The sequence below is a fragment of the Ursus arctos genome, unplaced genomic scaffold (genome assembly GCF_023065955.2).
Source record: "Ursus arctos isolate Adak ecotype North America unplaced genomic scaffold, UrsArc2.0 scaffold_5, whole genome shotgun sequence".
Taxonomy (NCBI): domain Eukaryota; kingdom Metazoa; phylum Chordata; class Mammalia; order Carnivora; family Ursidae; genus Ursus; species Ursus arctos.
In genome coordinates this window covers 84006753-84078841 of record NW_026623067.1, presented here as the reverse complement: position 1 = coordinate 84078841, position 72089 = coordinate 84006753, and the positions used below count along the sequence as shown (strand labels likewise).

The 72089-nt window shown below is 34.2% G+C and overlaps 2 pseudogenes; both read left to right on the top strand.

The window, feature by feature from the left end:
- The first annotated feature begins 23142 nt into the window (after positions 1–23142).
- On the top strand, positions 23143–43432 carry LOC130542722 (40S ribosomal protein S6-like; annotated as a pseudogene).
- An 863-nt stretch (positions 43433–44295) lies between these two features.
- On the top strand, positions 44296–45254 carry LOC130542721 (protein BTG4-like; annotated as a pseudogene).
- Positions 45255–72089: the final 26835 nt, after the last annotated feature.

Sequence of the window (72089 nt, the reverse complement as noted above, 5' to 3'; positions counted from 1 at the left end):
GGGCTTGATCTCATGACCGTGAGATCATGACCTGAGCCAAAATCAAGAATTGGATGCTTAACCAACTGAGCCACCCAGGTGCACTTAAAAATCTTTGATTTTTAAATCTAGTTTATTAAATTATTCTTTTAAAAGGATTTTTCTACTCCCCTAAAAGTTTGTGTTGACATTTCCCTTATGTTCCCCAGCCATACTGACAGCAAATTCGTGGCTTTTATACATGAACAGCAGCAGTTGGGTTGTACAGGATCATTTTCCCCATATCACCTTAGCTAAAAAGTCTCTGTATAATAAAGCCAATATTGACCTTTCTACTTTTTTCATAATGTGTGAAAACCTCTTTTTGAATATTGAAGATTTTGTTTGTTTTTGGAGAGCTTTCATTATTATTTGATCAATGAATGCTCATTGATAATCAGGAAAAAAAGGAGAAGCCTTATGACACAGTCAAAAAATAACAAATCAATATTAAAATCCATGATCTGACAATTTACAAACAAAAGTTTTCCAAAATTAGAAATACAAAAAGTGAAAAAAGGATTTTAAGACAATCAGAAGGATAAATTACCAATAATTTCCAATATCCAAATTGCCGTTTTGACAAAATCACGTCTTCCTGCTCTCACTATTGGCATCGCCTTATTGTGCCTCTGAGTTTGCTATCAAAACAGGCCATCATGAACTTTTCCAGAGTCCTCTGTGTCTAAATGTGCTACATTCTTACTCTAGCTTTATTTTTGCTTCTTGTGTCAAATAATAAGATGTTTTTCTCTTCTGCTCTTGGGTTTTTGTTTGTGTGTGTGTGAGTGCTGTTGCAGTTATTGTTTAAAACCTAGCGTAACGTATCTCTTCTTCTGTTAAGACACCTGCCTTTAGGGGCGCCTGGGTGGCACAGCGGTTAAGCGTCTGCCTTCGGCTCAGGGCGTGATCCCGGCGTTCTGGGATCGAGTCCCACATCAGGCTCCTCCGCTGGGAGCCTGCTTCTTCCTCTCCCACTCCCCCTGCTTGTGTTCCCTTTCTCGCTGGCTGTCTCTATCTCTGTCGAATAAATAAATAAAATCTTTAAAAAAAATAAAAAAATAAAAAAAAAAGACACCTGCCTTTATTCTATGTATTTGCTAATGCCTTCCTCTCTTCCTGAAGTCATCATACTGCAATATGATTTATTTTATTTGTGTGTGATTGATTCTTAAGAGGGTGGTATATTACATTTTTACATTCACAGATCTGAGTACACTGTCCGGAATATAGAAGTCAATGCATAAATATTTGGAAAATTGATCATGTGATGAAAACTCTACCGATATTACTATGCTACCTAAAACCATAGGTTGTCACTTATGATAAGCTATCTATTGAGAATTCTTTAAGATGCCTCTAAAATAATCAATTTGCGTAATTTTTCTGCCTTTTAATAGACACTCATGTAAACCAAACATACATAGTTTATTTTGATCTCATCATTATTTCTCAATAACTGAATTTGAGTATGATATATATTCTTCCCTCCCCATGTTCTTGGCTGAAATAATGAAAATAGAATCACCTTATGGTACTTAATACACAATATCATATTATATAAATATATTAAAAGTAAATTATAAATCAGAAGGAACTAGTTGAGTACTTGAAGCACTGCCATAGATGCTTTCATATATTTTATTTCATTTAATTCCATCTGATCCTCATTTAATTTGACATCATAAAACATTTTTATCATAAAATCAACACATGATAATTATGAAAGTATGGGACAGCTATGAACTAGGAAGTAAAAACCACAATTAATATCACTGTCCATGGGCAACAACTCTTTATGATTGGTGGATTACCTACCAGCTTTTTTCCTTAATATAAAAAAAAATAATACTTATAAAATTAAGATAATATGGTATTTAAAATGTTATAATGATTTGTCCTATAATGTTACATGGGAAGTGTTTTTCATGCATTATGAACCGAATGTTTGTGTTTCCCCCAAATAAGTATACTGAAGCCTTCACCCCCGTGTAGCGCTATTTAGAGATGGGATCTCTAAGTAATTTAGGTTAAATGAGGTCATAAGGGTGGGACTCTGATCTGATAGGAATAGTATCCTTACCAGAAGAGATACCAGGAAGTGCGCGCATGCGCTCTCTCTCTCTCTATATATATATATGAACAAAAAAGAGATCATGTGAACACATAGCAGATTATAACCACCTCTACAAGCCAAGTGAGGAGGCTTCTGAATCAAACCTATCTTGCCAGCACTGTGATTTTATACTTCCCAGACTTCAGAACTGTGAGAAATAAGGATTTATTGTGGCAGCCACCCAGCCTGTGGTATTTTGTTGTGGCCTCTTGAAGCAAACTAAGAAATCAGGTTATACAATATACTGTTAAACAGATATAAGTTAGTTTTATGGTATTTAATCTTATAGATGTATTGTGAATTATTATTTATCTAGTACTAGATTTGTACAATATTTCTGAATTTTCTGTATTTGAAAATTTCTTACTGTCACCACCTACATATAATTTTTTTCACCTCATCTTAAGATAGACTCCTAGAGAAGGAAATACTTGGTCAAAGAATATAAACATTTTTAGGAATTTGATACACATTGCATTGGATGAAGATTCAAATCAAATATGTTTTCAAATACAACTTAATATTTTACTAGTTTAATACATTGAGAAAACCACAAACTAAACTTTGAATGCCAGTGTCCTTGTTGAATGAAGCATTGGCTGCTACTGTATGCATTGTACCAGTCTTCTCCAAAGCAGCTTTGCGTATCTTTGAGTTGGCCCAGACATGCATACAACCACACTGGTTTTTTGTGTCTTGTTTTGTGTTGTGTTGCATTTAAACACTGGTTGAGAATTCCTTCACTGTTCATTTTGGCTTTTAGCAATTTGAAAATTATTGTTTTCATCAAATATTTTCAGTGTAAAAATATCAAAAAATAACCAAATGGTCAAGGAAATAATGTGCATGATTTTATCCAACTCTAAGTTAAACAATTATCTGTGCCTCAGTCTTTCTCTTGGTTTTCCAAGTATCCTTTGAACACATTAAAATTGTTTACATGTCTGAAAGAGGTATTTTTTGGTCCAAAGTGTATTTGAATTACATAAGTATATATATGATTATAGTTATATGTAATTTGTATATGTAAGGTATATATATATAATATGTTTTATGTAACTTACATATGTGACACATATATGTAGTCTATATAAATTATCTTACAGATAGCTATAACTATATAGTTTCTAATTATATTTTTTATTATAGTGTTTTCAGCCTGGACTTGTCTTTCTAAGACACACAAAATGTAAAATTTTGGTTAGTTACTTCCAGAGGCATATTTATTGCTCAAGTTAATTTAAAAACAACTATGTTTAGGCTTACATCTACAACTCTAAAATTCATATTTAAAATACATATAAGTGTGCTTTACAAGTTTTAGATTAATTGCTGTTGTTTACTAGTCATTTTCTAGATCTAACTGGTGCTAAAAAAAAAGCTATGCACGTCAGTGATATTAGAATAATTAACTTTCTCCATAGCAGGTAGTCCATTCTCTGTGATGTGAATGTCATACCATTATAGGTTTTCCTGCTTACACAGAGGGAAAACATTTTAAATAATATATATCACAAAGAAAAAGATTTCCCATATTAGATTGTCCGACATAGAAAATCAAGACTTAAGGTATTTTCTTAAGTCTTTAAGTAAAATCATGGCCCAGAAAAAGCGCTGTATTTTTCCTATGCCTTCTTTATGCCTACGTTCTTAGGTTCTTATCAGGCCACTGGGGAGGAGGTGCTGTTACATGTATCTAAGTTTGAGCAGTAGAGCTATATATAACACTGTCTCCTAGTTCATGCTTGATTGAATATTTCCATTGTTATAATTCCTTACTAAAATGCAGTAGTAAGCATTGACATGGTTAACTGGATAATCTGCAGTGTTCGTAAATTACAGCATTATTATAAATTAAATTTTTATGGAAGTTTTTACTTTACATCACAAAAATTTTTAGTTTAAATGAGACTTTTAACACAGAAGGTATTTAAGTTTTATTTTGTATTTTGTTTAAAGAAAGAGTCAAGTACTTTTGAAAGTTAGGTGTTTTTGAATTTATAGAGTCTGGGGGATTTACATGCCTTGAGTCTAGGAAGGTTGGTGCTACAGACCCAGAACATTTTTCCAGCACATATGCATTGAAGGATGAGGGCATACGTGGGACTCAGTGTATTCATTACCCCAGATCAGGGCTTTTACTTGCTTTCTAACAGGAACTGCCCTAGCAACAACTTGCATGTGTTCCCATTGTGGTCATGAAGCCAGGTCACTACTACTGGCTCTGCTACCAACACAGGAGTTAACTGTGATGACAGTTCCTAGCCATTACCTCACCTGTGAGCCTAAATTGACAGTACCTTGCTTCATTTCTGTGTGCGGGGCACTCTTCTCTTAACGAGGCTTCCTGGTTGCCATTTTTATTTCTAAAATACTAGATCTGCTCCGACCCTGAGCACGTACAATCAAGAAAGTGGAAGGACTTGAAGTTCTGAAGGCAAAACTGTGGCCAATGGGAACGAAATTCTGTGGATAAATAATTTTTCCTCATGTTACCTCCTCTATTATTTTTTTATACTGTGTAATAACTTCACAAAATCTCCATTGAGACCTTAATGGTCAGCCTGCCAGGATGCCGTAGCCAGCTTGATAATATACTTCCTTATGCTTATTCTCCCTCCATCCCTCCTTGCTCCCCCCCCCATATCCTGCTTCCCTGGAAATGTACTCCCTAATAAACCGTTATGACATAAACATTTCCTCAGGCTCTGTTTTCTGCTTTAGAAGAAACTGAAGCTAAGATAGGGGGATGGGAGGCAGAATGAAAAAAATATGGAGGTACGATTTCTGATCAAACATAATAAAGGACAAGTTGCAGACCCTAGCAGCTTTTATGTATAAAAAAATATATGAGATATTGGTGAGCTTTAAGCAGATAAAATAATTCTGCCAATTTTAAGAATATCTTTCTTATTTGTAGGTGTTGGAAAAGGGGTGGTAAGTAATAAACAGACTTTGCTACCAAAGCTTTCAAATATACCCTTCCCTATGAGATGTTATATAGGTATTGCAAATTTACATGTTAATATGTTTCTAAAAATATCCGGTCATTGATCTCCAAGTATGAATTAATTCATTCACTTAACACATATTTAATGAGTAACTATTGTGGGCCTCCTATGTACCATTTGTCCCAGGCACCAATGAACAAGAGAGAGAAATCCTTGTTTTCATACAGTAAATATCCTAACAAGAGTAGATTAAAAAAACCCAAACAAACATGGAATAGGGTAGATGGTGATAAGTGACAAAATAAAACTAAAGCAGGAAAAGGGATGGAGAGGAGAAGAGAAGAGACAGGTAAGGACTTCATGGTGAGGTTATATTTGAGTACAGAGACCTCAGGATTTCTCTAAGATAACCTGTTAGTAGCCTAATATGTCTGTCATCAGTAGAGACAATGATATAGATGGGTAAAGAAGTTGTATAATCATAATAAATTATAATAAAAAGACGTTAGAAGAAACTAGATGGAGGAGTAGTGACTCTTGGCTACCTCTGAGTATAATAAAAGTAATGCAGTTATTTATAGTTTAATATTATTCTGGATTACCTTGAATAAAGACAGAAAATGAAAATTTACTGAGTGCTTATAAAACATATCAGGCCCTCTAAGCACTTTATATCATTTTGGTCATTTAATTTTCACTGGAACCTTGTGTGGTAGGGACTCTTTTTATCACCATTGTGCAGGTGAGAAAACTGAGGGTGGTTTTTGTTTTTTTTTTTGGAAACTTAAGATACTGCTCTAAAACCATAGAGATAGCTGTTACAAAAAAAGAACCAGAATTCCTGTTATAAAATAATTAAGTCACAAGTGTTTAAAATATAGCATAGGGAGTAGAATCAATGATATTGTAATAGCATGTGGTGACGGATGGTAACTACACTTACTGTGGTAAGCCTTGCATAATGTATAGAATTGTCAATTCACTATGTTGTACACCTGAAACTAATATAACACTGTAAGTCAACTATACTTAAAATTCTGAGTGGAGGCTACTTGAGTACAAAGCCCAAAACCTAACCACTATCTTTATGCTGTATAAATTTTTTTTCATTTGGAAAACCTCTGGTTGAAGTTCTGTTGTAATTTCAAAGGCAAAGGAAAAAGGCAGTGAGTGAGAAATGATTGTTTCATTTTTTTCCTCAGACTTTTTTCAAGGCATAGGTAAAAAGGAAAACAAAATAAGTTCACATAAACATTGACTGATCACTTCAATCAAAACCGGTGAGTTTTAAAAACATGTTGGCTATTTAAATTCTAATTAGCATCTATAGTCCCTTTGCATTTCTTTTTTTTTTTAATTTTTTAAAAGATTTTATTTATTTATGAGAGAGAGAGAGAGCACAAGAAGGGAGAGGGGCTAAGGGAGAGGAAGATCTGAGAGAATCTCAAGCAGACTCCTTGCTGAGTGAGGAGCCCGATGCAGGGTTCAATCTCATGATCCCGAGATCATGACCTGAGCCACAATCAAGAGTCAGACATTTGACTGAGCCACCTGTGCACCTGAGTCCCTTTGCATTTCTGTTTTTGTTCTAGCAATCATCTTAAGGTGAGTGATACCTGGAAATATTTTTAATGCATCATTAATTAAAGCAAAATTTCATTAAGCATACACTATCAAAAAAGTTTAATAGTCATATTTATTTTAATTATAGAATGCTAGTTTCATAGTTGAGAATAATAAAAGTTTGACAGCAAATTGTCCTAAATAAAAGTTTTTAGATTGTTTTTAAAACTTAATTTTCAAAGCAAAAAATTTTTGTATTTAAAAAGCTACCAGAATAGTATCTTGGGTAGATAATGAAAACTATGATGGGTATTAAGGACAGCCTGTTTTTTATGTTTACATGAAATTTTGTGCAATAAGCACATTCTTAAATTTTCTGAAAAAATAATTGAATACTTAAGAAAGAGTACTTATTTTTGCCGATTGTTAAACTGAATTGAGGCAGATATGCCTTGATTAACCTCTGTGTAGCAGTTTCTTTTAGTTAGCAGGTCAGTTATTTTTCTCACTAATGACAGTTTAATTCAAATGAAATTTGAATTGAATACACTATTGAAAATATATTGTGCATTAGGGAGAGAAAAAAAGAGTGCTTCTCTCTTAATAACATTTTCTCCAGGCAAAGGGAAAATTTTTTTAAATTACTCTTCCTTCTCTTTCTCATTCTCTTCCTCCCTCACCTCCCACAGTCCTGCTTCAGAGAGTTTCCAAAGACATTTCTTTAAATGCAATTGCAAAAACTGAATTTTATGATCGGATAAGAAAATGCTGATCTTTTGTTATGTCCATAGGATACAGAACTAACTAGCGGTATTTTAATGTTTCTATATTTTTCCTGAAGATTTAAATATTTTATTCCTCAGGAATTATATAGAAGTTAATTTATTTGCTCTAAAAGTGAAAACTTTTCCTAATTAAAAGTCATAATTCAAGTGAACCTACAAATTACTGCAACCGAAAATTTTTAAAAAATCTGTCTATCCGTCCAGCAAAGTAATATCCCCATTACTCAAGGGGAAGATTTTCAGCAACTAAAATATTTTCAAATATAGTTTTTGTGTTTAAATATCATATTCGATGTTCTGTTTTAAAACCATAGCCAGAAATACACATGAACTCTCAGTGAAGCCAATTTACCTTTAGGTTTCATTAGGAAGCCTATGTGAAATGGGACAGCCATTTTATAGACATTTGACATTCTTCATCCGTTGGTAAATCCACATCACTAAACTGGACTTGAAGAAATTGAAAACTGCTCTTTATAAACCTAAACTCTAGTCAACCATAGAAATTTAAATTATGTGTAAAATACTAAATATCAAAAAGAAATGTTTACCAAAAAATCATGTAAAATACAAATGTCCGTTGTCCAGAAAATCAGTATTTTTTTTTCAGATGGTGCCAGATAACTAAAATACCTCTATGTATTTGGGGCTATATTCTAGATAGGATACTTACTAATGTTTGCAAGTTCAGATCATTTATATGGAATTTGGTGACATGAGTTGACTTTTTAATGCCCCGTCGAGCTACGTGAAGAAGAACTCTAGCTGTTAGTTTTTAACCAAAGCCTTCTTAAACTTGGTGAACATGCATTAATTTTTGGAATGTCCCCTTTGATATGAGGATATCTTACTTGGCTGACTAAAATTTTGTACCTCAATTCAATCTGATAATAGACATAGACTTAGCCAACTTATAATTTTTGTTTAATAAAAAAAATTACCCTGGGATTCTCATAGTTTTACAGTAAGTGAAATGATGAAAATGTAGTAACATGTGAGACAGTGTGATTTAAAGTTTAGTCTTTTGCGATGTAGAGACAAACAAGTTGTTAGTAAGTTTCAGTGTATTTCCCTTCCCCAGAATTATGTGTGATTTACAATTCATAAAAATTGTTTTAAGGGAGAATAAGGATGCCTACGATGTGATCTCCATGTCTCTCTGGGATAGTTATAGGAGTACTGTACGTTTTATTTACTAGGGCTGTATAGCAAGAAGGTACTTAGAAATCTCATCTCTCCTTGAAGCTGAAGGAATAATGTATGTGCATAAAACAGTATTTACTACAGTGCTAGGAGGTATATAAATATTACTGCTGGGATGGCTGATTAGGTTGTCTCGGTGCACTTGCTGTGCTTCTATGTATTTGTGTTTGTTGTTTCCTTGCTTTATTTTGGCTTTTGATTCCATCTATTTTGGAGGCTTTCCATAATATGACCACTGTGCACTCAAGGTTACCTGAGTCATATGAAAGAGTTAATGTGATTGCTTCCATGTTTAAATTACTTCCAGAAAATAACTTCAGCTTTGGAGAGACTAAACCCAGCTTTGGAGACACCAGAACCCAAGGTAAAGTTTTGAAGTCTTAAAAAGTAATGGGCAATTGGATATGACCTTGATAAAAATGAACAAGGAAGATTTTCCAGTTCCAGTTCCCCTCACAGTGTCCTATTACTCTAGTTTGAAATGATAACTATTATAGAACTCATTCACCATGAATGAAAGAATTATCCCCTATTAAAATGTAAATGCCCCGGAAAAGACAGTACAAGAATCGATCAATCATTTATACCTTAATAAGAAGTAGTCACTCAAACTCTCCAACATTATAGTTACCTGAAATTGAACATTGATAGGATGGAGGTGAGACATAGGCACTTTGGGAATCAGAAGTAGGGAGGAAGGAAGAATAAAAGGAAAACAAGAGTGCTGAGAATAAGGGCACTATTTACAATGTTAGAAAGAGTTTGACTCACCGGTGACAAACAATTATTGGAGGTAGTTTCTGAGCTCAAGAATAGAGGCCTTTGTAAAGCCTTCCAGTGGCACACGTGTATAAGGGCAAAATATTTATTCTCTTTGTTCTCTTCCGTGTCTAGAGGACTGCCATTCATGATGAAGGGTGCCGACATACCATCCAATATGGATAGGGATTTGTATTTATTCAGTCAGTTTAGGTATAGTTGATTTAAGAACACAAATATAAACACATGTGTTCTGCAGTTATCAGAATAACACAGGAAACAATAAATAAAAATGGTCTTCACTTTTAAAAATTGTTCTGTATATGATTTACATAGAAAGATTTTTTAGGGGCGCCCGGGTGGCTCAGTTGTTAAGCGTCTGCTTTTGGCTCAGGTCATGATCCCAGGGTCCTGCTCAGCAGGAAGCCTGCTTCTCCCTCTCCCACTCCCCCTGCTTGTGTTCCCTCACTGTCTCTCTCTCTCTGTCAAATAAATAAATAAAATCTTTTTTAAAAATGAAAGATTTTTTAGATCATGTAAAATGTCTATGATTAACAACTGTCTAATCTAAACATAACTTTTTGGAAAAAAACTTTGATTTAGTTAGGCAAAATACCTTCCAATTCTTTTGCATTGATACTCTTTCTTGTGCAAATTGAATAAGATAATGTGCTTTGCACAGCAATTAATATAGTTCGTTAATCTTTCATTGTCATCTTCATCGCCAGCTTTGGGTATGAGTGTGTGTGTGTGTGTGTGTGTGTGTTTGTATTTAACTATATGAGAGAGTCACACATGAGCAAATAAGTAGTTGTCTGGTTTCATGGCTAATTCTTGAAATGGAAGAATTATCTCTCCTCTTTCAGAAAATCTGTTGAAAGGCAGACAAAGATGGTTATATTTTGTTTATTAAGTAGATATATATACATATTAAGTAGATATATAAAGTAGATTAATAATATGTAATACATGGTATATAATATGTGATACATAGGATCACATATATGTTATATTATTATATGTGAATTTATATAATATATATTTTACCTGAACACATGTATTATTGAATTGACACTAGCTGTAATAAATTACAATAAAATGAGTATGTGTTGTATGCGACTAGTTTAATTAGTTGTTAAGAAATCTCTCTTAGGTCTGAGTCTTCAGTAACATGAATTTGATGTTATAATAATAAAGTTCATAATAAAATCATCTAATGATTTCATTTGAGGGAATTCAATTTGTTTTCGTCCACAAACAGCTTAAAAAATTTATAACTAGTATGACTATCAGGACCACAATGTATGTATAATCTTTGGCTTCTGTATCTGAACATTCAGGAATAAGATCTTATCTCTGTTATTAAGGCTATTTTCAAATACGTTTTTGGATTGAATATAATCATTTATTGACAACTAAGCAATATTCTTAAAGATATTTTTATGCTATGATATTTTGACTAGCCATTTAGTTACATTTTATATTACATTTACATTGCATGTTCTTTTTGACTTTTTGTGTTATTTTTTATTTATTTAGCTTATCTTTAGGGTAAGGGTATAAGAAAAAAGTATAGAATAAATGTATTATAAGGCTTGTGGATCAATTAATTATATTTATCTGTTGGTGTAATATCACTTATTATGTTCATGTTATATTTTCAATAAGCAAGTAAATTTAAAAAAAATATTGGTTAGCTCTATAATGTCAGACCCAATTTAAACTGAGAACATAGAAAAAGTAATATGTTAACTTTAAGTCCATATTCTTTTGTTTCTATTTTAAATTTGTCATCTATTGTTTTATACGTTTACTCAAGAACACAAACAATATCATGAATTTACACTTTTTATTAAAGGTGATATTTCATTTCACTGTGAATCTGAAGGATTTCAATATAAGAAGTTCTTACTGATGTAATTTGGAGCTTTAATCTTCAGCAAAAGTTGTAATTTTATTCATTACTAAAAAGAAAAAAAAAGAAAAGAAAACCTAAAGACAAATCACAACTGTCCAAATTTTACAGTATTTTTCTCTTTTCAACAGTCAGCATCAAAACTGTAAATTGCTTTTGAATACTTCTGTACCAGATGTCAGCCATCTTGCTTATCACTGAACAAGCCACATTTGAACTAAACAGCTCAGTATCACATTGAGGGATGTGGTTGCTGATTGAACACAGGTGTAATGGTTGATATACTGTCACACAGTCTGACGTTAACCTAAGATCTCTGTTGAAATAGTTATTACTGATGGCACGAAATGTAATTGCTAATTTTCTGCCTGAGTGGTTACATATTTTCTCTAAATCTTAAGAGTTATTCATCCTTTTCCCACTGCCCATTCCTCAGAGTTTAAGGCAGATGTGTCAGTGGTCCATGGACCAGTAATTGAACCTGTCACTTGCAATCTACTGATTTCATTCTTCAGAAATGTGACTACTGCTTTATTCACTCCCCTGCTTATTTTTCTCTAGGTATCAAATGTCTTACTTGAACCTAAGCTAACCAATATTCATTGTTTACCTTTAAGAGCCTCTTTGGTCACTGAACAAAGGAATTGTGGGTGATTCAAATCTGATTACTTTTTAGTATTTCTGGTTTTAGATGCCTGGCTTTCAAATGAATTGGTTCTTTGTATGCCTAATTATAATAAGTCAATCAACGGTACTGTGGGCATAGAAAGTGTGGAGGTATAGTAGAGAAAGGGGTGGGAAACTAGGGTAGATTTACTAATCCTGTGTGAATGAATAGCTTCTTAGAATGACTTAGCATAATTCAGGCTGCTGATACACCTTTTCCAGAATTTTACTGAGTACTAGTGCTTAGTGCCTGATGATCAGCCAGTGCCTAGTGGTTTTGACATAAATATGCTGAAATAAATTCAGTTCCAATAAATTTTCATTTTGGCTTCTACTAAAACAATTCAGTTAAGTCATGGTCCACAGTAAATTAAAAGGGGAGATAACATATGCCAAATTTATACTTAAAGAATTTTCCATAGAGATTATTTGATGCCACAAAGGAGAAATGGCATGTCTTAAGTTATATTCCATTTTAGCTTTTCAAAGTTGCATATTTATTAGATAAGATATCTAAGTTAAAAACTATAATTAATTTTCATAGACTTGAGTTTTCTTTAAATGCAATTTATGAGTCATTTTAACCTGGCCTCCAATTGTCCATTTTAGGTTATAGAAACAAAGGATGCACAATGGATGGGTAAACTTTGAAAAAGGATGGGCATTAAGGAACTGTGTCTGAGGGATGGAATTTGGTTAAAATTGAAATTGAGACATCAAAATCATGAACATGTGCAAAAGGTAAGTCACAGAACAAGCTGTAGGAACAGGGATGAAATACAGTTTTGGGGGGAAATGCTGTCCTGACCCAGTTTTTTTGACCCTGGCTAGAGGCTAATAAATTCCCTTTCTTGAGCGACTAAGTCCACACCTCAGCCACTTCACTTATCAGACTCATACTTCGGGACCGCTATGTCTCAACCATAATCACCCTCAAGGCCAAGTATCAGACAAGGAGGGAAAGTCCCTTCTGAATTCCCGTTCAAACTAGCCATTCCACAGGGACCCTGCCAACACCCACGAATCCCAGCCAGTTTGCCATACATAAGCTGCCCCCTACGGCTCCAGCTTGCGCTTACTCTGTCCTTCGGCGCAGCCTTCTGTGTGTGCTACCTGGCAGCCACCTCGATCTTGGAGCTTTACCTTTCATCTATTTCAATGTCTTTGTGTTGTGTCCTGTCATCAAAAGAATCTTCAAATCTTATAAACTAAGATATGAGAGATGGTAGATATTAAAGGTCAAGATGTCAAGAATCCATCAGTTAAAATAAGAGCAAGGAAAATAGTTTCCAAAATTTGATTTCAAGTGGAGAGTTACAGACTTACTTAGGTGGGTCATGCCATGAGGTCTTATTTCTATGCCGAGTAAAGTAACTCATGATTCCCACTGCCAAAAATTTTTCTCTCTCAATTTAGGAACCGCCACCATAATCTACTCATTTGCTAAAGGCAAAAATAGGTATTGTTTCTTTTTCTTAAAAGCATACTTAATATACAATATACTGGGCATATATAAAGTGTACAGTTTGACAGGTTTTCACATATGAATATACCTTCAAAACCATCATCCCAACCAAGATAATAAACACATAAATCACTCAGAAGTCTCTTCACTGCCCTTCATAATCTTTCTCTCCCGCCCCTTCCCAATCATCTCTCCCAACTCTCATCCCTGTCTCAGGGCAACCACTGATCTGCTTCTGTCACTACCAATTGCTTTGCATTTTCTAGAATTTTATGTAGGTGTAATCATGTATAAGCTCTTATATGCCAGACTTCTTTCACACAGCATTATTTTAAAATTCACTCTAGGCTATTTAGAGATCTCCTAAGACTAAACACTGACCTAAGCAAAAGATGAGTAGGCTGATTAGTGTTCCTGGAGCAAACAGAAACATGAAAGCATCAAATAAGAACTCAGAAATAGTAGTTGAAGGAATGTCCTAACATCTAGTTTATTCCAGAATGCTGTCCATGTGGATAATACATGCGGAGATTGTAACCCTGTGTCTAAATTTTCTGATAGGTGTTTGTACTTTCCTACCCTTTACCATCCAGTTGAGAATTTCTGTGATAAGCTATGGAAAAGCCAACTGTTAAGAACTGGAAGACCCTCCTCTATACCCTTTCACTGTTTTACTCATTCTTATGCAAGATATGCATAGATATGCGTATCATTTACTCATTCTTATGCATAGATATGCTACTAGCTGAAGACAAATTAAAGAAATACCCTTTTGCTATGTAATAGAGGTTCTCAAGATATTTTTTCCCCCGCTTTTTTCAGAATGTTAATTAGGCTACAAAGTGAATTTTTCTCTAAAACTGTATCTTTGCTAACTTTGCATCACACACTCTTAATATTCATTATGTGATTAGTCAACATCCTCAGGTGTCCAGGTGATGCTATTCCAGGACAAAACATGGCACTGATTAGGCATCATGAGATTTTTTCCCACTCTCATAAAATATCTCAATGATAGTAATGATCTGCTTACATTATTTCGGAGCCCTGATTTGAATTACTATTCTGACTAAACTATTTAAAGCAACAGTAAATATTCTAATTATGTTAAATTTGTTTTATTAAAATGATAGGAGTTTCTAGAATATTCTTAAAGGGTCCTTATATTCTATAAAGCACCTTGTTTGTTCTGAGCACCCCTAGATATTCCTGATTGTAGCAGTGCCATAAGTTATATGGATTTCAAAACTTGTATGAAGAGAAAGGAGGGAAAAAATATCAATATTGTTTATTTTATTATTATAAATTATTATTTTCCTGATCACAATGATGATGGGAAGTGAACAACTATCCTTGGATATCACTTCTTATTCTGTATTTATAAGTGTAAATATTAGTTGGTCTTGAATATGCATGTACACATACATAAAAATGTAAATTTCTCAATGTAAATTCAGAATTCATCATTACTTGTAGTTGCTTCAATCAATATTGTTGCCTTTCTATTTGTAATTTAACAAACACACTAGTCAGATATTACAAAATGTTTGGGTGTTTTTCTTGAATTACCATTAGTTTTAATTTATATGATAATTTTTGTATGTTCAAAACTTACACAATAATATATGCTATTTACAGCAATTCCAAACAGTGCAGTTGTAGATGAAGAAAAATATTTCTCCCTCCCTCATTAATTTTCCCAGCCATAAAATTTAAACAATGCTTTAAAGAATATGATTTTTCTTTGTTTCTTTCTCTAATGTTTATATGAATGTACCGGTTAATTTAGCTTTCTTTCTTCCTCTCTTTAATTTTTCACAAAAATTGAGATTACTATGCTACTTTTTTTCAATACTCCATCATGGATAACTTTTTTTTTTAAAGATTGTATTTATTTATTAATTTATTTATTTATGTATTTGAGAGAGAGAGCACAAGCCGGGGCGGGGGAGGGCAGAGGGAGAGAGAGAAGCAGGGAGGTGGGGCTCCATTCCAGGACACCCGACCAGGGCCTGAGCCAAGGGCGATGCTTCACCAACTGAGCCACCCAGGTGCACCTATCATGGATAACTTTGTAAGTCAGTATGTACAAATCTCACTTTTCTTTATTTCACATAGTTCAGGAATCATGATTTAGTCAATCATTTCTTTCTTTATGGACTTTCAGGATGTTGTTAGTATTTTACTTGTGCAAATAATGTTGCAACAAACTGACTTGTGAAAGAAATTACGTAGTTAAAATATTACAAAAATGGATTATGTTCTTCTGAATGACACTTTTGCTATTGTCCTCAGACATCTTAGACCTTCTGAAGTCTAATATAAAAAATAAAAGCAACTCTAGCACTGTAAAGTCTCTCAAAGTAAGTTATAATTACATAGAACTAAAATAACTTCATCAGGAATACACACCACTTTTTAAACAGTCATCCTTTTTGCACGACTTTTGCTGACAAAACATGAAAGCCAGAAAGGATAAAAAGTTTTTTAAGCCACTGGTATTAGAAATATAAAATATCACATAAATTATTTGGCAGGTCTCTTCGATTATAGAAATAAATCCTGCAGAAGAAGTAAGTTTGCTTTATCCAGGACAGCTTTAAATATCTCTGGAAAATTAAATTCCTGTAGAATATTATTTACAGTCGAATTGTTCACTTTATTAGTATTTCATGTATCAGTCATCTGGATGTTGCTGTAAAGGTATTTTTTAGATGCAATTAACATTTAAGTCAGTAGACTTTGAGTAAAACACATTACCTTCCCTAATGTGGGTGGGCTTTAGCCAATCATTTGAAGGCTGTAAGAGAAAAACAGACTGAGGTTCTCTGAGGAAGAGGGAATTCTACATCATATCTCTTCCATGCAGTATATATGACTGCATTCACAAATGACAGGGGTTTTCTTGTGTACCTTCAACTTCATTAAAATAAATATAATGAATTTTATTCCTTAAAGTATTTAATGACAACATGTAAATTGAATTTACTGTATCATATGAGATATCACTTTACAGACTATAAGAAAGTCTAACCTCAAAATACTGATATGTAAATGCTATATCTAATTTTTTTTTAAAAACTACTGTTTTAATTGAAAGTAGTTAGATCCTAAAAATGATATATGTGGCAAGCCATCATTACCACCTTGAGTTCAACAATTATTTATATTTAAGTATGTATCAGTTGTTTATTTTACAGTAGGGTCAGTTAGAAAATTTCACACAAGCCAAGTTGCTAGTTGTTTCTTAATATTTGGTACAGTTTAGGGTCAGTATTATAAAATGAGAACAATTTTAAATAGCAATAATTTTGTACCCAGCTTTTAACTATCATTAAATAAGGAGTGATAAATGAAATTGTTGTCATGGCAAGTAAATGACCACCTATATTATTCAGAAGTGTTCCCTCTACCATCTCATATTATATATATATATACACACACACACACACATACACACACATACATATATACACATCCTATATATATGGATATCTGTATATCCATATATACATACTGCTGGTAACTATCCTATTATATTTGAATACTTATATAACTCAAAGGTAAAATAAGGCTAATATTCTTTCTAAGTGATTTTTTTTTTCTAAATTTACAGTCCAGTGGTACTGAAAGTGATAACCTCTAAAAGTGATAATTCACACTATATCATTGAATTGATTAACAATAAACTGTTACTGTTCCATTCCTAGAAATATTGAGAATATGGCAAATTTCAGCCTCCTTTCTTTGCCCAGAACATTAATTCAAAGTTATGAGAAGATACGTAATCAACAGACTAACATTATAGAAAGCATCAAGTTTCTGGGTCATTGATGGACCCTGGACATTCCTGTGGGAAATTTCTTTGTGGTTCATTCATAAGAGCCAAAGATAAAATCAGGGGACGCAGTCCCTGGATTCTAACCAGAGGCCTTTCTGTATGTGCTAAATCCCAGATGAGATGTGCAGCAGTTGGTCTGCCTTGAATGTGGCTTTTCTAATACTGTCTTAAACGCCTGCAAGGCACAATCTCACTGTCAGTGCCCCAAACCAGTTCTGGCATATAGGAAACATCTAGTCTTAACTAGTGTAAAGGAATAAAAGACAGGAACGGCGGAGGGGAGAGAAGGATGGAAACAAGGGAGGAGCAAAAAGGGAGGAAGGTGGGCGAGAACAAAAAGGACAAAGGCAGGAAGGATGAGAACTGTCAGACCAGTCTATTAGATTTACTCGTGGAGTTTCTGACAGGTCTTTTGTCATCTTTTAGTCTGTCTCCTCTCATACCTCAGCTGCTGAACTATGAAAAATATTTCCATAATTAAGGTAGTACTTTCAGCAATGGAGAACAAATTAATCCTGTAACACTTATCTGATTTTTAAGGAAGTTTAGTTGGAGGTAAGAAGAGAGGATAATAACCAAATCAATTTCACTCACCTCAGTATATATTTTGATTTAAAAGTGATTTTTATCTATTCAGTTCTTTTACATGCCTACACTCATTTTTTTTCACATTTCTTTATGATCTCAGATAGGACATTTGTTTTAGTTAATATTCCTGAGATTTTCAAAGTCCTACATTTACTGGATCTTAGACAAGAATAAAGCAGAAAGCTAAGGATCCAATCTCCATGCTTGAGAGCTGTAGTCTCAAACTTAAGTTACGCGGACGGCTCCGGGTACCCTAGTCCATCTCCATAATTTTCCACTGAAGCCAAGAGCAAAGTATTTGTCTGAAACCAGCAGAACCTCCTCAACAAAAAAGGCAGAGTAGTCTTGGGCAGCTACTCTGGGATCCTCACTATACAGTGAGGCCTCCCTGCCAAATTCCATCCTTTTCGAATTTTCTAATAAAAAATTATTTCACTGTATTTCCAAAGAGAAGATCTGTAGTCACAGATCTTTAGTGCTTTAAGAAACCGTGGGGATTATCTGCTGCGTTGTTTTACAAGTCAAGTGCTGTGAAAAACTTTATTATCTGGTATTGTTAAATTATATGAGTTACAAACATAATTGCCAGACAATATCGTAAGTGAGTGAGTCTGGACAAATACTATCATCAGGTTGGCTGAGAACTCTTGGTGGACATGAAAGTTTATTCTCCTTGTTTTCTGTATTCTCTTGCTAAAACAAGTGGTTAATATTCAGCCCTATGTGATTGTTGTCGTGCTAGATTTGGACTCAATATTGCTAGTCAACATTTTTTTAAAAGAAAATGAATATTTTAAATGTGTGTGGAATGTCCTAAATCTCAAATATTAGCAAATATGTAATTAAAAAGCACATCTCTGAGGCAGATGCAACCAACTGATTATCACTTGATGAGCTCTATTTAGTAAGTGCCCAACCAAATAATGATCCCATGATTAAATATGCTTTGGAAATTTTAGCGTAAATAATGTAAAAATAATTTCTTTGCTCCAAGACTTCTGACTTTATAATATTTAAATGGAATTGTGAATCCTTTAAGAGAATAAGGCATGTGGAAGAATTCAGGAGGCTAACATTTGTGAGCCCGTTTTAGAGCCACCAAGCTTCGCTTAACATTTATTGTTTGTCTACTCTAGTAAAATCATTCATATTTTTCAATTTGACGGACATAGTTTAAAAAGTTTCAGAGGAGCTTGCAGGCAAATAGGAGGAACATATTGTCTAATAGGAGACTTTTAATATAATGTAACAAATGTAAGAAAAGAGGTGTGTACTCTAAGAAAATAACATTCTTTTCTGGAACCTAGCTAGCTGCTTATAAGTATTAATCTATAAGTACCTAGTGGCCTAATGTTATTGAACATTCAACTAATAAAAAGAATTCTCCATATTTTGTTTTCAAGCTCATCAAGTATTATTTTCATGAAGTTTCTTTTCCAACAGAGATAGACAACTAGATAAACCAGTTTACTTAGCAGTTATGATTCTCATTGTAAATTAGTAATTGGCTAAACTGGTTTTAAACATTAGTCCCTTGTGACACTGATAGCATGTTAGCATACTCAGTTCTAATCAAATCTGTAATAATGGCAAAATTAAATTTATAGGGCAATTCTGGGAACCAAAGCCTAAATGACTAATAATTGATAAGTAAAGCTACCAGTCCAGCTAGACAGCCAGCTATATCCAGATTTTTTAGAACTCCTTGCATCAGACACTTTTGAAATAGATTTTAAAGCAAAGTACTAAGGGGACACCCGGGTGGCTCAGTCAGTTAAGCATCTGCCTTTGGCTCAGGTCATGATCCCAGGACCCTGGAATCTAGTCCCACAATGGGCTCCTTGCTCAGCGGGGAGCCTGCTTCTCCCTCTCCCTGCTCTGCCTGCCACTTCCCCTTCTTGTTCTCCCTCTCTCTCCCTCTGACAAATAAATAAATAAAATCTTTAAAAAAATAAATAAAGCAAGGTACTAGGAAAAAGTACAAATAGGAGTTTAGGATATTCTAAATGCACAGTATTTATTGTATCAGCATATATGAAAATTCATAAATTCTTAGAAGATTTGTAATAATAACACATGTTGGAACTTCCAAATAACAAATTTAAAATGATTGTGTAGTGAAAAAAAAAATGTTTTGTTTTATTGAACATTTAAGCAATTGTTGTTACACAAGACTAAGATATCCTCAGCAGCAATAAAAAAAGAAAAATATTTCACAGAAAATGCATATTGGTTTTCCAGTTTGGTTGTATGAAAATGGAAATAATTATATTTATATATTTATATAATTATATTAGTATAGTATATTTATATTATATGATTTATAATTTATATGAATGCCAAATTTCTTTCAAACATCTTTCCTAGTAAAAATTTCAGAAGTATTACAAATGCTTTTAAATATTATGACTGAATTACTAATAATTTTAAATATTATGACTGAACATATTTTTGCATAAAGAGGTTTACTGTGATTAATATAGAGAAATGAAAAATTACATAAGTGTCTCTAGGAACTCCACCTTCCAGTGTCATCCTTAATTAATTACAAGTATTGAAGCTTAATCTTAATGTGTTTTATCTGAGTTTATTAGATTTTATGGACTTCTAAAAGTTCATCATCACTGTAAAATATATAACTAAAATTTATTCATTTGCAAATGAATTGTTAAGTGGTCACTATGTGACAAAGTAGGTATTAGGAATTAAGAAAATAAAAACAAAAAACTAAGAGTGAAAAATAAACAGAAAAAAATATAAAAATTTTTAAAAAATAAACAAAGATGCTCTTCAATGACGACAGACAGAAATTCATATAAATAGTCTGTGGACCAGAAAGGTTTCCACCATTATTCTAGAGTAGATTAAAATTTAAAAATGGCAGCAGGTTAGGTCTAAGGGAAACAGTGACACCTCATTAAGGGCCTTGTGAATTATTTTCAATGTTTGAGCAAATTGGGAGCTCTGGAAGGCTTACTGCAGTCAGCACAATGAATGAAGTAGAAGGTGCTAACTTGAGCCACATTAGTCATGTATTCAATTATCTCAGTAATTCAGTTCTGAAGCTCAGAAATTTTGTGAATTACAATATTATACTGCACTGGTGTGTACCTTACTACCTGTAAGGAAAATTTGGTCTGACTATTGTTTTGAAAATAACCTTTCATTGGAACACAACACAGCCATTTGTTTATGTATTGTCTATGGCTGCTTTCACAGGACAAGAGCAGAGCTGAGTAAGAGAGACAGAGATCGTATGGCTCACAAACATAAAATGTTTACTACCTGGCTCTTTATACAAGATGTTTGTTGACTCTTGATATAGTTAATAACTGCCATATATATAATTGATGAAATTATATAGGGAGAAGGTATGAGATCTGAAGAACCGTAGAATTGGTCTCCAAATTTAGTGGCAGAGGAGAAAGGAGACCAGAAGATAGAGTGAAAAAGGGGACAGATAATCAGTAAGAAAAATAGGAGCGTGTGGTATAGAAGGCAAGGATCTATAGTGACTTATGGAGGAAGAGTGGTCAACAGTGCCAAACACTGCCAAAATTCAAATGAGGTACAAACTGAGAACTAGTAAAAAGTGCCTGGTGTCTTAGATAAGAGTAGTTTCAGTGGATTAGGAAAGTAAGAAGAGAGTAATGTATGAAGAATAAAAGGAAGGTTGGAAAACAAAAAGAGAAGGCCTGTGAAAGTATCTTTATTTGAGGATTATGTAAGATGAAAGAAAGTTTTTGTAGAATTTCTTTAGATGCCAGAAACTAATGACAAAAAAATAGGGAGAAGAATTGAAGTTTTAATAAAGTTTGACAAAGCCTTTCAAATATGTGAAGGAATAGTATCTAGAGCAAAGTAAAAAAAAAACAAAAACAAAACACTACTTCTATTACAGTAGAAAGGAAAGAAAACTATTGACTGGAAATGCAGGTTCTATTTTCATATCTGTGTAAGGCATTTGATGTTATCTCCTCTGACACTTTTTCCTCAGTGTTAGAAGGAAGTGCTAAGAAGGAAATGCATCATTAAGATTGAGGAATGAGGTGGAAGGATTGAAACCTAGAAGTGTGAGAAAAGTTTTGACATACTGATGGCTAGAACATGAACAAGGACAAACCATAAAAATGAAGGCAAATTAATTAGCAGCACTGAGAACTCAGTTGAAGTCAGAGACTGTGAATTCATAAAGACTTTGATAGACTTTCTTCTATGATTCTTTCCTTAGTTTTCTGCAACCTGGTTATAGGCATGGGTATGGCACCGAGTTGGATTAATCTATTTTCATGCAGCCAGGACTGGAATAAATTCTCCAATGTCACATGGTCTGGTTTAGAAATAGATATAATTGGGGAAAACCTCAAAATTTCAGGTTAAAAGTAAAAAAGAAGAAGGAGAGGGGGAGGGGGAGCTTCAGTTTTCATCCAGACCTCCATGTTGCCATACTTTTTTTCTATTTATTTCTATATTCTATTTCTATATATTTATTTCTATCATCTCAATGTGTAATTGTTTTTATTGATCATAAGGATTAGAAAATAAAATGTAACCCAATTAAATGTGCACAACCTTTGACTATATTTTTATTGATAATACAAATTATTTAAATGTAAAAATAAAATTACTTTCATATATTTTCATGTGATTCTTTTTTCTAAATTATTTTGCTAAAAGGTGAAACATAAGTTTTATTAAGAAATAAAAAAATTAAATCAAGATTAATAGATGAAGCTGAACTATTTAATTTTTGAAAATTGAATTATATTTTATTAAATATTTCCGTTAGAATATAACTGCTCACAATATACAATTTTTTTATTCTAGTTGACAATATAAAGAATCAGTATCATGCTTCATGTATGTTTGACTAGATCTACACATAAGCAAATTTTAGAAAAATATGAATTGCTTAATGTTGCAAAATATTTATCAACTGTTATTGTTAAATGTTGCAGATACTGTTCAATTCGTAAGTAACTCTGGAATCAAGAAAAACAAGCAAAGGGATATTCAACTCTACTGGAAAATAATATTTCACCATGCAAGAGTCTCTTGTTTTCAATCTATCTGAAAGAAGGATTTAACAATGTAGTTGACATATCTTTTATCTCAACTAAGCAATTCTGCGTCTCAGATATTCTCTATACTCAAGAATAGTGTCCTGAAACAGCCTCCAACATCAGCAGCATCGCAACCACATCTAGGCCTTGTCTCCTTTTGTTCTGAAGATGTACAAAAGGAGATGGGAGAAGAGTTTCGCTGGGTCCTGATGGCGAAAGGAGGTGTCATTTCTGTTCTTCTGCGGCTAAACGGTGGATTCAAGATCCAGAGTGGCGGAGACACAGTATGTTCTTTAATAAGCTGGGTGTGTGTGCATCTGTGTGTGTGCACATGCACACGCTTACAAGTCAACGAGAGGAGGCAGGTACTTGAGCACTATCCTTAGACCATGAAAATAACCTTGTTTGTGGGGAATGAGCAGCTTGGGTTTATGATAGACTCGAGTTTGGCAGGCCTGCCGTAGGCCTTGAGGTGCTAGCCCTGCACCCAGCCCTGGTTGCTCTTGCTCACATGCATAAAGTCCATCGCCTTCTGCCCTCAGGGGTGAGAGAGACTGAGAAAAGAGCTGGCAGGCAGCCTTGGGAGCCGCTCCAGTGCCATCATCCTCTGCCTGCAGCCAATGAGAAAACGGATGAGGAAACTGAAAATGATGAAAAAAAAGCAGAGAAAGAAACTGAGCCCTTCATGTTGGGAGAAGGAGAATCCCCAGCAAAAGCCATCTCCTTGTCCAGGGGTTAAAAAGCTGCTTTCCTGGTCACGTTCAGACAAAATTGCTTTTCCAAGCACAGCCAAGATAGGACTTTATCCTATAAGGGGCATAAGGAGAAAAAGATGACGAGAATGCATGTTAAAAGGCAAAGAAGAGGAAGTTGAGAGTGATGGAAAGTGATTGAAAGAACCAAATAGGGAGTGGATGGTAGGGTGAGGGGAGGCGGACAAGAGTCTTCAATAAGGTAGGTTGAGAAGTGCATTTGGGGTTCCTGTGAGAGAGCTAAAGGACTAATGAACATGCAGAGTGAGCAGTCTTGAGTGTGTCTGAAGAGAAGGCCTGTTACAGGCATGTTACTTGTTTGTTTCTGTCAGCGCCTTTCTATCTTCAGTTCTTTTTTGACCCAAGTTATGGATAAGGCTAAGAGGCGGAGAGAGACACTGATCATGAGGCTGAGGATGTAAAGCAGTAACTTGGGAGTGAGTGGATATGAAACTAGACTAGGGGATTGAGGCTGGAGGGGGTTACATCTTGGTCATCGGCCAAGGGTAGCAAACTTGGGAGCTATGCCGAGTTTAACTGACAGGAAGTCTTTGGTAGTCTATTCTCAGTAGAACTTGCATCTCAAAGACCCTCAGACCTCCAAAGGGAGAGGACTCAGGGCAAGAAAATCTATACTGGTGGCTACACATGTTACATTGGAATCATCGATTCGTTTATTAGAAATGCTGTTTGTAGGCTACATTCACAGCTACTGAAGCAGAACCATTAGTGTTGAAACCATGAAATGCAAATTAAAGAAAAATCAAAACGGACTCTACACCCTTGATAGCAAAGTACCTTCTTATACATCAGATTTGAAAAATTCTCCTCTAGATTTTCTATGCTTTAGGCCAAGATGTTCAGACCAGACTTTAGACATAGACAGACTAGAGCAAATTATCAGAGGTCGCTGACTGATTTATGCTTAGTTTCCTCAACACATGCACAATTCAACAACACTCCGATAGAACTAGGATTTATTTTGTTGTGTGTGCTTCTGGTGCTCTGAGGCAAAATGAAGCATTAAAAAGAAACAAAGTTGACATAAAACATTTTTTTCTCGTTAAGGCTATTAGATCATTGCCGCGATTACTGAAGTATAGTAAAGCTGAAGTATGTCATTTTAAACCACATTATTTTAATATACATTTGAAAGCAACCTATTTATAGGCATTAGTTATATAGAATCTTTAAGAAAATTATGTGTCTTTGCAATTAATTTCAGCCTGATTTGCTCTCCCAAATGATGTTTTTAATGAAAATGAACCAGAGGGTTAAGTTGCCTAGAGTTTGCCTTAATCAGTGTCATAGGGTCAGTAGTTATTTGTGTAATTGGTCATCAACAACAAAGTAAAATTCAATGAACACCAAAAGAAAAAAGAAGTAAAACACGCAAACAGGAGAATGATTTATTAAAATTCTAATCATTTATTTCAAATTCAAACACATAATCTATGCTTTTCCCAATTTTGACACAGGTGGGTAACTACAATTTATAGTTATTTTAAGATCATTTTTTCTATGAAATTCTGATATTGTATTATATATTTGTTGATATATCTGGATAATATTAACTCTTGTATTATTCATCATACTGTTGCCATATTAAGAAATGGTAAGTTTATTGACAGGTGAATGGATAAAAAAGAGGTGGTGTATATACATATATATACACATACACACACACACACACACACACACACACACACCCCGAATGAAATATTACTCAGCCATCAAAAAGAATGAAATTCTGTCATTTGCAACAACGTGAATGGAACTAGAAGGTATTATGCTAAGCGAAATAAGTCCGAGAAAGACAAATACCATATGATTTCACTCGTGTGAAATTTAAGAAACAGAACAGATGAACATAGAGGAAGGAAGGAAAAATAAAATTAGATAAAAACAGAAAGGAAGGCAAACCATAAGAGACTCTTAAATATAGGGCATAAACTTTAGGGTTGCTGGAGGGGAGGTCAGGGGAATGGGGTAATTGGGTGATGGGCATTAAAGAGGGCGCTTGATGTAATGAGCAATGGGTGTTATATGCAACTGATGAACCACTAAATTCTACCCCTGAAACAAATAAATATATGTTAACTAAATTGAATTTAAATTTAAAAAATTTTTAAATAAAAATAAAATAAAATTGTATGATAAACAAAAAGAAACAGTAAGGTTAAATTGACAACTCAAGACCAAGATAAAAATATGAGTAAAACTCACCTTTTCTGATCCTGTTCTATGATCCTATATCATACCTCACTCTCCAGATTCTCTGTGGATCAACAGACATTGTATCCAATCGTTTGAAATCATTCCATTTTGCAGTGAAGGGATGCAGAAGTACCCACATTTTCATCACTAATCTGAACAACACAAACGCTGAGGGATAAACAATCAAGTAATGTCTTAAAACATACTGATTTTTAAAAACTTGATATTATGCCATGAAATGAATATTAAGAAATATATGTTTTAGAAATAATTTTATGTTTGTATTTTAGACTGTCTCTGTAATTCGGTAGTGAAATCCAGAAAAACTGTGAGTGGACACATTATTTCAAATGAACATAGCCTTCTACGTGAGTGTTCTAACTTTACCTAATATGTGACAGAAAAATCAGATGTAATCAATCACCATGTGATTACATGTTTTAAATTATACCAAGTTTTATTTTTTTTAAATATTATCCTCCTTTTATTTTTATTTATTTTTTATTTTTTTTTTAAGATTTTAATTATTCATTCGACAGAGAGAGATACAGCCAGAGAGAAAGGGAACACAAGCAGAGTGAGTGGGAGAGGAAGAAGCAGGCTCCCAGCGGAAGAGCCCGATGTGGGGCTCGATCCCAGAACACCGGGATCACGCCCTGAGCCAAAGGCAGACGCTTAACAACTGAGCCACCCAGGCACCCCAAAATTATACTAAGTTTTAAAAAGGAAGTTAGGAAGTTATTATAAATGACATCTAAGTTAAAGTTTTAAAAATTATTATTTGTAGAACAAATGTATATCTCAGTAGGATAATACGATCCTGTAAAAAAAAAAAAAAACTAATTGGTGTCATAGTTTTGCTTTTTATTTCCGTGGTTGGTTATATTTTTCAGACTCTTTCAGAGGAATTGAGTTTCTTAGTCCAAGATAGATGGATGGACAAAATTGATATTCAACAAATGCTGTGGATGGTGGGTGTTACATTCTGGAAGTATTTCTGTGGATATTGTTAATAGTCACTACTGTAAACGCCCTGAGTGTCTCTCCCCTGTCCAGTTTTTCCAAGAACCCCTGGACCTCCCCATGTTCCATCAGATGGAGGAGTTATACAGGGCTCTGACACTGTGGACTTGTAAGATTATATACCATATTGTGTTCCTCATCCCTCTGGTCCATCTCCCTACCCTATCATTATAAACATCCCCCACTGTGAGATTGGGGCCTGAATGGTAACTGATATGTGTGTTGAAAACGGGGTAAAATGAATCCCTGGTTGGGAAACAAAAGTTTAGCTTCTCTGAGACTAAGATGAAAAGTTTTGAATTTGGGAAATTTGAGCCTTATTCTCATGGTACAACTGTGTGTTTTGTTTAAGAAGACTAGATATATGGCAAAATACTTCCCAGTCCAAGCTTAGAATGAAAGAGTGGAGCTACTCTTCTTCAAAAGGGCACATGAAATCTTAGACAAGGAATCTCAATAGTTAACAAAAAAAAACCAAATACCAAAATGAATTCCCTAATTTTTTCTAGTTTTTGCTAGTCTTCAGAGTCCAAATATTAGCTAATATTGAATATACTTCCACTGTGTGAATGAGAAATCAGGGTAGATTTTATTTGATTTGGGAAATATTATCCATTTTTTACATCAAGTGCTATTGGACAAATTTATACTTACTGGATTGTTTGTTGTTGTTTTTTTAAGATTTTATTTATTTATTTGTCACAGAGAGAGAGAGAGAGAGCACAAGCAGGGGGAGCAACACGCAGAGGGAGAAGCAAGCTCCCCACTGAGCAAGGAGCCTGACACTGGGATCATGACCTGAGGAACCCAGGCATCCCTATTTTGTTCTTTTTCATGGTAAAATTTTGTTGTTCATTTAATTTATTTTTGTTTTCTTTTTAAAATTTTTATTTAAATTCTAGTTAGTTAACGCATAGTGTAATATTGGTTTCAGGAGTAGAACTTAGTGATTCATCACTTACATTTAACACCCAGTGCTCAACACAGCAAGTGCCCTACTTCATACCGATCCCCCATTTAGCCCATCCCCCACCCACCTCCCCTCCATCAACTCTCAGTTTGTTCTCTATAGTTAATAGTCTCTTATGGTTTGCTTCCCTCTCTCTTTTCTCCCCCTTCCCCTATGTTCATCTGTTTTGTTCCTTAAATTCCATTTATGAATGAAATCATATGGTATTTGTCTTTCTCTGATTGACTTATTTCACTTAGTATAATACGCTCCAGCTCCATTAATGTCGTTGCAAACGGCAAGATTTCATTCTTTTGATGGCTATGTAATATTCCATTGTAATTATATATATATATACCACTTCTTTATCCATTTATCAGTTGATGGACATTTGGGCTCTTTCCATAATTTGGCTATTGTTGATAATGCTGCTATAAACATCAGGGTGAATGTGCCCCTTTGAATCAGGATTTTGTATCCTTTGGGTAAATACCTAGTAGTGCAATTGCTGAGTCATAGGGTAGTTATATCTTTAACTTTTTGAGGAAACTCCATACTGTTTTCTACAGTGGCTGTACCAGTTTGCATTCCCACCCACAGTGTAAGAGGGCTCCCCTTTCTCAGCATCCTTGCCAACATCTGTTGTCTCCTGTGTTGTTAATTTTAGCCATTCTGACTGGTGTGAGGTGATACCTCATTGTGGTTTTGATGGACTGATTTGTTTTGATTTAAAAAGCAGCAAATGTTTTTTACTAAAAATTTGGAAAACCCCAAAATTAAGACCAGAATGACAAGAAAAAAATAGACTGGTGTGTTACTTTCTTGCAAGTAGCCAAGTGTTATTATTAACACCTAATCATAATTCCCAGTTGTGCCTCAGTAAGACATATGATTAGTTATTCAGAATACTCCCACGTTGCCGTTTAATTTTTCTAAGTCTTTGTTTTGATTCTTGGTATGATCTTCACATGTTTCTTTTCTTTGATATTTTGGTTCTGAGTAGAACGAGGATACTGACATGAGTAATCGGTTGGCTTTTCAATATGAAAAGTATTATTAACTATAATCACTATGCTGTGCATTATAGTGACATGACTTATTTATTTTATAATGGGAAGTTTATACCTTTTGACCCCTTTCGTCCATTCCACCCAATCCCCACTCTGCCTCTGGCAACCACCAATCTTCCATGTCTATCTATAAGTTTGTTTGTTTTGTTTTTCAGTTTCTGTATGTGGGTGGGATCATATGGTATTTGTCTTTTTTTGCCTGACTTTTCCACTGAGCATAATGGTCTCAAGGTCCATCCATGTTGTCACAGGTGGCAAGACTTTATTCTTCTCTATGGCTGAATAATATTCCATTATACACACACACATATTTGTTTCCATCCATCTATCACTGGGCACTGGTTATTTCTGTATCTTGGCAATTATAAATAATGCTGCAGTGAACATGGGACGTTATTATCAAAATAGTATTTTGTTTTCTTTGGATAAATACCCAGAAGTGCAATTGTTGGATTACATGGTAATGCTATTTTTAATTTTTTGAGGAAACTTTATACTGTTTTCCATAGTGGTTATACCAATTTACATTCCCACCAGCAATGCATAAGGGTTCATTTTCTCCACATCTATACTTGTTATTTCTTGTCTTTTTAATAATACCATTCCAACATGTGCTGTCTCGTTGTGGTTTTGTTTTGCATTTCCCTGGCAAGTAGTGAAATTCAGCATCTTTTCTTTTATCTGTTGACCATTTGTATGTCTTCTTTGGGAAAATGTCTATTCAGAACTTCTGGCTGTTTTTAATCAGATTGTTTTGAGTTCTTTATATATTTTTGATATATATTAACCCCTTATCAGATATATGATTTACAAATATTTTCTTCCATTCAGTAGATTGCCTTCTTACTTTTGTTAATGGTTTAAACATTTTAGCTTGATGTAGTCCCACTTGTTTAATTTTGCTTTTGCTGCCTTTACTTTTGGTGTCAGATTCAAAAAATTGTCACCAAGACCAACATCAAAGAGATTACCACCTAAGGTTTCTTGGGTTTTTTCCCTAGGAGTTTTATGGCTTCAGGTCTTACATTCAAGTCTTTAATCCATTTTGAGTTCATTTTTGTGTATAGTGTAAGCCAGCGATCAGTTTCCTTATTTTGCATGTAGCTGTCCAGTTTCCCCAACATATTTTATTGAAAAAAGTGTCCTTTCACTATTCTTGGCCCCTTTGTGACAAATAATTTGACCATATATGCATGGGTTTATTTCTGGGCTGTCCTGTTCTGTTGATCTATGTTTCTGTTATAATGCCAATACCATACTGTTTTTGAGCAATATCCTCTTGTGCTTAAATATTTTATTCAGAAGTTTGCATTTTACAGAATTTAGTATCCAGACTGAAATACTGTTGTCTCTCTTCCTTCTCTTATCCACACTGGAAGTTATTGAATGTATACCTAGCTCAAGATCCTTGATACACCATGTTTGATTGCTTTCTGGAAGATTTAATGTTTTAGAATCCCAGAATCTTCATGTAAGAATGTGTGTTTCATCATGCCTTCATTCATTTAATAAATATTTACTAGGTAGCTTTTATTGTACATAATACTATCTTTTTCAATTCTGTGAATTTAAATAATGATAGATCTTTAGAATTCAAAAATGTCCAATTTAAAATTTATGCTGTCATTGTACAAGATGTACACTTATATAGTAATTTGATTTATTATAAAAATTAGTCTATGACATTATGTTTATATTATCAGTAACTAGATACACTAGGTAAATTGGAACAATTGCTTCCTAAAACTCAGGAGACCCATCTCTAGACTTCTCACTCAGTAGCTATGACCCTAATTTCTTACTTACCATACAGATATTATAGTTGCTTAATCCTTGGGGATACATTTTTTTTCTCATTTAAAATATGAAAGTTTAGATTCAGTAATCTCTAAATTATCTGAACTTTATGACAATTTTTATCTGCATGAACCACTTGGAGTCAGAGCCAGCAGAGCCACTGAAGGAGGAGGAAGAAGGGAGAAAGCAGGAAATCACTGTGAATATCTTTTTAGTGTGTTTGATCATATAGAGAGTACATTTTGTAGTTTCAAGATGGAAACAAATCAATGTCTGCCAACTCTGTGGTTGTTTGCAGACGCAAAAATCACAGAGTATAGATCAAATATGATTCTCCTCCTGCCCTCGGAAGTAGGAAAGAAGAAAAAAGAGAAAAACAGGGATTCTGGGGGCAGAGAGAGTAAAGGCTATGTTACCATTTCAAGCAGGATTATTTCTTCAGTGATTCAGAGAAACTGACAAGTAGAGTCTAGAAAATGGGCCTTCTGACTTTTCGTTAGGTATTGGTCCACTTCTACAGTGTACCACTGTTATTCGTTAATACAAAGATAATTTTACAGGCTAAATTTAAAAATAATTACTCAAGCTTTCTTCCTTTTATGTTAGGCTGAGGTCTTGAAGACAATAATTAGCTGCAAGTATCTACAGTCTTGTTATTCCCCATGAGGCTGACAAGTCATCTGAGTACTTGGGCTGGGTTGATGTTTTCAAGCATTAAAAAGATGGGGCAGAAAAAGTAAAATGACCTGGACAGTGTTACAGAAATAATGTCAGAGCTTTATTCAAACCTAGGGCTTCTTAAACAAAGAACCTATATTCTCAACACCGTATTAAATTGGGTTCCGCAATAGGTATCCGTCATGAGAGCAGTTACTTTTATCATTATTTTCATGGTCATGATTAGTATCAGATGTGCCAGAAATGCCTAAGGTTGCACCTGAACCTCCTCTGTAGTCTCTAACTCCTAGACCCCCTTCCCTACCTATCTCCATGCATGTATCTCCTACTTTATACTAGGATTTTCATTGACTGATCTGCAGAAAAAGCATTCTTTTTGTCCTTTGACTTATTCCGTGGAATTTCTAGTTTTATTTCCTTTTTATTCTGAACATGGCAAATGTATTGCCTGCTGAACCAGGGGCTTCTCACCCTTCAAAACTAGTGACCCAGAAAATAATCACTTATGTAAGGGGTAGTCATATGCTTATTTCCTTGCTTTTTTTTGAGAAATGAAATTTTATGTGTTTTCAGTCTTGTTAGTTTTTCTGTTTAACTGAATTCTATACCACTTATTGAGCAACAATTTGGTTTTTCTTTTAGATACAGCACATGCTTTACATCATTAAAACATGATAATTTGTTAACTTCTAATACTATTTTCTGGCTCACATATATGTTATTCTTCATAATTTAATTAATTGACAGAGGAAATCACTTGTACCGCGGACTCAAATTATTTGTTTGAATTTTTCCTCCAGCTACATATCAGGAAACATACATTCGCTGCTAACCATGTTTAAGGCCCTCATTATGTCATCTATAAAATGATAATAGTGATACCTTTCTTAGAGTGGCATAAAAATAAATATGATAATGTCAAAAATTATTTTTTGTTATTTCTGCCGTACAATTTTTAGTAAATATTAGCTTAATGTTAGTAAATGATTACCAAAATAAAACCATTTCAAAATTAATTAACTGAATGTTTATTTATGCTGTCAGATGTGAGGGCAATTTCATAAAGTATTATTTGGTCCTGGGAAAATAAAGGATCTCCTTTAGCTTGTATATATGACGTGATGGCAGTGAGATATCTTTATAAGTGACTTTTTACCAGCAGCAGTTTTGGTGAAGCTTTTCTTGACTCTAATTTGCTCTGAAAGATTCATGCGGTTTTTTAAAGTTCCTGTGAGCAACTTTGCAACTGAAATTGAAAACTCGACTGACCATATGTCATTTCAGATTTAGTTCCAGAGGACAATAAGATAATCAGGATGAATAAGGGGTTGGCTACCAAAATGACAATAAACAAATGTGAAAATGTAACAAAAGTAAGGAGCTGCATTACAGTGCATGATTAGCTTTGCAGCAAAATTTATGAGCACTAATTCCATTAGTTCACTTAGTTAACTTGAAGATATTTTTAGTGATAAAAATTTCGCTTCCCAACTGACCTAAACATTTGTTGCAAAAAAGAGAGCTCTGGCTCAAGGCAAAATTGTACCTCTAACCTTACCAGCGTTTTTTATGTAGGATGCCATTGGCCTCAAACTATATGTTGAAAAAACACTGATGCAATTTTTACTGCATCTAGCACATTCTGTCCTATATTATCATAGTTATTTTTGTGTGCACATTACTTCTTCAACTACCTAATATAGCATTTATTAATTTTATGTTCTAAATATCTTATATTCTCCTGATGTGCATAAAAACGTGTAAATAGGAGAGCAAAATAATGAATAAGCCATACTTTTGGAGGAAAAAGAATAAGACTCAAAATAAATGTCGTCATTTTTTGATAGAACACCTATTGGTTCAAATTCATATCTAAAACGTTGGACTATTTAATCCATTTATATTTGTGTTTACATTGGTCGTCTTATAATAGAGTTTTCATTTGACATATGTGTCCCAAGATTATTTTTTTCCTTTCTTTGGAATCAATTGATTAATTTTTATTTATGTTTCCCTCTATGTTTTCCAGTTTGTTTTAGTGGTTAACTTAGAGATTATATATGCATACTTGCATTATGACAGTAATACTAATTTTGAGAGTAATGAAAATGTCATGGAAGAATTTATTTTGCCTCTCTTCAACAATGCTAGAAATTTAAAACATTTTCCCTCTATGGGCTCTACTCAATCTTTTTGTTTCATTCCTATAATGCATTTTAATTTCCATATAGTTGAGACCACACAGAACATCACTATTTACATTTTAAAAAGTCAGTATTTATTTAGATTTATTTGCCTTATAATGCCTGTCAGTCTGTCTTGCACTTCCGTGTTTTTAATCTGCTAAAGAATGTGCTTGATATTTTCTTTCAATACTTTATTTTTTTAAAAATTTTTTTAAGAGTTTATTCATTTATTTGACAGAGAAAGCTAGAGCGTACAAGCAAGGGGAGCGGCAGCCAGAGGGAGAGGAAGCCTGGTGGGGGCTCGATCCCAGGATCCTGGAAATCATGACCTGCGCCGAAGGCAACCGCTTAACCATCTGAGCCACCCAGGCACCACTTTAAAGATATCAATCCATTGTCTTCTGGCTTCCATAGTGTTTCTACAACAAAGGTTTTTTTTCTGTTTTCAAGATTTTCTGTTTGTCTTTGGTTTTTGGCAATTATTCCAAAGTGACCAATGCTCGATGTTACAAAATCAATACATGGATATAAGATAGATTCAGAGTGAAAGTTGAAAAAAACAGAGTACAAGTTGAGTCAATGGATTTGAGTGTAACAGAATACAAAGAATTTGTTGATATTCTTTCATATTCCATATGATGACTATCTTTATAAAACTACTGCTTGTCAGGTTTTTTTGTATGTATCAAAGAAAAATATTCCCAGTTACCTAACAAAGTATTATCCTCTCCAGTTCTCCTCCATTTTCTTACTACATAATCTTTGGAGCCCAAATTTTCTTTGTATACTTCTAACAAAACAATATAACAGATTGATATGGGAAGCATATGTGATAATCTAGCTATCTTCTAGTAAACCAGATATGAAAAGTATTTACAAAAACGTGAAGCAATTACTTATAGCATTAATTATATTTTGTTTTAGAAAAGATAGTTAGGTTTTGTATATATGTTATGTTACATTAACAAAATGGATATATTCATGGTATTTTAAAAATGAATTAAATGCGTATTTTGAAAATTTCTGTCTTATTTTCTAAATCATTAAGCATTCACAAAGAAAGCATTTTAAGAATGTAAAATATAAAATATTCCTATAAGAAATATTCTTTTAGATGTGCCTACATGTGATCTACTTTGTATTTATCTCAGTTAAGATCCAGAACTTCTTGAATGTTGGGATTCACAGAGCTCTTGCTATTGCTCATTTATCTTGGAAACGCCTCAGGCATTAACTATTCTGATATTATTCTACAGAGTTCCCTTTCATCTTTTTCTCTGATTCCTGTTAAACATATGTTAGACCTTTAACTCTGTTCTGCATGTCTCCTGTTTCCTTTTCTACATATTCTACTCTTTCCCGTCTCTCTTTCAGTTTGTATTTTTTCTATTGACTTGACTTCCATTTCAGTAATCCTATTATTGGTGGTCTATTCTATTTTCATATCCATCTATTGAGTTCTTAATCTTATGTATTACATTGTTCACTTTTATAATTTCCATTTTAATTTCTTTATATGCAGATATTCCTCATTTTAGACTAAAACTCTTGCATATTAGAACTGTATCTTCGCTTTGCTAGTCAGTGGAACCCTGCAGAGTAAGAACACGGTATCAACATGCACCTGTTTCAGTTAGTTCTGTGTCATGCAAAGTGAGGGCTTTACGTATTCCAGTTATATATAATACTTCTTTATACTTCTTTATTTTCTTAAACATATTAATTATGTTTATTTCGAATTCCTTTGTTAACTCTATTAGTTACAACAGTAATACTCAGAATGCTAGTATGTGATTAGATAAAGAGTTGCTCCGAATGTAAATTTCCTACATCACTGCTTAATTCAGTTGATTTTGTAAACATCAAACCTAGATTATGTGTATTTATATTATGCTAGATGTTTAAAGAAGGAAAAATGCAGAATTATTAGCTATAACTTCTTCTGGGATAATTTTTAAGAATAGAATAATTTTAAAAATGTTAAATATGGAAGGGCTGAAGAGAATCTTCATGTTTAATTCAATATACTCTTAAAAAAATATTTGAGGGGCGCCTGGGTGGCACAGCGGTTAGGCGTCTGCCTTCGGCTCAGGGCGTGATCCTGGCGTTATGGGATCGAGCCCCACGTCAGGCTCCTCTGCTGGGAGCCTGCTTCCTCCTCTCCCACTCCCCCTGCTTGTGTTCCCTCTCTCACTGGCTGTCTCTCTCCCTGTCCAATAAATAAATAAATAAATAATCTTTAAAAAAAAAGAAAAAAAATTTGAAATGGGAAGATGTATTAAAATTTTTTAAAAATAAATATAATACAAAGTTTGAGAAATGAATAAATATATTATGAGGGTAAAGGAAAAATATGGATTCTAACAGGTTTATTTCAAACATCTTATGTATTAGACATTAGAGTGAGCCTTGAAGACAATACTTTTGGATTCCTTATCATTCCTCCTTCATTTTTCGTGTCCTACTTTTTCTATTTTCCATCTTGGACCACTTCATATGATTCCCCAAAGCCTTGTTCTGAGTGAAGGTGGAAAGAAAATAGGAACACTCAGACAAACAATGTGGGAACCACTGACAGATCATTCTCGAATAAGCCAGTGTTACTTCTTCTAGTCAACTAATTCATTCTAATCTCTTAGAGGATACAGAATTCAGCTGTAAATCCATCTATTTTTTCCTGAAAATGCTGTCTTTTAATGCTGTCTTTTCTGAAAATGGCCTTATTTGGCATCCTGATCTTGGCAAATTTATACCCTAAGATTGGTTTGTCGATCTGACTACTTGAAATACAGCATGCTAAAAGCATATAAGCATAGGCTGACACTCAGGTACATAATTCTCCAACTATTATTTTTATCATAGAAGCAAAATAGAGTTAGAATAATATACAATATTGAACAGAAGGAGAGCCAATTTTGTATTACTTCATTCTCTTCCCTGACATTTTTAATTTGAGTCAATTATAACTTCATAGGAAGTTTCCAGGAACTGTATTCCCTGGCTTAAAATCAGTACTCCAAAGAAACTCTTTCTTTTTAAAAAATTCTTACCATTAAAGAGCAATTTTGTATGATTGGTATCAACATGTTTTTTTCCACATCTACAAAGCAACTACTGTCAACCTTTCAACATTTACTGAAAATAACCCTTCATCAGAGCTCCCAGATTCATACACAATACTATTTCACCATTAAGTTTGAAGACTTGATTCCTGTGCCCATGCAACTCTGAAATTTCCTACTATTTTCCAACCTTTTAGTGATTTAGAAGAAAGTGAAGAAAGGAGAGTAGCAACTAAAAAGTCACACTCAGAATGAACACTTTTCTTTCTTTTTATTTTAAGAGGTGAGGAGAATGCCACATTTAAAAAAAAAAAGTGAGAAGCATCTCTCCTTTGCTTCATATAGATAGCAGAGAACCCATAGATTCTCCAACAAAAGCATTTTATAAGATTTCCAGGAAAAAAAAATATTGCTGGAATGATTTTAAAATGATCTTAAGAAAATGAAACTGTGCAAGTATGCGTAGATTTTCCTTCCCAGCTCTGTCTAGAATATTGCTCTTTGGGATATATAAGAATGTATTTGAAGATGACCTCATCTTTACTTTATGGTATATACTTTGCAATTGCCCAACAAAATTTGAACTCAGGCTTGATGAACCCTATTAAAATATGGCAGTAGGGTTGCAAACATGTTAAATTGTGTAGAAAATAATTGAGAAAATCACGTTTAAAAAATAATATTGAGAATAGGAGAGAAAAGTATATATAACACACAAGTCTCAAAATTTAAGTATTTAAAATTAAAAAGTCTTCATATATAAAAGTTCTACACAAGAAAAAGTTTATCCAAGTCTTTCATCATTATTCACTAGACTCTCTTAATAAAGTAAACTAAGATACTCTAAACTTATTTTCTAGAAATGGGGATTAATGTAGTACATTTATTCTAGGGATTTTTTAAATTAAATAGCTCTACTTAGTGGTAAAATCATATGAGAAATCAGAGATTTGAATTTGAGATGTTAAAGTCATATACTTCTTTGTTTCTTTAGAAATTAATTTCTTAGATTGCAAAGATAAGAGTTTAGAATTATCAGGTAGTATCCCTGTTATATTATCTGTTTTAAGAGGTAAGATACCCATGATAACTTCATAGTAGGCCCACCTTTTGCCCCGATCCATCTACTGCCTCTATTCTAAATCTAAAGAGAATGATTTCTTTTTTGTGGTCTAATGAGATCCTTATTTTGTCCTATTTCTATTGTTCCGATGCAGTTAACTGGCATTATGGTATACAAAGAGTGTACTGATTTGAAAAATACTTTTTTAAAAGATATATAACACAAGGGACATTATGCAAACATTCGTAAGTTAACTGTAAAGTATATTGTTAGAACCTACAATCCTTCCTTAAGTCAAGCCTGCCTCCTTCCTGAGAAGTGAGGTTTCTTTAACCAAGTTCTATTTTTTATTGGTCTTTCTTCTTCTGGATGATGCACAGCATTTATTTGATTCCCTTGGAAGAATCCATTATGTTTGCAATTAAGCACAACATCAAGTAAACATTTACCACATCAAGTATCTAACTTTCTCTAAAATTACGTGGTTTTCTCATAAAAATGTTCATAAAATTTCCTCAGGACTCCCCAGACATTTTATCTTATCATTACTCAACTTAATTTTTATTTTAAAATTGGTTTAAATATCTTCTCCCTCCTCAAGTGTCTGTTCCTTAGATTCATCATATAGGATTGTATACAAGATCTCTAAATATATAAAAGAGTAACTTTTTGGCAAGACAGAACATGGAAAATATAATTTCCATTTTGTTCCATTCCAAGATGTGGTTTCATCATATGCTATTACATTAAAAAATACACAGTATAATAATTTAATTCTTAAAATGTGTGTATTTCAGATTGGTAAACTGATTCACACCCTTTTTCACATTCAGAAATGGTTTATAGGAAAGACACTTACTTTGTGCATGCTGTATATTTCATGACCAAAACTTTATCATATACATTTAAGACACACACCCAGAGCTTTATACTCCAACAAATTTGCACCAAAAAATAGAAACACTTGATGCTAATTAACTATGTAAAGAGGATTAAAGTGCTAAGAAATAACCTTTGCCTTAATCAGTGGTAAATTTATTTAAAATGTTAAGAAAATGGAAGGAGGACGATAAAATCATTTTTGCTAAAAGGGGTATTAAGAAAAAGGTTTTGATTCTCTAAATTCTATGGGAAATACGCTTACTGGTGGTCATTTAATTATTGGAGAGGAAGCTGTGAAAATGGCCCCCAGCGGGAGTGCAGATTTATCATTATCATTATGCATATAGAATAGAAAATTTAGCCTAGGCTTTTAAGATATATTCCTGCATTGAGGGAAAAAAAAAATTCCTAGTAAGCTGTGTGAGCCTGGTTTAGATGGCTCTGGCATGTGGTCAAAAGCGAGTAGAAACATTACTCATTGCAAGCACTGGGAACATTTTGTCCAGGGGAGAAGGAGGCAAACAGCTGAAGATATTGCCCCGTCAAAGGAAATTTCTTGAGTATTTTATGAGTGATAAAAATCACATTGGATAATTCCCCATACTTATTTTTGAGAAATCCAAAAGATTCATCGGTAAACACTCTTCCACAGAAACCTTACATTGCCACAGGGCATGTCACACTGACATATTGTTTCCGTGGAAGCCAGCAGCATAGACGGAGCCGCTACAGAAGCAGCAAGTATTCTAATGTAACCGTAGTCCATCTGGACTTACGAGATAGTTTTAAGTTTCATTCAGCTTCTATTAGTGTTATGACAACCATCCCAGTCTGTTTTCAGAAGCTTGTCTGTCCAGTTGCCCATGAATTTTATCAGGGGAAAAGTGCTGACAGTGTTCAAAATTACCAAAGGATATTATTAGGGAGAAGATTGTGGATACCAAAAGTGAAAATTTTCTACCATGCCTGTCGAGCTAAACTTCATTATCTTCTTCCAGTGAAATGCAGTGTGCTCCACAATACATCGTACCTCATTTACACATATTTATGTATTTTTCAAAATTATTCTTACTGTTCTTAGGATAGTCACACCCCCCAAACCCCCCACAATTATTAAGTTCGCCATACTTTCCCCATAATCTATGATTTTGACCATGAGTTTGATCAACACCAAAATCCTTACACCTGACAATATCTCATGATCTAAGCATCACAAAAATATTTCTGCACCATCAAAAAGAAATAGTGGTTTTGTCTTAATGGCTAAGCAATAGTTTAGAATTTATTCTTTAATATAGGTTCAATAACTGAGTTTGATTTTTAAAAAATTATTGAATATTATTGGCCCACTTTCTTCACATTTAAAATCAGAGAAAATTTTATTATGGTTAAATGACTTTAACTGGTGTTGAACTGGGTTAAAAGTAAAGAAAAATATTCTGGGAAGATGGTACATAACTTGTTCTCAAAGAGAAAATTTTCACGGCCATGGAAAGTAATAGCATCATTCTCCGACAGTATTGCCCTACTTAATTTTTTTAACAATAATAACAAAACTGGTGCTCTGAGTTTGACATATTTTGAAATAATTTAACAAAATTTTCTAAGGTTTAATACTTAGTCCTTAGACTGTAAAGATGTAATAAATGCAAATTTAAAATTTTTACAGTTTGAAAATCATGCAGAAGTATCAAGCCATTTCTTGAATAGGAAAAAAATCATTTCAGTATGAAAAAGGCAATAGTATGATTTAGGGCTAAACTTGGATTATCAGGATAGGAAACATAATGACATCAGTAATATTACTGCCTAAATTGTAAAACAAGAGGAAACACTGCAATGTTATAACATTCTAGCGGCGTTATATAAAATGCTGGTACTCGTTTGTGATATTTTAGTAGATATTCTAATATTCTGTTATTGAATTGCCTTAATAGCATCACAGTCTGTGTCCTATTACTGACTTCCACGAACAGCATGAGACCATTGGGTTTTGGTAATGCAGTTGTAGAACAAAGTGGTTTATCATATAAATTGGTATCCGTAGGAGTAAATAATTCTGATGAGATTTACCTCATTTATTTTAAGAAATAGAAAAGTATCAGTAGATTTCACAAAGCATAATTAAAATCCTAATTGAAAATGCCACGTGCTACATGTGTACTGTCTGTCATCTCACTTTTTTAAAGTTCTGCCAGTAGTTTAAATACATCTTGCAAGGACACTATACTAGCGAGACATTTCCTTTGTGATCTTTACACCTAGCAGTGTAGATCAGATGTGTGATAATTCGCCTCCTTGTATTATAAAAATAATTGTAAGTGAATATAGAATTAGTTTGTTGTGAAAATTGATAACGGCATTAGCAAAAAAAGTTGACAGAGAGATTAGAGTACATAATTAAGCTCTTCTACGTGGTTTTATAGGTAGAATTACTCTACCTATTAACTCTTTCTTTCTGGCACTATTCACCTTGTTAATCTTAACAATATACCCACTCGTTTCTGATTGAATTAATGCAACTTCACATGAACAAGAGATTCGCTGAAACAGTCAAACAATCATGTTTATTATCATATTTGTTTCTATACATCTCTGTCAGAAAAAAATAAAGAAAATAAATCTAAGCTGTAATGTTTTTAGTCAGAGAAACTGAAACCAGTTAAAATTGGTAAAGTATATAAAATTACTCGTACTTAATAAGAAACCGTACTACTGCTAGTCCCTTTTTATGACTGTGTTCAATAATGTGACTTTAGATTCTACATGTTATAATAACAGAGCATTGCAATTTTATGTCAGAATTATAAATCAAGGGGAAATGTTTTGCCTGTACCACACAAAGAAAAACAGATTTGTTTGGCTTGTAAAAGATCCTCCTCAGTTTGCTACCCACTAAATATGTGATACTTTATTAGAAATGCCATCAAAAGAGAGGGAGCAGAAAGTTATCAGTCCAATAACTAAGAGATATTTTGTCGTTATTTACAACTGTTATATTAATCAGAACATTATACGTTACAAAATGTGTATTCATTTTTCAGGTTTACAATAAAGAATAGGAAACAAACTGCACAGAATATAAAGTATGGAAGTGCTCACAAGGATCAGCTGTGGCCTTATCATGTTTTCCACACCATAGGTTTGTTTATTTGTTTTGTTTTGTTTTCACAACAAGCTATGAAATGGTCATACATTTGTATTCCCTAGGCTGATGCTAACACACACCTTTTTCCCCCTAAAAATTTCCTCACAGAAAATAATATGTTTTTTATTAGACCAGTTGTGGTCTAATATACAAATATATATATTTGCAATTTATAAATGAACCTTTGATATGTATCAAGTATGAACCTAACATAAACCATATTACCAGTTGTTAACATTCTGATACATTACTAAAAATACAGTAAATACAACAGTAAATCTTAATATGTTATCTTCAAAATGTTTCATTTTTGCACTTGAATTCGTTCTCAGAGGGCTTATTTGAAAGCAAGTGTTAAAGCCCACTGGGAGGATGGCCGTTATCTTCAGCTGCTCCCATTCCTTCCCGCACCCACTGAAAGCTGGGATGGAGGAAGTGAGCTGAATCTGATACAGCCCAGCTGAGGCCGAACCTTCCTTTGCCAAGTCTATTGGAGAACAACAGCAGAGAATTTCTTTTCTTTAAACGTAGGGACTTAAGACAACTTTGAAAGGCTAATAAATGATTAGGTAAAATGGGTTATTTTGGGTAAACATGAAAGAAAATGTACCCAAACGACTCATCATAGTTGATATTTGAATAAATAACATATTCAAGACATTTTTATTAAAATCTTGTCACGTATCTCGTTTTAAGATCGGATGAAAGATACCTCCAAGCCTCTTGAAGGATTAATTTTTACTTTTTTAGTGAATAATCTTACATTTCTACGTTTACATAATTTTCAAAATAAAACACATTAAATATACGGCGCACCTTTTTTTTACTTTATGAGTCAGAATATTTCTTTAAGATGTGGTGATCAGTCTCATTCAAACTAAGAGAATCGGAGCTCTTTTTTGTAGTGCCTCGGAGGTGATCGGGTGCTTCAAGGGTGAAGCTGAGCGTCTTTTCCCAGTTACTGGCTGCCGGAAACTCACTGAAGTGTATGATGAAGGCAAACTTTGCACCTTTTATGAGAAGTGCGTGGCCAGAGAAGTTACTGCTGATGTTCCAGGTGAAGATGGGTGGGTTATTTGGTTAGAATCAGTGGCAGGAATGACAGACAAGGCTTCCCTATGAAGTAGGGTGTCCCGATCCATGGCTGTCCGCCGGCTCCTGGGCAAGGGTCATTCCTGTTAACAGATCAAGGGCTGGAGAAGAAAACACAAATGTGTTTGGGTTTGCATTGTGGATGCCAATCTGAGCGTTCTGAACTTGGTCAGTGTAAAAAAAGGAGAGAATTATGTTTCTAAACCTAGTGATACTCCTGTGATTCCTCTCCTGGGGCCCAAAAGAGCTAGCAAAGTTCAAAAGCTTTTCAATCTCTCTGAAGAAGATTATAATCATCACTGTGTTGTAAGAAAGCCCATAAACAAAGGTAAGAAACCTAGGACCAAAGTGCCCAAGATTCAAATCCTTGTTACTCCACGTGTCTTGCAACAAGTGTGGGCATGTTACTCTGAAGAAACAGCGTAGTAAGAAACATAAGCAAGAGGCAGCAGAATATGCTAAACTTTTGGCCAAGAGAATGAAGAAGGCCAAAGAAAAATGCCAGGAACAGATTGCCAAGAGACAGAGGTTGCCGTCTCCGGGAGTTTCTACCTTTAAGTCTGAATCCACTCAAAAATGAGACTTTCTAAGAATAACAAATAAGATAAGGTATCAAAAAATAAAATAAGGTAAAATGAGACAAATGGAAATTAATGTTCCTTATCGCAAAGATGTCCCCAGAACCTGTGAATATATTTAGTTTTATGACAAAGGGGAACGATGATTGAAGACAGAATTAAAGTTGCTACTCAGCTGACCTTAAGAAGGGCAGATTACCCAAGACAATCCAGATGAACCTCATTTAAGTGCAAGCGTACCTATAAGTAGGAGAGGGAGGCAAAAGCGTGAGTTGAAAGAAGATGTGACTAAGGAAGGAAAGCGTAGTGAGGTGTAGCGTTGCTATTACTAGGGATGGGGGAAGGCTGCTGTGAATGTGGGTATCATCTAGAAACTAGAAAGGGCAAGGAAACAGATTATGCCGTGAGGACCCCAAAAGGAGTGCTGTGCTGCTGACACCTTGGCTTTCTTTTGGTTGAGTGAGACCCGGGTTGGATTTCTGAACTACAAAACTGTAAGTTGGATACATTTTTGTTTTTTGAAGCTACTACACGTATGGAGATTTGTCAAAGTATCAATAGGTAACTAGTGAAATACATATTTTTTGTATCATGGAAAAAATGAATAAAACATTGTAAATCTGCATGTATATTTATTGCATAATGTGAATTGACAAAAACCTTAGTTGAGTCAGTGTGACAATACAGTTGACAATTTAAAATATGCCCTTGGTCTCTATAATTCCGTTTCTGGGAGTTTATCCTAAAGTTACTTTTACATATACAGAAAATGATACATGCACAAAAATACTGATTTTGAGAAATGTTTTCAACTTAAAATATTTGAAATAAGTGAATACAAATCAGGAGATAGAGCTTTACGAGCATGGGTGCTGGTGTGAGTGCATTGCTTTTATAGACTCTGTAACAGCCATCACTTCAGAGAAAGATACATTGGCACAGGGAGGCAGATGAAGGTTAATTACTTTCAAAAGTACAAATGTTTGAAAAATTGTGTGTTGTACACGTGTACAAACAACTTCTTAGAAATGGGTTTAAAATTCATATACTGAATTTCAGGGCTAATGGGTGGTAATTTTTTTTAAAGGCTACAGGTGTGTGGGTGACAGAAACGTAAGTATAGTTGGTTTTCCAACTGTAGTCCACTTTTTGTCGAGGATAAAGTTAGGTTTTCCTGACCTATTCTTACATTTTACTTAGATCGTGAGAGAGAAATTGTAACAGTTTTCTTTGTCACAAGATTAGCGAAAAAAAACATGAGAAACAGAGTAAACAGATACTGCAAAACAGCTGATGATTATCTTGTTTGGAACATACAGAAGTCATTGGCACTCTGATTGCCCTTCTAATGGGCCAGTCTCCAGGTGTATCAGCATAACAAATACTGAAAACAAACGTCCCATCCCAGGAAGGGCTTGTGCTGAAGGTGAATTGTAATTTTTCACTTAGGAGTTCCAAATGAGATGACTGTATGGGTAGATAGATCTCTTCCAATGGTGCTGTAGGTATGGTAAGAAAAATCATCTATTTACACCTGCTGTTTTTAAAGGTAGAAGGGAGGAATGGAAACTCTCCCGATGAAACAGTTATGCTGTCCACACAGCCACATTAGACTACTCTGGCATTTCGCCCACTGAAGAAGGTTTTAATAAAGAACCTCAGATAATGCCTAACGTCAGCAATGGGAAGAATACTTACCAGGTTGAAAATTTGAAACAGCCAATTTAATCTTGGTTCCAGATTCCCCACAAAAATATTGTGGTGGATGGCTGTATGAATCTCCTAGGAAGTGCTTGTGGGTCCTGTGTTGCAGAACAGCTCTAAGGGTCCTAGACCTGTGGCCGTACACAGGATGGACTGGTACCAGTGGGCCGGACAGATTGGTAATACGTAGTAGCTTGGCACTTGGTGGGGTAGAGCTTGGAGGAACAGCTTTGTTTTCCCTAAAATGCAAATGAATCTAATGTCGAGAGACCCAAGAAAAAGAAAAAAAAAAATCACAATAAGGACTAGGGTGCACAATAGTGAATTATCTCCTAAAGATCATGAATATGTTCTTAGCTATACTTTGAATTTTTATTCAATTTTACATGAAATTTTATGTAATACTGATGCATGTACCCAGTAAGTTAATAGAATGAAGATACTGACCTGTATTAAGATTCCATGAATTTTGGGGGCACCTGTGTGGCTTAGTTGGTTAAGCATCTGACTCTTGATTTTGGCTCAGGTCATGATCTTAAGGTCATGGGGTTGAACCCCATGTTGGGCTCTGCACTCAGTGGGGAGTCTGAGATTCTCTGTCCCTCTCTCAAATAAATAAATAAATAATCCATGATTTATGAAAAGTTGCCAGTTTAAATTTAGTATTTTGTCTTAATTTTTTTAAAAGGTGCAATATAGAATGAAGTGCTTCAAAATGCATAAACATCTCTTTACACTTCAATTAGTAAGGATTGAGATTCATGAATATAAATCTACTATGTTAAAGTACTCTTAGAGCTTTTGAAATTCTTGGCATATGATTACAAATGCTGTGATTTAACTACTGCTCTGAAAAAAGATGACAAACAATCTATATAAAATTTTACTTATTATATATGAACTTATCTAGAAGCCCAATTCTGGTAAAATTTAGCTCTTAAAAATTAAAGGAGAAGTTTGTTGAAGCGCTGAAATTTTTCACATAAAGAGCTACATTTACGAAAGCTGACCCCCTTCCTAGTCTATGCAGCCTCTATGCTTTCAGAGAAAGCAATTTTAAGTGTGTCACAAGGTCAGCTGTGGACTATGAAGTAGTAAATCCACATTTTTGCCAATTTAGTTTTCATTGCAGGATTATATACTTTCATTGGAGAGAAGGAGATGAAAAGGAGAAACAGGATCTGCTCAGCTTTCGGCCTGATAAAGGGAAATTAGTCTCATCAGCATATGTAAATACCCATTTCCTGCCACTAGACCTAACAAAATCTTAGAGCCAAAGGAAGCCTAAATGTCAATTTGTATAAGCTTGTCTTCGCATTATGGGCTGGATACCGTCCTCCTCAGTGGTTTACTCAAAAACAACCAACTACAGACAAAACTGGGACTTGAATGTATGTTTCTTTATTCCCTAACAGACGAAGCATCTCATACTTGTCTCTTACATCAGTTTGCTTGAGGGACTGTCACTGTCCTATTACACCTTTCTGATTGTCTACCAACTGCAGAACCTCAGATATGAAGAGAGGGCTTCTGACCCAGGTCCTCACTCAGTTTTCTTTGGGGAAATTTAACTCACTGTAAAATTATGTGTTGACTTACTGGAATAGTATCCAGTTAGAACTTAATCATGTTAAGGTAATATGCTGAAGAAACTTCTCCTGAGTACAGCTATTGAAATTGCTATCCTTTCACACTAGTACTAAAATAACTAAGTTTTATCATAGGTTACCCAAAAACATGAGGCCTCTAAGAATTTAACTTTGGGGGTCAAGAAATAGTTGTTAGAAATCAGTTTAAAGGAAAATCACAAAATCTGGAGGTGGGGTGGTTGTTTAGGGCAGTACTGTGATAGATGAGGGGTGAGCAGATGAACAGATGGAAAATAAATGAAAAGATGACTGAGTTGTTGGAACACATTTCGCTTTTAACCTCAAATCAGGAATACAATCCCAGGAACTTTTATCATGAACTAAATATTATTCTTGTGTAATAATAAAGAATAAAATCCAGAGACTGACTCCACAAATCACAACCGTCTAGAATCTTTTAAGTAACGTTAAAATTTTGATCAGGACAGACAACATTAACAATTGGACTGCCTATGGAACCTTCTGAAACAGACCTCAGTTTGCCTGCTGAAGAAGGTCTCTGTCTTTTAGAGACAAGGCAAAATCCCCTTGTAACAAAGCGTGTACTCTCTCTGCTGAGAACAAAGGCAAGACAAAATGCAGAATCAGTGGAGAAAGGAATGGTAACACAAGGAATCACAGGAATTTGCTTTTGTCATATGTAAGTGAATATATGTATACATGCTTTGAAGGGTGCTCAAAGAAAACTAACACACCTTTGGTTCTCACTTGTGGTGTTTTTTTGGTTTTGCGATTCTTTTACTAATTCCTGGTCTCAACTTGGAAGCACAGAGTCAGATGCTACCCTAGTAACTTTCTGGTTTGGCAAGCACAAAGGTAATCTAGAATCAATCCATTTAATAAAAAACAAATAGATGTAAAGCATTTTGCTCAATGTGGAGTATGGAAGTCCATGAGTTTGGGGGCAGAAATTCATAATTTAGTCTATTAGGTATTATCTGCCCATCCAAACCATAACCATAGCCTTTGAAATGATGCAGAAGAAATTCTCGTCAACTTTTCCGGAAGAAATAAACCAGTGTGATAAAGGCCTAAATGTTTGAATGTAAATACAACTGCAACATAAATATACGGTACTCAAGTCATTACAACATAGATGCTTGTAAAGTCTCAACTTAGTATGGTTAATATTGCCCACATCTAATCCGCTGGTTACCTTGTACACCAATCCGATTTCTCCACTACTTTCCACTTGAAGGAAATGTCTGTATTACTCTTAAAATAATCTCTTTTATTTTTTTTTAATCATTTCTGTTTTTTTGACCTAAGTATACATACCCCAGGACTACAGGACAGTTTGTATGTTTGTAAACTTTGAATAAGGAATTGCACAGCATGTATTATTTTGCGTCTAGCTTCTTTCACTGAAAATTATATTTACATTTTTGAAATGTGTTTAACACATAGTTTCAAAACTTCCCTTAGTGCATGGCATTCCATTATAAGAATATACACAATATTTCTGTTGGCCACTTGGGTTGTTTCAAAGTTTTGGTTAATACAAATGCTACTACAGCAATAGTTTAGCCGGTTGCTCTACTCCTTGCCAGCACTGAGTATCATCAGACTTTGGAATTTTAGCATTCTTAACAGATGTGAAGCTATGTTTCACTTTTAAATGAATGAAGATTTCCATAATTACCAAGGGAGATATGTTTATTTGGACATTTTACTATAATATTATCTGACTGTTACTGCATCAAGCGTTACAGGTACAAGCATTGTATCAGATCTGTTGGTTGCAAATATCTTCTCCCATTCCAAGGGTTATATTTTTACTCAACTAGTCTTACTTGGTAGTGAATAGATTTTCTTAATTTGAATATTGTCACATTTCTTCTTTATTCTTACAGCTTGTGCTTTTGATAGCCTGTTTTACAAGCTCTTTCTATTCCAAGTTCATGAACATAATCTTATCTACTAACCTCTAGAAGTTTGATAAGTACTTTGTATTATAAATTCAGCTCTGTGTTTTATTTGGGTTTTTCTAAGTTACATTTAGTGAATACATATTTCCAGTGTACAATTTGAGTTTTATACATAAAAGACAACTTTATAAAGACAACTTTATTTTAAAATTTATATGGAAACTTAAACATATGTCTCTAAATAACCTATTAAACAAATTGTTTTCCCAAGAGAGAGCATGGTATCTCTCTTCATTGATTTGCCCTTTAAAAAATTCTCTTAGCAGTGTCTTATAGATTTTAGGGATTAGGTTGTCCATATTGTCTAACAAATTTGCTACATACTACATCATATTTACTGATACTATTTTAAATCATTTTCTAATTTTCAGTTTTTAAGTTATGAACACGTAAAATGGAATTAGCAATTCTAACTTATTTTATCCTGTAACATTGTTAAATCCATTATTTTAATTTTTTTGTATATTCTTTGGAATTATCTATGTAGGGAATTAGGTTTTCTGATAAAAAGACGGGGTTATCATTTCTTTTCTAACTTGTACTTATTTTTTTTCTGACCTAATTTACCCTAGCTGAGACCTCTGGTGATATGTTTGAATAGAAGATAGAAAAGTAGATGCCTTTGCCTTTTTCTTGGTCTTTGGTTGAAAGCAGTGCTTGATCATTAAGTTTGATATCAGATACTATAGATTGTTCATAAATGATTCTGTCATATTGAGGAAGCTGTCTTTATTCTTGTTTTGCCTTTTTTTTTTTTTTTAATCATTATTAGATGTTGGATTTTGTGGGGCGCCTGGGTGACGCAGTTGGTTAAGCAGCTGATTCTTGATTTGGGCTTAGGTCATGATCTCAGGGGGATGAAGCCCTGTGTCTACCTCTGCCACTCTGGGGAGTCTGCCGTCTCTCTGCCTCCCCCCTTGTTCTCTCACAGATAAATAAATCTTTAAAAAAAAAGATGTTGAATTTTGCTAAAACCTTTTTCTGTACATATTGACATGATAATGTGGATTTTTTTTTTTTGTACTTGTTTGTTGACATGAATAAAATATATGTGTTGCATCAAGTTCACATATCCAGGATAAAAACCAGCTGGTCATGATCTACCTGTTTATATATTTTTAAATTTGATTTAATACTTTTTAGGAATTTTTATGTATGCTCAGGGAGGATATTAGTCTACAGTTTAGGTGTGATGCCTTTTGCTGGTCTTGGTATCAGGATAATTCTGGTTTCAGAGAAGTGTTAGAAAATGTTTGCTTTCCTGTATTTCCTGCTTTTCCTGTGAAACCATCTAGATCTGGAATATTCTTTATGGAAAGTTTTAACTATGAATCAATATGTGTAATCTATTTATGACTAATCAAGTTATCTATTCCTTCTTGAGAATTTTGGTAGTTTATTTGTCTTCAAGTAACTTACACATTTTATTTAACTATGGAATGTATTTCTACAAAATTCTTTATAATAGTCCTCTATTTTACTTCAAATACTGTTAAGATCTCCAGTGATAACTCCTTCTCCTGTTCTTGACTATCTGCTTGTTATTTCTGTAATTTTCCTTTTTTGATAATTCTGACAAGAGACTTAGCAAATGTATTGATCTTTTCAAGTAATGAGATTTAGGTTTTCTGTTGTGATTCTCTTTTCCATTTGATTTTCTTAAAAATGATTGCCTTTTTCTGCTAGGATAGGGTTACCTTGCTCTTAGGAAATGCAGGTCATACATTTGAAATTGTTTTTTTTTTTTTTAATATGGGTATTTAGAAGCTTTATCTGCATCCCACTGTTTTGAACATACCATATTTTCTCTTCATTTTGTTAAAAGTATTTTGTAATTTGCCTTGTAATACCTTGTTTGAGCCATAGAGGATTCAGAAATACATTGTTTAATTTTCAGATATTTTGATACTTGTCACTTTCTCTAATATCTAATTTATTACTATTATCAATGGAAATGCTTTGTATTTTAATTTTAAATTTATTGTGACATTGTTTGATCGCTTCATACTAGGTTTGTAGCCATTTACACATTTAGTTTTGTTGGGCTATATTGGCGAATTGACCCCTTTATTACTTGAAATTATCCTCTTCATATTTGTTTACATTTTATACTCTCAAATCTATTTTGTTTTATCTTAATGTATGAGTCCACATTTATCTTCATTAGTGTCTGCATGGCATATTTTTTCCCTCATTTTCTGTTACTTAACCTGAGTTTATTATATTTAAAGTGATATTCTTGTAGCCTCCATTCTCTGGGATTTCTAGAAACCTAGGCCCCCTCTGACTTTACTGTAAAATCAGCCCAGCTCTGTTGAACTCCCTCTGGTTGGCCTAAAATTCTTTCTAGGCAAAGGGCTGCATTAATCAGGGTTCTATTCATTTATTCCCCTTTGCTCATGGATCACTATTTTATGCTTCCTATTAATGACTAAAAACCATGTTTTCATGTTTTGTCTGGCCTTTTGGCTGTTTAAGGTAGGCTAAGTATGTTTTCTGTTACTTCATCATGGAATGAGGGAGATTATAATTTGTTATGTATTGACCTTGAGATATTTCAAAGATTCAGATTTTCAGTGAGATTCAAACAACCCAGAGGTCTTACCTTGTATCAAGCATTACTGTTTGTTTCAAGGTTATAAGTAATTGGAATATACAGGGAAGAGGTACAGGAACAGCAACACAACTAAATTTTTCATTTGGGGCTGCAGTGAGAGCAGCCTAAACTCTGTCCAGGTTAAAATACTAAGTCTCCAATAATATATGCAATCATATAATTTTCATAGTAGAGTCATTTTGAACATGAAACCTCTCCGTTTTATTCTCCTAGTGTACATGAGGGGTTTACAGATTACAGCCCATTGCCCAGATCTGGCCTGCAGCATGTTTTTCCATGGCCTATGAGCTACAAATACCATTTATATTTGTAAATTACTGTTATTTTTTTTTTTTTTTTTTTTTTTTTTTTTTTTTTTTAGAGACTGCATGTGGCCTACGAATCCTAGTATGTTTACTATCTGACACCTTTACAGAAAGAAGTTTGAGTCCTGGCTTATGTGATAAACGATAGATTCCATAAGCAATATGAATAAGACATTTGTTTGTTTGCTAAGAGGTCTGTCAGAATTCTTACAAGGAGGTTTGAGTAGGTTACCTTATTATTTCCTGGGAGGAGAATCTCTGTATCATAAGCAGAGGCAACGGATAAATTGCAAACTTGCTGAGTCACTACATCCTTCTTGTAAGCATGATTATACTAATTTACTAACTTGAATAATTTATTTATGGATCATATTAATTTACATAAACATATAAATCATGAATACTTCTAATCTTGATGTTTAGTTTCCATTTGTCATCTTACTGTACTGACTAGGACCTCCAATAGCGTATTGAATAGAAACGCAGTAAAAAATATTTTATTGCCTAAAATACTTGCCAAGAGTTAATTAATTTTTAATCAAAAGCAATTTTTTTTGTCTCAGAAATGTAGAAAATTACACTGAAAGTCTTTTATTTACATTTATCACCTTTGCTTTAATTTGTTCTGCATTTAAAGTAGGGGGAGGGAAAATTAGGACATTGTTTTTAAAAGCTTTTGTGTTCTTGTAAGACCTGTATTAAAGGATCCAAATTTCTTTTTAAGTATAACTTTACATTCCTCAAATGATGTATAATGTTATGGTTGCTATTGAAGTCAATATATTTAAATTATGATAGCTTTTTTGAAAATTCATTAAGATTCTATTTAAATGATCATGTTCTCTGCAAATAAAATTGTTCTAACTTTATACATTACAAATTTTTTACCTTTTTTGATCTTTGTTTTTTCCTCCCTCCCTCTTTATTTATTCTTAATTTCATTCTCTATTATCTACAGAAAATGCTACATAGAAGTCATTGGAGTTGAAACCTTTGTTTCATTCCCGATTTCCAATAGCAGGGAAATATAGTTAGCATTTGAATATTTAGATTGGGCTTTAGTCCTTTATTAGTATTGGTAATTTCTGCTACATTGATTTTTCTTAATCTTTGCTTTTAATAGTTTATCAATCTTAATTATCTTTTTGAAGAACCAACTTTTGTTTCATTGACTTTTTAAACTATTCTTTGTCTTTTTTCTTTGATTTTTTTTTTAATTCTATTTAATTTGAATCTCTGTCGTTTTATGGTGGAAGTTTAGATTTTTTTAGAAACATTGATATTTAAGCTTTTTCACGTGAGGTTTAATACTGTGAATATCCCCTCAAAGCACTGCTTTAGTTATACTGAACACATTTTGATGTACCGAATTATCCTCTTAATTCCTTTTAACAGATTATTTTCCTTGTGATTTCTTTGACATGACGGTATTAAGTGATGCACTGTTAAACTTTGTGGTGTTTGGGAATTTAGTTTTGATCAGAAAATTTATGCTGTGATTCAGATTGTTTTGAATTTATTGAAATATTCGAAAGAAGACTTTAAAAAAATCCACAGTGAACTGTATCAGTGTATCTTTCTTTTTCACTTAAAAGGCGATGTATTATATAATGGTGTTGAGGAGTGTATTCTGTATGTCTGCCCTATTGTCTTAGGGTCTGTTAATATTGATCACAGTTTCTATATATTTGATTTCTTTTTTTTTTTTTTTGTCTGCTAGATAGATTCGAGAGAAGTTTTGAAATCTTGAACTATATTGGTGGATTTTTCTCTTTCCCTATAATTCTGTTAGATTTCATATATAAAACTTGGTTATCTGTACGTAATTCTGATTGTTATATGTTATTGATCGATTTTACCACTTTATCATAAAATATTTCTCTTTCCACTTAATATTTTGACCAGTGGTGGCATGATGTGTGCTTTTCCTCCCACATTTGTGTACTCTGTACATTTACATGACTTTATAGTTCATGAGGGTTGGTAATAGGCAGTGTAGATTGGGTATCACTTTATAATCATATTTAGGTGCCATGTTTTTAATTGAAATGTTTATACCATTTAGTTTTCACACAATTTATAAAATAGTTTGGGTATATCACTGGTTATTTTCTGTTTGTTCCATTAGGTGTCTGGTTTGGGTTACTTTTTTATTCCTTCTATTAATTTACTGTTCTTAAAATCCCTTTATCTCTACTATTGAGTTATAAAATGCACCTTTGTACATGCATAAATGAGGTTGCTCTATGGTTTTCATGAGAAGTCTGAAAATTATAATCTACCTTAAAGTATTGTACTGCCTCATATATGTTAGTAACTTAAAACTAATTCATTAATTCATTTCTTCATATTTTTGTGCAGTTGCCATATTTTCACTTCACTTCTGAATACTTAAGAATCACATAATGTAGTTCATGTCTGCGTGTGTGTTTGTGTGCTAATGTGCCTCTCTGCGTGTGTCCCTGCATGCGTCCGTCTGTCCGTGTCTGTTTCTTCATGCCCGTCTGTGTGTCTGCACATGTCTGTATGCACATGTGTGTGTGCGCGTGCATCCGTGCACACGTCTGTGTCTCAGTCTCTCCATGTGTGCACGTGTTTGTGTCTGTCTCCGTATGTATGCATGTCTGTCTGTCTCCATGTGCAAATGTGTCTGTCTCCGTGCGAGTCGGCGTCTGTCTCGTGAACCTGTCTGTGCACGTGTCTGTGTGTGCGCGTGTCTGTGTATGTGTCTGCCTGTGTGCGTGTCTGTGCATGAGTGTATGTCTATCTCTGTGGGTGCCCGTGTCTGTGTCTGACTCTCTGCATGCCCGCGCGCGCGCGTGTGTGTGTGTGTGTGTGTGTGTGTGTGTGTGGAGAGGGGAGTCCCTCTCTCTAGTTGTGTGTTGGGGGTCTCTTTCGGTCTCTGTGCATCATCTCTCTGTCTCTCACCCTAACTCAACTAACAGTATAATTTATTTTCTATGAAAAACTGCCTTAAACCATTTTCTGGAGTTCATCTTATTGCCAATAATTCTCTCAGCCTTTTTTTGTGCCTGAAAAAGACTTGATTGCACTTTAACGTTTGTGTTTTCACTTTGTCCAGAATTCTGGGTTGACAGGTTTTTTTTTTTTCTTTTAATACTTAAAACTGCATTTTAATTGTCTTCTGGATTACGTACTTTTTGATGAGAAATCTGTTGTAATGACACATATTCCTTTATACGCAATTTTTTCGTGCTTACTCTTGAAAAGAAACCTTAATAACTGTTTCTCAGCAATTCACTTACTATGTGCCTTAGTGGGTTTTTCTTAAAATTCTGGCTAGAATTTGATTCTGCCTAGGAATTTTTTTCTAGGATGTATGTTTTAATAGTTTTTATAACCTGTTACAGTATTTCTTCAGATGACTTTCTCATATTTATGTTCTCCTATAAGTTGCCCCTTCCCCTGAATCCAACTTCCCTTGTCTTCTCTGCATGAACTTTAGTTAAATATATATTATACCGCTTATAGCTTCATTTCTTTATTTTCCTTCAGGCCACTGATCCTCTGCTCACTTATTTTTCAGTGTTTTTTCTAGCTTTAAGATTTCTGTTGCTTTTAGATTAGGAATCAATAATCATCTCTTCTTCCCTATCAGCTTTAATTTCAACCATTGGGGATATGTTTCTTTGTTTGTTTGTTGGCATCCTATATTGTATTTTTAATCTTTATAATTTGAGTTCGGTCTTGTTATTTTCTTCTAATTTTCTTAGATTTTTATACATAAAGAGCATAATCTAAAATTGCTTTCCGTTCTTTCTGCTGATTCCATTATCCATTTTCTTCCTTATTCTGTCTGTATTGTTTTTTTCTTTTGATTTTTATTTACTCCTCATAAGTGTAGTAATTATTAGATTTTAAATACTGAGTACTATAATTTATTTTATATCTTTAAGGAATGCTTAACTTTTTCTTGCAGGTAGTTAGATTGTATAATAACCAGCTTAACCATTTCGGCTTGTTTTAATGCTCTTTCTGTGTGGTTCTATGATTGCTTTTATTCTAGAGCTACTTGAGTTCTAATTCTAAGGCAGAACATTTAGTTTTCTGCTCATTATATTGTTGATTCATTCTTCACTTGGGCTGGTAAAAACCAACAATTCCCAGCCGTATTTTAATACGGGTAGTTGTTAATCTTACAACTAGTAGTAGTGACTTCTTTTTCTAAACTTTGTCTTATCTACCCTTGGTTCCTTTCACCCTATGCTTGCAGACTGGTAGTCAGCCGAAGACTCACGGGGAACCCCCATGCAGATTTCTATAGTTCTTTCTTTGTGTATCTCTAGCAACTCGGCTGTTTTGCCCTATGAGTTCTAGCCATTTTGTTTTCCCTGAACTCCAGTCTCTGTATTTTCTTTCAAGAGAGAGGTCTGTAACCTGTTTAGGATCCCACCGAGAACTGTTTTGTGTCCAAAAAGTCTATATAATGCTAGGGCTCACCAAATCTGTTACCCTTTTCTCAGGTATCTGTTTTTTTGTGGCCAGTTATCTAAGTAAAAAATGATTTTCAGTCCTATATTTTGTCCATCTCTCTATTTGTTGCTGGTGGGAGGGTAATAGGCCATTTCATCCCTTGATGGCTGGAAATGTAACTCTCATGCATTGTGGAAAAATGCATTACATATTTTCCAAACTGTCTCAGTCTCCCCGGGCTGCCATAGCAAAATACCACAGAACAGATGGCTTACAAATGCATGGCTATTTCCAGGGAAGATGGTGGAGTAGGTGGATCCTAACTTCCCTCATCCCATGAATACAGCTAGACAATGCTCATATCCATGTAAATAACCCAGAAAACGACTGGAAGGACAAGTAGAACAGACTCTCCACAGCTAGGTGTAGAGAAGAGGCCACACGGAAAACAGTAAGGAGGGTGAAGATGCAGTTAGGAACCAAGCTGACCCGTAAGACTGTCTGTGGGAGGGGGCGGGGAGGCTACCGCAGGCACAGAGAAGGGAGGAAAGTAAACCACACATCAGACGTGGGGGACCTACCTTGGGAAGAGAAATAACCAAAACGTTTGGCTGTGAAAACAAGAGGAGCTTAACTTTTTCACTTCTTAAAATCAGTGCAGCTTCATACCTGAAATTTTAAAAATCAGCAGCTAGGCTCTGGGAGAGCAATAGGGCAAGCCGACACTGAGTCCCTACCCTAAGAGAGATGTCAAAACCAGCAGCCCCACTGACATACAGCATGGTAGAAACAATTTGAAAAACGCGTGGGATATATGGGAGGAAGATCTGTTTCTTTCTTTTTTTTTTTAATTTTTTTTATATTATGTTAGTCACCCTACAGTACATCCCTGGTTTCTGATGTAAAGTTCGATGATTCATTAGTTGCGTATAACACCCAGTGCACCATGCAATACGTGCCCTCCTTACTACCCATCACCGGTCTATCCCATTCCCTGACCCCCTCCCCTCTGAAGCCCTCAGTTTGTTTCTCAGAGTCCACAGTCTCTCATGTTTCATTCCCCCTTCTGATTACCCCCCCTTTCTTTATCCCATTCTTCCCCTACCGATCTTCCTAGTTGTTATGTTCCATAGATGAGAGAAATCATATGGTAATTGTCTTTATCTGTTTCTTAATCTCAGAGTGTGTGCCGAAAGGGCAGGGATCTTTGGGAGACTTCTCTAAGAACAAAAACACTGTGGCACCATTTCCCTCCCCTGCCTACCAGCTCGGATACACATAAACCCACAGAAACCAATGCAGCAAACACTCTCCACCTAGCTTGCTAACAGCATGCTCCACCCCCTGTGCTCTTCTGGGGACTTGGCTGCTCCAAACTGGCCTCCACCCAAGGTAGTGCCACAAGCAAGGCATTGTGCAAACAGCCCCAACAGGAGCCAGCACCTCTCCAAAGTGACCCTGGCCCCAAGAGAGAGTAAGATAGCCACACATATTAGTTATACTGTGGCCCCAGTGGTGGGTTGGAGGTGGACATACTGTCTGACTACAGGCCCTGCCCACTAACAAAAGCCTCTGGGGATCAACACAGGGAGAGAGCCCTGGAGTTCTTTGTGACCTCAGCTCTGACAGTTTCTTGGTCTGGCCCAACTCAAGGCCAAGGCAGCCCCAGACTGGCCCATTAACAACACAGAGACCAAACCCTGCCCACAAAAGGCAAAGACGAGTCCTTGTGGACTAGAATGAAGGTAAAGATGGCTCAGCCACAAGACTAGGGCATACTCAACACATGTAGGAGATAACCCTGAAGTGCCAGGGGAGCAGGGGATGTTGAACTGGGAGGCACTACAGGATTTCTTTTTTCTTTTTTCTTTTTTCTTTTTTCTTTTTATTTTATTTATTTATTTGACAGGGATAGAGACAGCCAGTGAGAGAGGGAACACAAGCAGGGGGAGTGGGAGAGGAAGAAGCAGGCTCATAGCGGAGGAGCCTGATGTGGGGCTCGATCCCACAAAGCCGGGATCACGCCCTGAGCCGAAGGCAGACGCTTAACCACTGTGCCACCCAGGCGCCCCAGGATTTCTTTTTCATAAGGCCTGTACTTGTAGGAGCAGGAGAGGTCTCTAACTTTCCTAACATGTAGAAACAGATGCAGAGTTAGACAAAATGAGAGGAATAAGCCCCAAATAATAGAACCAGACAAAGTCACAGCAAGAGATCTAAACAAAACAGGTAAGTAATATTCCTAATAAAGAGTTTAAAGTAATGGTCATAAAGATATTCACTGGACAGGAGGGTCTCCCTGAGATCCTCCACTCTCAACAAAAAGATAGAAAACATTAAAAAGTACAAATCAAAGAAGAACAAAGTAAGTGAAATTTAAAATATGCAAGAGGGAATAAATAGTTGACTAGAAGGAAGATTTTTTTTGTCTTCAAACTGACAAAAGATCTGTGATATTATGCACTTTTTTTAAAAAAAAGAAATCAGTGTTACCTACTAGACACTAAAACCCTTGAATATTTTGAGCATCTCTCCTTCTTTAACATAGTTACCCAGATAATTAGGTCATATAACTGAGAGTAAAACTTGCAATATATTATGCATTTCTGCCTTCTTTTATAGGTATTAAGGTGAGACTCAATTTCAGTTTGACTAAATTCAGGGTTACAGTAGGAAACCAGTTAAGCAAGTCTTGCCCTCTGTTTTCCTCTGGTTTTCTATTGTAACCCTGAATTTATCTTTTTCCCCTTCATGCTTACATCATTTCTATTCCATATACTGTTGCTACACAGAAAATTGTGCTGTAAACCTTTTTATTACACTCTTTTTTTTTAAGCTCTATATTTCCATACAGTACACGGGATGACCTTTTTTTTTTTTTTTTTTTTTTTTTTTTTTTAACAATGTTTGGAGCTTCATCCGGAAAGAATCAATAGCTTATTCTACTCCTCTCAAGCTAGTGAAAACCTGCTTGTATGAAAACTGGGCTCGCATTTGTCCCAGAGAAGTTGAGGCAAATATGTATTAAGGAATTATAGACAATTCAAGGCCATGAAAAGTCATGGCCTTTGTGATCAGGCAAATGAACAGAAATTCAAACATAAACAGTGGTGAAAACATGGGCTTGCTATGCCCTAGGTGTGAAAGTACGCAGTGGCAGCTGAATGTTTACTTCCTTAAAAATAAACTAGAAGTACTGCACATGAGATAGGAAACTAAATCAAATATTAATGCTTGAACTCTGTGTGCAATTAGTCTGTATCAATGCTTGAAAAACTACAATTGGTTTTTCTTACTTAAAACTTCAAGATAATTATAGATTCATATACAACTGTAAGAAATAACACAGACATACCATGCATTCTTTGTCCCAGTAACAACATTTAGCAAAATCACAATATCACCACCAGGAGATGGACAGTAATCTAGTTAGAGTCCCATATGTTTCCATCACTCCTCCAGAGACCCCTCATGTTGCTCTTTTACAGCTGTATCAGGCAACCACTAATTGATTCTCCATCTCTACAATTCGGTCATTTCAACAGTGTTAAAAAAAAAAATGAAATCTTATGTTTATAACCTTTCAGGATATTCCATAATTCTACAGTTCTCTGGAGATTCATCCCCAATGTGTTACACATATCCATAATCCATTCCTTTTTGTTGCTCTGAAGTATTTCATGATACGGATGTACCAGTTTGCTTAACCATTCACTAGTAAAAGACGTCCGTGTTTCCAGTTTTTGGACATTATAAATCTGCCAGAAAACATTTGGTACAGGTTTTAGTGCTAACGTAATGCTTCATTTCTCTGGGACACATGCCCAAGAGTGTCATCACTGCTTGTATGGTCATTGTATATTCAGATTTAAGAAACAGTCAAACCGTTTTCCAGAGTTGATCTACCATTTTACCTTTCCAACAGCAGTGTAGAGAGTTCTGTTCTTTTCTACACGCTTGCCAGCACTTGGTGTTGTCACTTTTTTTTTTTTTTAATTTCAGCCATTTAGGTGTGTACTGATATCTCAATGTGGTATTAATTTTCATTTCCATAATGACTGTGATGTTGAACATCTTCATATGTTTTGGTCATCTGTATACCTGCTTTGAAAAACTTCCTATATATGCTGCCCATTTTTTTTTTTATGGTAAGATAATTTTGCAGCATTATTTCTTTTTTTATTAATATTTTTTATTATATTAGTCACTATACAGTACATCCCCAGTTTTTGATATAAAGTTCCATGATTCATTACTTGTGTATAACACCCAGTGCACCATGCAATACGTGCCCTCCTTACTACCCATCACCAGTCTATCCCATTCCTCCCCCCCTGAAGACCTCAGTTTGTTGCCCATTTTCTAATTGAATTTTTTTGTTCTTTTATTACTGGCCTTTGTCAATATATTACTGACCTCGTCTAGATACTAGTGTTTGTCAAATATGCAGTTTGAAATGTTTTCTCCCACTAGGGAGTTTTTTTCTTTTTTTCTTTTTTTCTTTCTTCATCTTCTTAATAGAGTCTTGCACTGAGCAAAAGTTTTTAATTTTTGAAATCTAATATTTCAGTTTTTACTTTACGTATTGTACTTTGGTGCCGAGTCTAAGAAATTCTGCCCATCCCTAGATTTAAAATGTTTTCTATATTTTTTCTGAAAATTGTAGAATCTATATTTAAGATTTTTCTCTGATCAATTTTGAATAATTTTTGTAAGGTGTGAAACTTAAGTCAGGGTTCATTTCTATTTCGCCTATGGGGTCCAGTTTCTCACCATTAAAAAAAGTCGTTACTCCTCTGTTGACTTACTTTTATTCAGTTGGGCCTATTTGTTTCAGTGTATTTCAGGCTCTTTGTTCCATTGATCTGTACACTTATCCCTCTACCATTATCACACAATTGATCATTGTGGCCACTAAAGTTTTGAATTTTGTATATGCTTAAATGAGTTATTCTAGTTCTATTTGCTATTCCATATAATTTTAGAATAATTTTGTCTAGGTCTTTAAAAATGTGATTTTGAGAGCAATTAGGTTAAAACTTTGTGGAGAAAATTGGCATTTTTAATTGAGTTTTCCTATCCATGAAGATAGTGTGACTATTTATATCTCTGGACTCATTCATCAGTTTCATGATTTTCAGCACACAAGTCCTGTACATGCTTTGTTAAATTTACACCAATGTATTTAAACAACTGAAAATGGCATTATATTTTTATTTTGGTGTACTTGTGGTCATTGCTAATATATCAAATTACAATTTTTTTAATCATGTCTCTTGTGACTTGAATGACCTTGCTAATTAGTTCACGTACATGAAATTTCTTGAGATATTCTAAACAGACAATGATGTCATCTGCATATAGAGACAATTTTATCTTTTCTAATCTATATACCTTGTATCTCCTTTATTTCCCTTATTAGACTGACAAATTCCAGCACACTGTTGAATAAGAGTGCTGACAGTGGATATCTTTGACTGTTGATACATCAGATTACACTGATTTTTCAAATATTTCACCAATCATATTTATAGAATAAGATCCAGTTGGTCATGTTGTATAGTATATATATATATGTATTTTCTTTTACTGTCCCGATTGTTTTAATTCCTTGTCATTTTTTGTGTCCAGTTGAAAACTGGACATTTTAATACTATAATATGGTAACTCTGAAAATCAAAATTTCCCCATTCCAATTAATAAATTAGTAAGGTCACTGATTACAAGGTCAATATAGAGAAAATAATTGTAGTCCTTGGACCAGAAGTTAACAACTAGAAAACTACATTTAACAAATAATGTCATTTACAGTAGCATCAATGTATTTAAATAACTGTGAATAAAGCTAACAAATGACAGGCAAATTATTCCAAACTACAAAACAGTTTTGAGAAAATTTAAATATATGTATTATATATGTAATATACACAATATAAATGAATAGAAACATTTTCTAAGATTCAAGGCAGCCCTAATTACAATCAGGTACGTATGCTTAGTTAAAAGAAACAAAAATAAAACCGCCGCCCCCAAGTTTTCTCCAAGACAAAAAGAAATAAGTAGTCCTATCTTTTACATAAAGTAGGTAATTCTCAGTTTCCACAGTGAAATGTAGGAATAAAATTTCCTGAATTTGACCTTTTGATCTTAACCTTAATTTAAAAATGTTAATCGTTACACTTCAATAGTTAGGATAAAGTGATTGACACACAAATAGCAACAGAACAGAGTCCAATAACAAACCCATATGCACATACAAACTTAAATTACAAACAAGACGACACAATAGTGCAGAGAGATAGGATGGCGTTTTCAAAAATGGTGCTTAGTGAGTTTTTATGTGGAGCAACATAGGAACCTTGACCTCTGCATTTATGCCACAGTTTTCATACTACCTTCTGAAAAGAGAAAGTTTTCATTCATATTTATGAAATAACAATACCAGTATTCCAATGTGCTTGTCTGAATAGCTGAAAAAGAACGGGAAAACTACAACACTTCCTTTATTAGTATTTTTCTGTAACTATTACCAAAATGGACTAAAGAATAATTAGAGGAATAATAAAAAGATGAATAAATAGATCGGTATTCAAAACTATAGCAGTAGTTTAACTTTCTCTTTTAAAAATGTCCTTTATGCACTGAGTTTCAAAAGCATGCATGCAGAAGTAATCTTAGTACTCTGGTGTCATCTTATATATGAATTAGACTTAACAATTTGTTTAACTTTCAGGACTGTTAAGATGAACTTTAAAATACTACTTTCAATATGGCTCAAAAACAAAACTTCAGAAAGTACCAGTCATGTTCTCTATACAAAATTACTTTGCTTTAGCTGTGCGTATTCAGGATTAGAGAGGACTGAAAGAAAGGGGTATCTTGATTCCCTTTGCTTTCCGTAGATGAGTCATCACGCTAGGTTCCCCTTGTAGCATGTTCCACTGCCTTCCTGAAGTGATTACATATGATGTAAAAAAGAATCTACTGGGGCCCCTGGGTGGCTTTTGCCTGGGCTCTCTTTCTTGCTTTCAAATAAGAAAAATAACCTACTGATTCAGGAAGAACCTACACGAGGAATAATACATGTCACCTAATTGTTTTCTGTTTGGTGTGGGTTTATTTGTCCTTAGGCTTCTCATTTAAGCTGGTTTTAAATTGTGTGGGGGGGGAAATGCAATAGGCGACTATATCTTTCTCATCACCTAGCTGGCTCTCCAACCCTGATTTCTTCAAATTAGAGTATATGGAAAGATTCCACGAATACCTTACTTAATTTTAATAATTTTTTTCGAGGAACAGAATATATGATTTAGTTCTCTCTGTCCTAATGAAAGTATATTGAATATCTAATTGATCTAGCAGAAATATATTGAGGCTTGTTAAGTATTGGTAACACTCTGCTGCGGCTCTCGATGAAGCACGTTCTAAGTATCTTCCCCTTTGGTCATTAGCAGGGGGATTATTTCAATGGAGAAGACGAGGGAGAACACATTTTATAAACTTTTACTCCTCTGGATGGAAAAAACATGAATGAAACAGTGATAGACTTTAAACAGATATATTTTAATGCAATTATTTAACCTTTGATTATAATACAGCTGATTACTGTTTTTCTTTTAATAATGCCGTAAGTGTACATGGAATATACTTGGCAACAAATTCAAGAAATTTAGTATCTTAAAAATAAAAGCTCTAGAGTTTTGGTGGACACGGCATTTAAATTTGAAGATAAGATTTTCTTTTGTATTATCAGTATCAGAATTTTATACTTCATTGTCAGGCATATTTGGAAATTTCATATTTACCCACTTTAGCTATAAAAATCATATTCCAGTATGAAAATAACACTAAAATAGCCTGTAGTTTAATTTGGTCACATGTTATTCAGGAGACAGAACTTCACTTAATTCAGACTTTACAGCTAGTAACTTGTGTGAGTTACTTGTATTTTATGGCCTTTCAAGGCTATGAATGGCGATCTGTGGAAACAGAATTAGCATATGATCTGGATCTGAGGTTGAAAACACTTTCTTCTCCACTGTTTGGCAAGCTTTACAGAATGTAATCGTTATATGTGTTAGGCAGATAATGTTTCTTTCGCTACAGTGCCATGCACTAAGGTTAACGTATTGCTAAGGAAAGAGAGGACGGCACTTGATCTGCTTATCAAAGTGATAACTGATTAACTAGTAAGAGCAAGTTTTTCCCCCAACACTACATTCTATGAATAAAGAATGTGTTAAAAAGTATCTAAAGAAAAACTGAGTTAGTGTTTAGTCATTAGAGCTGATGATCACCACGATTCTGGGTAGGTAACTAAACTGTGGTCCAAATAAAGAACCCTCAAGGAGAATTTCCTTCGACTTACCCAAGCAAAACTCTGCTTACTACACATCCATTATCTGTTTTTTTTTAATGACATTTTTTAAATTAAAAAAAATCTGTTTTTTATTCCTTGCTTTGATGGCAAAAAATGTGTACACATTTCTTCTTAGAATTAAGGCACTTTTAAGGTTAGCTACTCCTGTTTGTCTTTATTACACTCTTTTATGAGTGCGGCACGCATTAGTGCTTGCCGAGCTAATGATCTCAAAGTCATTTTGAGGAATTCTAAAACCCAGAATGAAGCCCATTAGAGCTCAGTAGCTGTTCATTTTACACAACAATATAAGTACTGATGTTCCTAAATGTGCAGATATACAGCATAGAATAGAAGCATTTCATCAAACCAGAGGGAACAAGTTCATAATTATACTCCCTAATTATATTTTTTCATTCTACCTGGATTTGGAGTGTCTGTATTCCCTTTAAGGTATATGAGTGTAACTGAACTAGTAGAAAAGTACAAAATAATATTCTAGCTGGACTTATTCTTTTTCCTTTTGTTTTTACAGTGATTAACTAAACCGTGGTTAGAAATACCTTCAAGAATAGTCTATTAAATGAAATGAATGATTGACATTTATGTTAGGGGTTCTGTGATGGCTAATGACATTTTCCTTTTAAACGTTGCCACAACAGAGAAATTTTCATTTGGGGCATGTTTGATAACCAATGAAGTGTTAATTGTACCACTTCATTTTTTTCTAAAGTGCCAGTTTTCTCGTTACATACTGAATCAATAACTTGTCGACACCCACATGTGTCACTTCTTCCTTCAAAGTAGAATTATTTTTATATTGTTTAAAATGAAGAGACTAGTGGAAGAGTTATTTTGTTTTCCTTAGATGTTTGGTTAAAATCGTCTTCTTGAATTCAGGATACTGGGGAAATACATACCTTGATAACGCTAACCCTCAAAATAAAAAATCACCAATCTGCTTCTGATTTAAAGCGTTCAAGTTTAACTTAGTGTATATTTTAAATTCTTTCAGATCTTTATCATTCATCTGGGTTATGCTTTCTAGAACTTATTGAAAATCTTGTATTTGAAATATTAAGTTTATAACCTGTAGCATGTAATACAAGGACCCATGTGCATAAACACTAAAAATCATCAGTATTATTTTTTAAGTCTCTCTTCTAAAGGGTAAAACATCAAGCACTTAATAAAACTATTTCTTTGTTTCTTTAGATTTTCTGAGGTGTATATCCCTTGGTTCACTGTGACCGACGGACATTCATTTTCAGGTTTTGCAGAACAGTTTATGGTGCTACTGATAATACATATGTTCAACAATGAAATCATTGTCTGGTGCTTAATGAGAGCATAATGTCCCTTCACATCTGAATAGTACTTCGATTCATCAAAGTACCTAAGTTAATAGACAATCAACTACATCTTGCTAAAATCAGTTTTTTAGCCAACCGCCATTCTTAAAGATCAAAAGAAACTCTCTGACAATGATAATAAATATAGCGCCAAATCTTGGTTTTACGAAAAAGGTTAGCTTAAGATCTACTTACAATAGGCTGTAAACTTCTGAAATATAACAAATAAATTAGATTTAGAATAAATTAGCAGAACTACCAAATGACTATTGAAGTTTTAACCCACTGGCTAATAATACATGGGGGGAGCAAAAACCCATATTTTATAACTTTCTAAAAGTTTTCAGAACTATAGGGGATAAAGGAAGTATAGAATGTGTATATATGTGAACTTTTCATGGTACATGGTAACACTAATACATTTGTGATTTTTATATTTTTAATTTCTGTAATATTTTTTAAAAATCTTTGTATTTTTTTTTAAGATTTTATTTTTCTGAGGGAGGGAGAGAGAGAGAGAGAGAGAGAGAGAGAGAGAGAGAGAGAGAGAAAGAGATCATGGGGGGGAGGAGCAAAGGGAGAGGGAGAAGCAGACTCCCTGCTGAGCAGGGAGCCAGATGCAGGGCTGGATCCCAGGGCCCTGGCATCTCGACCTGAGCCGAAGGTAGATGCTTAACCAACTGAGTCACCCAGGTGCCCCAAAATACATCATTATCTTATGTGTTACCAAAGAAGACAAAGAGCAAATCTGCTGATCAAACTAGGATATGATTTCTTGCCATATCAATGGTTTTTCTTTACTGTTCAAAGTCTCTTTTCAGGTATTTAACAGGCGCCTTATATGTAGTATAAGGGAAAAGGCACTTTCCCTACATTGTCGCTCATCCAGTCTTCCAAGCTGGAAATACTGAAGTGCGGTGCTCAATTCCGTCCTCTTCATTACCACTTAAATTCATTCGTAGTGGATTTTATTTAAAAACTTTTAAAAACCTATCCCTTATTTTAAATCTGTAATACAACTTAGTGTTAAAATACTGTTTTTTCTTCACCTAGACCCACATGAAGAAAACAAAAATACTTGACTACTTGTTCGTCATAGAGCTCGTTTTTGCTCTGCCAAATTTCAGTTACCTTCTGCATTTTCAATCTTTTTTTTCTCTTGCCTACGCGTTCTCACAAATTTCTTCTGAAATATTCTAGATCATGAAACGTCTTCCACTCTGCCTCTTCTGATCTTAAACTCATTTTTTATTTCAACATATTTTGGTGTTGTATATATTCTCTTTCCAAAATTATTAGAAATTGAATGTGCCTCCCATGTTTTGCCTTGCTCTTGGTTTTTGAGTCTAGTTTCTTTCCATGTTTTGTTTTTAGCCATTGGCTGAACAAAATATTTGAAAAATGATATATTTATATACAGTAAAGTTACTTTGAGGAAATACAAATCCTCTTCGAATGGAAATAACTATACGCTTCTGTAAGGCATCTGGTGGCGTCCCCAATTAAAGATCACATTAAGCCAATTTCAAGACTAAATTTTTTTGGCAGTTGGAACTGGTTTATGATTTTGCATGGGCTGCCTTTACCCTGAAATTGCTATAATTTGACGTTGTATGTTTGAGGGAGAAATACGTTACCTTTTCTTCATCTCCTTGGATGTTAACCTGAACTTTTATATTCTTCTTGTCCTGAAAGTCCATCAAACAGGTTTTCAAGGTGTGGAGAAGAGAAATACCCTTACAGCAAGAGTGGTTCTCATGCTTGGCTCCATATCTAAATTCTTGTTTCATTAAATATTAGGACTTGACAACATTTTGATGCTTTCATGACTAAAACAAACAAAACCCAGCACACTTACCACTGTGGAGCGTATTCAGCAGGAGGATTAATGCAAGTAAACTAGCCCACCAGAAAACGGAAAGTGCTCACAGTGTACTTGTTATGATACTTAAATTTTTTTTCTAGAATGTGACTTGTTTGAGGACAAATGCTTTGTCTTTTTCCTGCTTGTTTATCTCACTGAACCCACATTAATGCCTTTAATACAGGAATAGCTTATTAGGTATTTGAATTAATATCTCCTTCATATAATCACAACCAGTGTCCCTAGATAGTAGATAAAATATTCCACCTATATTATCTAGGGACACTGATCATGATTAAATGAAAGAAGTATTAATTCCCAAGTTCAGTTAATGAGCTCCAGAGATGGTACTTGGGAATAAAATACCAGTTGGTCATTAGATTTGCTGTGATAAATACTACATATTGTGTTGGATATAATACTTAACCTGTCGGCTTATTCGTCTGTAAAATGGTATAATAATCACAATCTGTAGTAAAATGACACCCCACAAGTGGGTAATATTAGTAAGATGAAAAATAGATACAACGTTCATTGAGGACTTGGGATATGTCAGATATTATGCTAAATGCTTTACCTGCATTATCAAATGTAATTATACACATCCCTTAAGGTGGGCATAATTATTTTTCCCATTGGAGACAAGAGGAAATTGAGTCTTCATATAGATCATTTACTTGCCCAAGGTGCCAAAACTAGTAACTGGTGATGTCCTGGAACAATAACTCAGCTATGCCCCATTCCACGATCACACTTAGTAATGGAGTCTATACAGAATAGAACATGTTATTTAAATATATATGCATGTATTATTGAGGCTTAATATTTATTTCCATTTTATTACTAAATTTTGTTTAATGGATCTGCTTTCCTTTGAATAATATTTCACAACATTTTACATTAAGTTCTGTAGTGCAAAACACTTGAAATTTTTTCAGGAAGTAGTATTAACAAAATGTTATATTAGTTTCAGTAAAGTATAATAATTCAACAATTCTGTGCATTACTAACTTCTTATCACAGTAAATGTACTCTTAATCCCCTTTATCTATTTTACCCATCCCCCCAACACACTTCTCCTCTGGCAACTACCAGTTTGTTCTATAAGAATCTATTTGTCTCTTTTTTGTGTGTGTTCATTTTTTTTCTTTATTAAATTCCATATGAGTGAAATCTTATAGTATTTATTTTTTTCTGGCTTACTTTACTTAGCATTATATTCTCTAGGTCCCTCCGTGTTGTTGCAAATGGCAAGATCGCATTCTTTTTTTATGGCTAATAATCCGTTGTGTATATATATACCAGTACTTGTTTATGTATTCATTTATGGATGGGCACTTGGGTTGCTTCCATATCTTGGCTATTGTAAATAATGCTACAGTAAACATAGGGGTGCATAAATCTTTCTGAATTAGTGTTTTCGTTTTCTTTGGTTAAATGCTCAGTAGTGGAATTACTGGCTCTAAAAGTAACTCTATTTTTAATTTTTTGAGGAATCCACATACTCTTTCCACAGCGGCTGTACCAGTTCCCATTCTCACCAATAGTGCCCGAGGGTTCCTTCCCTCCCTCCACTTTTCCTCCCCCATCCTCACCAACATGTGTTATTTCTTGTCTTTTTGATTCTAGCCATTCTGACAGGTGTAAGGTGATATCTCATTGTAGTTTAGACTGGCATTTCCCTGATGTTTAGGGATATTGAACATCTTTTCATGTGTCGGCCATCTGTGTGTCTTTGGAAAAATGTTTATTCAGGTCCTCTGACCATTTTTAACTGGATTATTTGGTGGTGGGGGGGGTTTTGGTGTTGAGTTGTAGAACTTCTTTATTTTGAATATTAACCCCTTATAAGATAAATCATTTGCAGATACCTTCTTCCATCAGTTGGCTGCCTTGTCATTTCATTGATGGTTTCCTTCACTGTGCAAAAGCTTTTTATTTTGGTGTAGTCTTAATAGTTTATTCTTGCTTTTGTTTCCCTATCCAAGGAGATGTATCTAAAAAATATTTCTACAGACGATGTCAAAGAGATTATTCCTGTGTTCTCTTTTAAGAGTTTCGTGGTTTCATGCCTCACTTTTAGATCTTTAATCCATTTTGAGTTTATTGTTATGTATAGTTTAAGAAAGTGGTTCAGTTTCATTCTTCTGCGTGTAGCTGTCCAGTTTACCCAATACCATTTGTTGAGGAGATGGTCTTTTCTCCATTACGTATTATTCCCTCCTTTATCCCAGATTGACCATAAAAGCATGGGTTTATTCTGCTCTCTCTATTCTAATCCATTGATTTATGAGTCACTTTTACCTCTCCTTATGAAGAAAATCAGGTAACATGAACATTACTAAATTTATTCCCCATTCTCATTTCCTGACTACATTTATATTTTCTAATATATGTGCCCTCATTCTTTGGAATTAAAAATGTCTGATATTATCTTCTCTTGTCTCTTTGCAATCATTTCCTCCGTGATCTCATTTACTATGTGTGTTCCTTAGCAGTTTTCATATTCCTAAAATTATAAAGAAATTGCAATACATATTTCAGATATATTTGTGTATAAATCATAGCAATTGTCAACTTATTTTCTAAGCTTTTCACCTTAAATCAACTTTCTCCATTATGGAATAACCACCAGATAATGAACATCATTAAAATAAATAGGAATGATTAATCTGTGTCAATGACTAATAAAAAAAAATATCTAAAAGGACCTATCATTTCTGTTCACTGTAAGGAGAAAAAACTCAATTATATAAGAATATCATTGATCCATAAGAAAAAATATGAATCTAGATCACTCTATAATAAAACAAATTTGTGTTTGGGGCACCTGGGTGGCTCAGTCATTAAGCGTCTGCCTTTGGCTCAGGGCGTGATCCCGGAGTCCTGGGATCGAGCCCCATGTCAGGCTCCTCTGCTGGGAGCCTGCTTCTTCCTCTCCCACTCCCCCTGCTTGTGTTCCTTCTCTCACTGGCTGTCTCTCTGTCAAATAAATAAATAAAATCTTAAAAAAAAAAAAAAAAAGGAATAAACTGATTCATTATGTTTTTTTCAAAAAAGCTTCTACCTAGAAATGAAGAAACTAAAATGTGTCAGTAACAGGCTATAGATGGGGTTTCATAGATGACTGTTTCCTTCCCAAATTTACTGAAAGTACATTATTAATATATTTAAGGATACATTCAGAAAAGCACTGAGGGCGAAGTAAGATATATTAGCATTAATAACAGAAATATTAAAAGAGAATTCCATCTCACATTGCATCACAAGAAAGAAAGATGAACACTAGGAAGCATCGCAAAACCTGACAATCATCAGTTGTTAAAAGCAGAAGTGAGGAAAAAGACTAAAATTAAGATGGAGGCTTAAAATAGTATTAGCCAAACTGTAGCTCAGGTTTGCATACCTCCTCTCCTCCCCCTATCACATTTACGGCTGAGGTCTTTACCACCAACTTGAAGCTGGAGTAGTCCTGAAAAAATACTGCACTTGGTTAGGTGGTTCTGAGGCTTCCTGAGCAAAGACTGTTAGAATAGAATAGAGCATTCTTGTATTGGTATTGCCAGTGGTAGTTGAGAGTAGAGTTGGCATAACTTCTTGTTAAGCACACAAAAGGGAAAACTGCCAGTATACAGATCTATCCCTAAAAAGTAGTAGACATTTCTGTATCTTTATATATTAGGAAAAAATTGTTAAATTGATGATTTATCTTTGTAGCAATAAGCAAACAATCAAGGATCTCAAGGCAAATGAGAAAAACTATCTACACTAAAAAGAGGTGCCTAGACGATAAGAGAACAAGTCACCATAGAGGAAACACATACTTCAGAGGATAGAAGAGAACTTAAATGACATATTTAGTGTACCATGATGTTAGGAAGATAGGGTATTCATAAAAGTGGAAGAAGCTATTATCATACAGGTAATTGGGAAAATTTTGCCTGTGGAAAAACTTACTAGAAAGGCAGTAAGAAAATAAATAATAAAGAGTGATGGGGTTAAGGACTATGAGGAAGATAAGATTTGATAAAATCTTGTACATGCTACATCAATCCATATAGACCAAAGTGTATTTCTTAATACCAAAAAGGAAGACTAGAGGAAAGAAAAAGAACCAATTAAAGAAATTATACAACATAACTTGGAAAAAAATCAATTGAATGTTACTGTTGTGGGAAAATTATTAAACATATAACTCTGACCTTTAGAGACATTTTTGTGAGATTTTTGAATACCAAAGTTAAAAGCTTCTGTAAGTTTCAATGGAGAATAAGGTTTTTCATGTTAATTGCAGTCTTATTTTATTATTGACAGCAGTATTATCAGTATCACTGGTACTGGAAGACAATAGAATAAAGCCTTTAATTTTTTAAAATTTTTTGTTACGTTAGTCACCATATAGTACATCATTAGTTTTTGATGTAGTGTTCCATGATTCATTATTTGT